Source organism: Lutra lutra, chromosome X, assembly GCF_902655055.1.
Source record: "Lutra lutra chromosome X, mLutLut1.2, whole genome shotgun sequence".
In the NCBI taxonomy this organism is placed as follows: domain Eukaryota; kingdom Metazoa; phylum Chordata; class Mammalia; order Carnivora; family Mustelidae; genus Lutra; species Lutra lutra.
The window spans coordinates 27,459,874-27,530,859 of record NC_062296.1 but is presented as its reverse complement, the minus strand read 5'-3'; the positions used below and the strand labels follow the sequence as shown (position 1 = coordinate 27,530,859).

The 70,986-nt window shown below is 44.5% G+C and overlaps 2 protein-coding genes and 1 long non-coding RNA gene across 4 annotated transcripts; 1 reads left to right on the top strand and 2 right to left on the bottom strand.

The window, feature by feature from the left end:
- Positions 1–17,355: 17,355 nt before the first annotated feature.
- On the bottom strand, positions 17,356–18,940 carry LOC125092145 (rhox homeobox family member 1-like). Its single transcript, XM_047716496.1, has 3 exons — positions 18,710–18,940; positions 18,217–18,541; positions 17,356–17,609 (listed from the first exon to the last, which is right to left on the bottom strand). The coding sequence occupies exons 1-3, from the start codon at positions 18,786–18,788 to the stop codon at positions 17,531–17,533; spliced, it is 483 nt and encodes a 160-aa protein (XP_047572452.1). The 5' UTR covers positions 18,789–18,940; the 3' UTR covers positions 17,356–17,530.
- Positions 18,941–54,768: 35,828 nt separating this feature from the next.
- LOC125092330 (rhox homeobox family member 2B-like) lies at positions 54,769–61,587 on the bottom strand. The gene is made up of 4 exons (XM_047716726.1): positions 61,376–61,587; positions 60,703–61,210; positions 59,335–59,380; positions 54,769–55,272 (listed from the first exon to the last, which is right to left on the bottom strand). The coding sequence occupies exons 1-4, from the start codon at positions 61,506–61,508 to the stop codon at positions 54,958–54,960; spliced, it is 1,002 nt and encodes a 333-aa protein (XP_047572682.1). The 5' UTR covers positions 61,509–61,587; the 3' UTR covers positions 54,769–54,957.
- Positions 61,113–64,307, top strand: LOC125092331 (uncharacterized). Of its 2 annotated transcripts, none has more exons than XR_007124877.1 (3): positions 61,113–63,160; positions 63,865–63,945; positions 64,169–64,307. It is a non-coding gene; the product is annotated as an uncharacterized LOC125092331 (long non-coding RNA). The 2 variants fall into 2 exon arrangements; XR_007124876.1 differs by having other exon boundaries at positions 61,113–62,644; positions 62,759–63,160; positions 63,865–64,301.
- The last annotated feature ends 6,679 nt before the right edge of the window (positions 64,308–70,986 follow it).

Sequence of the window (70,986 nt, the reverse complement as noted above, 5' to 3'; positions counted from 1 at the left end):
GAAGTGTGAAGCCATCTGGTCCTGGACTTTTGTTCATTGGGAGTTTTTTGACTAGGGATTCAATTTCATTATTAGTAATTGGCCTGTTCAGATTGTCTATTTATTCATGATTCAGTCTTGGAAGATTGTATGTTTCTAGGAATTTATACATTTCTTCCAGATTGTGCAATCTGTTGACATATAATTTTTTGCAGTACTCTCTTACAGTCCTTTGTGTTTCTGTGGTGTCACTGGTAAGTTCACTTTCATTTCTGATTTGATTCACCTGAATCCCCTCTCTTTTTTTCTCGTTGAGTCTGGCTAAAGGTTTATCAATTTTGTTTATCTTTTCAAAGAACCAGCTCTTGATTTCACTGCCTTTCCTATTGCTGTTTTAGTCTCTATTTCATTTAATTCTGCTCTGATCTTTATTTCTTTCCTTCTATTAACTTCAGGCTTTGTTCTTATTCTAGTTCCTTTAGGTACAGGCCTGTTTATTTGAGGTTTTGTTCCTTGAGGTAGGTTTGTATTGCTATAAACTTCCCTCTTAGAACTTCCTTTGCTATGTTCCAAAGTTATCTATCTATCTATCTGACAGAGACAGCACAAATGGGGAGTGGCCGGCAGAGGCAGAGGGAGAAGCAGGCTCCGCACCGAGCAGGGAGCCCAATGCGAGGCTCCATCCCAAGACCCCAGGACCACAGCCCGAGCAAAGGCAGATGCTTAACCAACTGAGCTACCCAGGCACCCCTTTATTTCTTAATTTTTCCTTTTTTTCCCCAAAGATTTTTAATGTTATTTTTTCATTCAAAGTATTTTTTATTTCCTTTGACCATGCTTTTGCCCTAAAGAAAGTTCCTACAGATGCCTGCCCCTCCAGCACATACCCTAAAATTTGTCAATAAATCTTCACATAAGGCACAGGTGCTTTTCAAACTGTTGCCTCTGTGCTGGGTCTGGGTTTAGGCACCAGGCCTTTAGTAGTAGAGCCTCAGTTTTCTACAGCCCTCTCACTCCCCTGGAGTTATGGCCCTCTGATTTTCAAAGCCAGACATTACATCGGTTCTCTTCCTGGTTCAGGTCCCTAGGGCTGGAGGTGCCCGGATGATGGAGGAGCTCTGCACCTGTGATAGCCTCCCACTTGTGGGTCATTGTCCTGGGGGTGTGGGTCCTGAGCACACTACATCTCTGTCCCTCCTTCCCTTCTTGATGCCGCTTTTTATATCTTTAGATGAGCAAAAGTTGATCGTCTGGCCTTCGGGTTGTTCTCAGAGAGCATAACTCTCTATGTAATTGCAGCCTTGCTGTGTCAGTGAGGGGAGCTGAGTTTAGGATGTCCCTATTCTGCCATGTGGATTCCCCATCCAGGGCACACATTTTTAATTCTAATGAAGTCCAAGTTCTCAGTTCTTCTTTCATGGATCGTGCTGTTGGCGGTGTATTTTTTTTTTTTTTAAGATTTATATGTTTATTTCAGAAAGAGAGACGGAGAGGGAGAGTCCGGGGCTTCGGGGGTGGAGGGGCAGTGGGAGAGGGAGAGAGAAACTTTAGCAGACTCCTCACGCTGAGCATGGAGACCCCTGTTGGTGTTGAATTTAGAAATCCTTTGCCAGGGGCATCTAGGTGGCTCAGCTGGGTGAGGTCGGACTCTTGGTTTCGGCTCAGGTCATGATCCCAGTCTCCTGGGATCGAGCCCCGCATAGGGCTTCTTGTTCATCGGTGAGCCAGCTTCTCCTTCTCCCAATCCCATGCTTGTGTTCCCTCTCTCGTTGTGTCTCTCTCTGTCAAATAAAAAAAATAAAATATTTAGAAATAAATAACTAAATTTTACATTTCAATTGCTCATTGCTGGTATACAGGAAAGTGATTGACCTTTGCATAGTAGCCTGTGCCCTGCAATTTTGCTATATAACCATTTATGCATTCCAGGAAGATTTGTTTGGTTGTTTTCTTTTTTTAAGCAATTCTTTGGGAATTTCTACCTAAACAATCATGTCATCTGTGAATAAAGACTGTTTTATTTTACCTTCGCCATCCACATACCTTTTTTACTCTGTCTTATTGCATTAGCTAGGTCTTCCAGTATGATGTTTAATAGAAGTAGTAAGAGAGTACATCCCTGCTTTCTTCCTGATCGTAGTAGGGTAAAAGCATCTAATTTCTCACCACTAAATATGTTAATAACCATAGGTTTTTCATAGATGTCCTTTATCATGTTGAGGACCTTCCCTTATATTCCAAGTTTGCTAAGTGTTTTTTTTTTTCTTTTTTTTTAGGTTTTTTATTTATTTGACAGAGAGAGAGAGAGAGCACACACACAAGCAGGGAGAGAGATGGGCACAGGGAGAGGGAGAAGCAGGCTCCTTGCGGGGCAGGAAACCCAATGTGGAGCTGGATCCCAGGACCCTGGGATCATGACCTGAGCCAAAGGCAGTCGTTTAACCAACTGAGCCACTCAGGAGCTCCTTGCTGAGGGTTTTTAATATGAATTGGTGTTGGATTTTGTCAAATGCTTTTTCTACATCTGATGGTATGATTATATCAGTCTTTAGGGATTGTTGATGTGATGGATTACATTAATTGACTTTTTGGGTGTGACCTAGCCTTGCATACCAGAGATAAATCCTAGCTGCTCATTATATATAATTCTTTTCAGACATTGTTGGATTTGATCTGCTAATATTTGGTTGAGGATTTTTGCATCCATATTCATGAGAGGTATTGCTCTTTGGTTTGCCTTTTTTATAATGTGTTGTCTGGCTTTAGTATTAGGGTAATGCTGACCTCAAAGAGTAAGTTAGGAAGCATGCCCTTGCTTCTATTTTCTAGACCAGATTGTAGAGAATTCATATCATTTCTTATTAAATTCTTGGTAGAATTTGTGAATTCTTGGTAGAATTTGTGAAATGAACCCATTTGTGCCTGGTGCTTTCTGTCTTGGAAGGTTATTAATTATTGATTCAATTTTAAAATAGATTTAGGCCTATTCATATAGTCTATTTCTCTTTTATGAGTATTGTTAGATTGTTTTTCAAAGAATTGGCCTTTTGTTTCTAAGTTATCAAATTTGTGGCCACAGAGTTGTTCATAATATTCTTTTATTATTCTTTTAATGTCAACAGAATCAGAAGTGACGTCCCCCTTTCATTTCTGATGGTAGCAATTTGTGTCTTCTCTCTTTTTTACCTTGGCTAGCCTGAATAGATACCTATCACTTTTGTCAATATTTTCAAATACCCAACTTTTGGTTTCATTGATTTTTCTCTACTGTTTTCTTGTTTTCAGTTTCATTGATTTTTGCTCTGATTTTTATTATCTTTTCTTTTGCTTACTTGGATTTAATTTGCTCTTCTTTCTCTAGGTTCCTAAGGTGGAAACTTAGATTATTAATATTATTATTTTTTAAGATTTTATTTATTTATTTGACAGAGAGAGACACAGAGAGAGAGGGAACACAAGTGGAGGGAGTGGGAGAGGGAGAAGCTGGCTTCCCGCTGAGCAGGGAGCCCAATGCGGGGGATGGATCCCAGGACTCTGGGATCATGACCTGAGCCAAAGGCAGATGCTTAATGACTGAGCCACCCAGGTGCCCTGGAAACTTAGATTATTAATTTTAGATTTTCCTTCTTTTCTAATATATGCATTCAGTGTGACCAATGCCCCTCTACGCACTAATTTTATTTGCATCCCCAAATTTTGACAAGCTGTGTTTTCATTTCCATTTAGCTCAAAATTTCTTTTCCAGATTCTCTTGAGATTTATTCTTTGATCCGTGTGTTTTATGGCCAAGAATATAGTCTATCTTAGTGAATGTACCTTGTGAGCTTGAAAAGAATGTGCCTTCGGCTGTTGTTGAAGTATTCTATAAATGTCAATCAGATCTAGTTTATTGTTGGTGCTCTTAGTTCAATTATATTTGATTACACTGATATTCTATCTGTCGTCTTTGGCAATGAGTAATAGAGAGAGGATGAAGTCCTCAAGTACAAGAATGCATTTGTCTTTTTCTCCTTGCAGTTCTGTCCATTTTTGACTCACGTATTTGACACTGTGTTGTTAAGCATGTACACATTAAGGATTTCTGTCTTCTGGAAAACTGAGGCTTTTGCTGTTACATAATGCCCCTCATTATCGCTGATAATTTTCCTTGTTCTGAAGCGTGCTTTGTCACAGATACTCCAGCTTTCTTTTGCTTCGTGTTAGCATGGTATATCTTTCTGAATATCTTCACCTTTAAGCTATCTGTGTCTTTATCTTTATTTTTTTTTAAGATTTATTTATTTTTTAGAGAGAGAGAGAGCACGAGTAGGCAGGCAGAGAGGAGAGAGAATCTCAAGTGTACTCTGCGCAGTGTGGAGCCTGACTCCAGGCTCCATCTCACTACCCTGGGATCACCACCTGAGCCGAGGCCAAGAGCTGGGCGCTTAACTGCATCACTTGGGCGCCCCTGCATCCATTTATTTATTTATTTATTTGAGATCTTATTGGCTTATTTGAGAGAGAGATCTCACAAGCAGGGGGAGCAGCAGAGGGAAAGGGAGAAGTAGCCTCCCCGCCAAGCAGGGAGCCCGACATGGGGCTTGATCCCAGGACCCTGAGCCCAAGACAGACGCTTAACTGACTGAGCCACAAGGCACCCTGTGTCTTTATATTTAAAGTTGGTTTCTGGGGTGCCTGGCTGGCTCAGTCAGAGGAGGGTGTCACTCTCGATCTCAGGGTTGTGAGTTCAAGCCCCACGTTAGGTGTAGAAATTACTTAAAAATAAAATCTTTGAAAAATACAAAAAAGTTAAAAATAAAGTAGGTTTCTTGTAGGTGATGTATAGTTGGTGTTTATTTATTTATTTTAAGATTTTATTTATTTATTTGACAGAGAGAAAGACACAGTGAGAGAGGGAACACAAGCAGGGGCAGAGAGAGAGGGAGAAGCAGGTCTCCTGCTGAGCAGGAAGCCCAATGCAGGGCTCAATCCCAGGACCCTGGGATCATGACCTGAGCTGAAGACAGACGCTTAACAACTGAGCCACCCAGGGGCCCCTTATTTATTTATTTTTATCCAAACTTACAATCTGTATCTTTTAATTGGCGTTTTTAGACTATTCACATTTAAAATTATTATTGGTATATTCTGATTAATATCTACCATTTTTATAATCATTTTTTATTCTTTGTCATTGTTCTTAGTTTCTCTTTTGTCTTCCACTCTTTTTCTGCCTTCTCTGGTTTTAATTGAACTTTTTATTATGATTCAATGTTCTCTCCTCTCTTAACATATCAGTAACACTTGGAAATTTTTTTTAGTGGTTGCCCTAGAATTGGCAAAGTACGTTTACGACAAATAAGTCCACTTTCAAGTAACACTAGATCATTTCACTGGCAGCACAAGTACCTTACGCACAGTATTCCCAGTTCCCATCTCCTGTCTTTCATAACAGTGCTGTCATTCATTTCACTTATCCATATGCTATAATCACTGAATACATTTTTGCTATTACTATTTTGAACAAACCATTATCTGTTAGATCAAATAAGACTATTATAAATAGGGGCACCTGGGTGGCTCAGTAGGTTAAGCATTTGACTCTTGGTATTGGCTCAGGTCATGATCCCAGGGTCTCTGCTCAGCAGGGAGTCTGCTTCTCCCTCTCTCTCTGCCCCTCCCTCTCTCTAAAAATAGATAAGCAAATCTTTAGAAAAAAGAGTATTATGAATAAAATATCTCATCTTACCTTCACTTATTATTTCTCTAACACTTTTCCTTTCTTTATGCAAATCTGAGTTTCTGACATATTATTTTCCTTGTCTCTAAGCACTTCTTGTAACATTTCTTGCAAAGCAGGTATATTGGTGACAAATTCAAAACTTTTATTTGTCTGAGAAAGTCTTTATTTCTCTACACTTTTGAGGGATAATTTTGATGGATACAGAATTCTAGGTTAATGATATTTTCCCTCCAATGCTTTAAATATTTCACTTCACTCTTCTTGCTTGCATATTTTCTTTCTTTTTTTTTTTTAAAGATTTTATTTATTTATTTGACAGAGAGAAATCACAAGTAAGCAGAGAGGCAGGCAGAGAGAGAGGAGGAAGCAGGCTCCCTGCTGAGCAGAAAGCCCGATGTGGGGCTCGAACCCAGTACCTGGGATCATGACCTGAGCCAAAGGCAGCGGCTTAACCCACTGAGCCACCCAGGTGCCCCACTTGCATATTTTCTGAAGAGAAATCTGATATGATTCTTACCTGTTCCTGTATAGGAATGAGGATTTTTTTTTTTTTTTTCCAATTTGGCTTCTTTCAAAATTTTTCTCCTTGTCTTTGATTTCCTCCACTTTGAATATGATAAGACCAAGTATAGATTTTTTTTGTTATTTATACTGCTCGATGTTCTTTGAACTTCCTTGATGTGTTGTTTGGTGTCTGCCATTAATTTGGAAAAATTCTCTGCCAGTATTACTCTTTTATTTATTTTTGAAGGTTAAAAAATTTTTTTGAGTATGGTTGACACACAATGTTGTATTAGTTCTAAGTGTACAGCATAGTGGTTCAGTGCAATCCCTATCAAAATACCAACAGCGGGGCGCCTGGCGAGCTCAGTCAGTTGAGCATCTGACTCTTGGTTCCGGCTCAGGACATGATCCCAGTGTCTTAAGATCCCTCTTTCTTCTTCTCCCTCTGCCCCTCTCCCCTGCTTATGCTCTTTCTCTCTCTCTCGAAAGAAAAAAAAAAAATACCAACAGCATTTTTCACAAAACTAAAACAAATAATACTGCAATTTGTATGGAACCACAGAAGATTCCCAGTAGCCAAAGCAATCTTGAGAAAGAAAAACAAAGCTGGAGGTATCTGGAACAGAACAGAGAGCCCAGAAGTAAACCCATGCTTATATGGTCAATTAATCTATGTTAAAGGAGGGGCGCCTGGGGGGCTCAGTCAATTATGTCCCCAACTCTTGATTTGGGCTCAGGTCATGATCTCACAATTGTGAGATCGAGCCCCAAGTCAGGCTCTGTACTGGGGTGTGGAGCCTGCTTAGGATTGTCTCTCCCTCTCCCCCTCCTCTTTCTCTCTTAAAAAAAAATCTATGCCAAAGGAGACAAGAATATACAATAGGGATAATGGTCTCTTTAATAAATGATGTATGGAAAACTAGACAGCAATGTGCAGAAGAATGATAGGTGTAGAGATTACATAACTTAAAATTTTTTTAAAAAGGCAATTTTCAGGGGCGCTTGGGTGGCTTAGTTGGTTAAGTGTCTGCCTTCAGCTCAGGTCATGATCCCGAGGTCCTGGGATTGAGCCCTGCGTCTGGCTTCTTGCTCAGCGGGGAGCCTGCTTCTCCCTCTTGCTCAGCCCTTCTCCCCCAACTCATGTTCTCTCTCGCTCACTCTTCTCTCTCTCTCTCTCTCTCTCTCAAATAAATAAATAAATAACCTTTTTTTAAAAAAGGCCTTTTTCAGTTCTGTCACAGTGTTTTTGATTTTTAGTATTTCCTTTTGATTCTTTCTTAGTGTTTTTAATCTCCTGGCTTATATTATTCATTTGTTCTTACATGTTGTCCACTTTTTTCAGGAAAGCCTTTAGTGTATTAACCATAGTTATTTTAATTCCAGATCACATAATTCCAAGATTTCTGCCATATTTGAGTCTGTTTGAGAATGCTTTGTCTCTTCAGAATTTTTTTTTTCGGTTTTTAGCATACCTTACACTTTTTTATTGAAAGCCACACATGATGTATTGGATAAAAGAACTGGATAGTTTTCAGGAGGAGGTTTTCTGTTTATCTGGCTGGGAATGAGGCTGTGTTCACTGTTGGCTGTAGATTTCAGAGGCTAAAATGTCTTTTGGTGGTGTTGGTTTTGTCTCCACTGTCTTGTTTGAGTTTTCCTATAGACGCTCGTCCTTAGATGGGGTATGAGGCTTACAGTTCCTTTAGCTGTATCCCACTATTGATTTTTTGGTGGTGGGTTAGGTGTATAGTCCTATGATTAGATCTCTGTCTTTTAGGCAGCCTGTGTCCCTAGACTGGGGCCGTTACAGTGCTTCTCAGCTTCCCCATGCTTTCCTTTAGCTGAATCAGGAAGGCTAGAGGGATCCAGAGCTGGGTATTACCTGTCCCCCCCACCCCAACTAGGCTTTGGTAAAACCCACGTCCCTGAAGCTCTGGTTAGTTTCCCTTCAGGGCAGGCCTTGGTTGAGAAAAAGAGAGCGCTTTGGACATGTTTTAAAATATCTTTCCCCGGGCGCCTGGGTGGCTGGGGAAAGCCCTTGCTTTCGGCTCAGGTCATGATCCTAGACTCCTGGGATCGAGCCCCACATCGGGCTCTCTGCTCGTCAGGGAGCCTGCTTCCTCCTCTCTGCCTGCCTCTCTGCCTACTTGTGATCTCTATCTGTCAAATAAATAAATAAAATCTTTAAAAAAATAAATAAATAAAATAAAGTATCTTTCCCCTTGGGCACCTGGGTGGCTCAGTCAGTTAAGTATCTGCCTTTGGCTCAGGTTATGATCCCAAGGCCCTGGGATTGAGCCCTGCATCACGTTCCCTGCTCAGATGGGAGTCTGCTTCTCCCTCTGCCTCTGCCTTTCTCTGTCCCCCACCTGTGTTATCTCTCTTTCTCTCTCTCTGTCAAAATAAATAAATAAGTAATATCCTTAAAATATTTTCCCTCTTGGGGCGCCTGGGTGTCTTAGTCGTTAAGCGTCTGCTTTCAGCTCAGGTCATGATCCCAGGGTCCTGGGATCAAGTCCCGCATCAGGCTCCTTGCTCAGCAGGAAACCTGCTTCTCCCTCTCCCACCCCCCACCCCCGCAAGAGACTGTGTTCGGTCTCTTGCTGTGTCTCTCTCTGTCAAACAAATAAATAAAATCTTTAAAATATTTTCCCTCTCTCCCAGCTATAAGCAAGAGTGGATATTTCTCCAATTTTTACAGTGATAGCTCCTCCGAACCCTTCCCCCGTCAGAGTATTAACTCTTCAAGGTTGTCCATACTGAGCTTCTCAAATTCGCCAACTACAGTTTAATGTGTCCCAGCTCATACCGGCTCCAGCTGTGGGTTTCTGCTTGGGCTTCTTCTGCTCCTGGGTAAACTGGTTTATCTGTCTTCTCTCTATTTTTCAGGGGAACAGTTTGCCCCTGTGACTTCAATTCTTTGACAGATCTATGAAGAATTATTTTTTAGATTTTTTTTTTAAATTTGAGAGAGAGAGAGAGAGAGACAGAGAGCACAAGCAGGGAGAGCAGCAGAGGGAGAGAGAGCAGCAGACTCCCCACTGAGCAGAGGGCCGATGTAGGGCTCCATCCAAGGACCCTGGAATCATGACCTGACCCAAAGGCAGACCCTTCACCGACTGAGCCACCCAGGCACCCCTAAGAATTGTTTTTAGTTTAGTCCATTATTTTTCTTGTTACGAAGATTTTTTTTTTGTTATGAATTGCTTCCATGCTTTTTATGTGTTGGACTGGAAACTGGAAGCCTTTGTCTCACTTTTTAAAGTGTGAGATTTCAGGGGCACCTGGGTGACTCAGTGGGTTAAGTGTCTGCCTTCAGCTCAGGTCCTAATCTTGGGGTCCTGGGATCAAGCCCCATGTGGGGCTCCCTGCTCAGTGGAGAGTCTGTTTCTCCCTCTCCCTCTGCCCCTCCCCCTGCTTGTGCTCTCATTCTCTCAAATGAATAAATGAAATCTTAAGAGTAAATAAATAGGGACACCTGGGTGGCTCAGTGGGTTAAGCCTCTGCCTTTGGCTCGGGTCATGATCCCAGGGTCTTGGGATCAGGCCCCGAGTTGGGCTCTCTCCTCGGTGGGGAGTCTGCTTCCCCTCTTTCTCTCTGCCTGCCTCTCTGCCTACTTGTGATCTCTGACTGTCTAGTAAATAAATAAAATCTTTTAAAAAAATGAAAGGAGATTGGGAGAAACGAGGGTGGCTCTAAGCAAAGTACACTTGGCCTTTTGTGAAAAGGGTACCAATGGCATCACTCTCTCCAGGTCTGAAATTGTAAACACCAGGAGCCTGAATGCCTGCAGGGGAGGTTGCTTACTTTTCCCAAGAGACAGAATGACTCAGTGATGAGGCTTTGAGGGGAGCTTTCAGTCTTCAGCCCTTTGAAGATCAGAGTTCTAGGCCGGATGGAGGTGATAAGCGCTGAGGCACTGGACCTGAGCTGGCGTGTGCTGTGTATGGGTGCATGACGCGGGTCTCAGGGGAGGGCACGGTCGCCAAGATGCTGATCTTCTCTGGGAGGAACTCTGCCCAATTTCTTGGACTGGTCATTCCACTGCTCTGGGCCTATATCCCAAATCTGTAAAATGAAAGGAGTGTGCTCGGTGACCCTGAAAGCCCCTTGCAGCGCAGACACCACTGAGGTTTCTTCCTTGAAAGTGGGTGCAGAAGAGGGACACCTGGGTGGCTCAGTCGGTTAAGCGTCTGCCTTCGGCTCAGGTCATGGTCCCAGGTTCCTGGGATGGAGTCCTTCATCGGGCTCCCTGCTCAGCAGAGAGTCTGCTTCTCCCTCTCCCTCTGCTGCTTCCCCTGCTTGAACTCACTCTGTCTCTCAAATAAATAAATAAATAAGATCTTAAAAAAAAAAAGTGGGTACAGAAGAGAAAGGTACGTGGCTTGAAAGAGCCACATGCCATGATGGGACCGGTTCTCTGTGGGTGCCAGTCTTTTACTGCCGTGCCAATGAATATTTGTCTCACTTGCCAAATTAAGAAATCCCATGAGAGAGGTCCACAAAGGTAGAGGAGAATATGCTTGCTAAGAAAGATGATCTGGCTGAGGTAAGGATTGGCTCTCACTGGAACACCTTATTGCTTTGGCTTAATGGGAGGAGGGAGTGTAAGGAAAGTCTCAGAGGAATCCCCAAACAAAAGTAATGGCACATGGCATTCCTAGGACCAGGGGGGTGTTACCATAGCAACTGACTCCCGAGGTATCCACTCAAGGTTTTGAGAACCCCAGTCTCCATCCTGGGCTACAGCAAGTCATTTCGCCTTACCTACCAGGAAAGTCCGTGAAGGACTCTGTTTTAGCTCCATTATTCCACGTCTGGGATCCCAACCCTCCCTAGAAATGTCACATCAGCACCAAATGACCACATGCTAGGTCAGTCCGTGCGTGGGGTGCTCAGAGTGAACCCAATGATAAGCACAGCACCCCATGATCAGAACTCTGGCAAGGGCGCATGCGCTCTCTCTCTCTCTCCCGGACAAATAAATAAAATAAAATAAAATAAAAAGAACTCTGGAAAATGGGGACACCTGGGTGACTTAGTTTGTTAAGCATCTGGTTCTTGATTTCAGCTCAGGTCATGATCTCAGGGTCGTAGGATCGAGCCCCGTGTCAGGCTCCGCACTCAGCACAGAGTCTGCTGGAGAAGCTCTTTCTCCCTCTGCCCCACCTCCCACTACCTCTCTTTTTCCTCTCTCAAATAAATAAATAAAACTTAAAAAAAAAACCTCTGGCAAATGTATTTCTGTTCTTTTGAAGACAACTCAGAACACACCCTGTTCCCTGACTTTGTATACAATTGCAGTAACTCTTCTCTTCATTGAAAAACTTACTTTTCACACTTATCTCGAGGGAGACTTTGTTTGATGTGAGACAACTTTAGAAAGCAAGATCCAGAATTTTTCTACTACTGTAAAATGCTGAAATGACTGCACTCCTCCTGAGATCGTGTTTATAACTTATCAGCCAAAACTAACATCCCAGAGAGTGGGAAAGGTACTCATTCCTCTTCGAGGACATCTGAGCATAAAATAAGAAATGTTGGTAGCGTCTCAGACTAGACCTGAGTGTGAATTGCAGGATATGAGCTGAGGACTGTTGGGCCTTCAGTCTCAGCGTGGCAAGGCCACGTGTTTGACTAAAATTGTTGCTTTCTCAGAATCTTCTGGTGAGGATGGCTGTGGGCACGCACAGGTGCATTCCAGAACGTTCCTCTCAGTCTGGGGCCTCGAGGTAGCATTAACCTCCTCTCTGCAAATGGCACACATGACAAGCAACTGCTTTGCTGACATCTGACACCCACACATGTGAAGGGAAGAGCAAAAGGAGTGGACAACACAGCACAAAGCTCATGCTTTCCCAAAATGAACCAGAGCCCTCTTTCCACTGGGAACGTATGGGCTCTGTGAAATCGGTCTTTCATTAACCCCAGTGAGAGGAAATCCTGAGGTAGCGATGGTCCCTTCACTTGGCAACCACTTCATAGCAGGACCTTGGTGGTCATGATTCCCTTCTTTTTTTGAAAAAAGATTTGATTTACTTGACACAGAGAGAGAGGTAGTGAGAGAGCACAAGCAGCCACTTTTAACTAAAAACTCCCTTAAAGAAGCCTTGCCCTGCTCCAGCTGGCTCAAGGCCAAGTTTGTACTGAGAAGCATGCTTTTTAAAAAGCAGGCCTGGGGGACTTGGGTGGCTCAGTCGACTGAGCGTCCGGGTCTCCGTTTCAGCTCAGGTCACGATCTCAGGGTCCTGGGATCCAGCCCTACATCGGGCTCCCTCTCCATCTGCCCCTCCCTCCCCCTACTCCTGCACATGCGCAGGAGCTATAAATAAATAAATAAATAAATAAATAAATAAATAAATAAAATTAAAATAAAAAAAAAGAAACTCCCATCCAGGGGCACCTGGGTGGCTCAGTCGTTAAGCATCTGTCTTCAGCTCAGCTTATGATCCCAGAGTCCTGGGATTGAGCCCTGCAGCAGGGAGCCTGCTTCTCCCTCTCAGTAACTTCCCACTGCATGCTCTCTTTCTCTGTCTCTCTCAAATAAATAAATAAAATCTTTAAAAAAAATCATCCATATGCTATTAAAGCCATTTGATGCACAGACACAAACATGCTGAGAATCTACCTCTTTACTGAGACATACAAAAATGTGCCCTACTCAAAAATGGGTTGGGGGGCTGGGTGGCTCAGTCTGTTAAGCGTCTGATTCTTGGTTTTAGCGCAGGTCATGATCTTGGGGTCAGGAGACTGAGCCCGTGTTGGCCTGCCCGGGATTCTGTCTCTCCCTCTCCCTCTGCCCTTCCAGCTTGCATGCGCGTGCTCTCTCTTGCTCTTTCTCAAATAAATAAATAAATAAATAAATAAATCTTTAAAGAAAACAACAAGGCACTGACTTTGTTCCTTTATTCACTCATTTAACAGGCATTTGAAGGACTCTCAACGCTGGGCTATGCACAATTAGAATCTGGCAGAAAAATACTTTGGAAAAACTGTCATGGAGACCATACCTTAGTAAAGAGGGACTACAACATGCTGCTGCTGATGGGGGCCCATTCCAAGCCAAAGGAGGCCAGGGCAGAGGAGAAAAGGACAGCATAGGTTGCCCAGGCGACAGTGGCTCCAGAAAAACCCATTTCCAGGTGGGCTCCAGAACAAGGAGGCATTACAGAGCCCATCCAAAATCATGGCCACAAGGTGGCCCAACGTGATGGGGGCCATATTTCTATATATTAATGCCCTCTGACATCTCCACTTGACCCTTCTATTCTTAAACCAAACCTTCAATCAGAGGGGGAAAAAAGACTGGTTTAGTATATTGAGAAATTACTTTCATAATTAAAAAACCCTGGGGTGCCCGGGTGGCTCAGTCAGAGGAGCATGTGACTCTTGATCTTGGGATTGGGGATCATGAATTTGAGCCCCACAATGGGTGTAGAGATTACTAAAAAATAAATAAATAAACTTTAAAACCCCATAGGGGCACCCTGGTGGCTCAGTTGTTTCAGCGTCTGCCTTCGGCTCAGGTCATGATCCCAGGGTCCTAGGATCAAGTCCTGCATCAGACTTCTTGCTCATCGGGGGAGCCTTCTTCTCCCTCTCCCTCTGCCACCTCCCCTGGTTGTGCACTCTCTCTCTCTCGCTCTCTCTCTCAAATAAATAAATCTTTATTTTTAAAAAAAGATTTTATTTATTTATTTGAGGGAGAATGAGTGAGGGAGAGCACAAGAGAGGAGAAGGTCAGAGGGAGAAGCAGACTCCCCAAGGAGCTGGGAGCCCGATGCGGGACTGGATCCTGGAAGTCCGGGATCATGACCTGAGCTGAAGGCAGTTGCTCAACCAACTGAGCCACCCAGGCGCCCAAATAAATAAATCTTTAAAACAAAACAAAACAAAACAGGGGCACATGGGTGGCTCAGTTGGTTAAGCGTCTGCCTTTGGCTAGGGTCATGATCCAGGGTACTGGGGTTGAGTTGGGCTCCTTGCTCAGTGGGGAACCTGCTTTTCCCTCTCCCTCTGCCTGCTGCTCCCCCTGCTTGTGCTCTCTCTCTCTCTGTCAAATAAATAAATGAAATCTTCAAAAAAAAAAAAAAAAAGAACAACAACAACAAAAAGACAAACCCACAATATACAACTCTTTATGCCATTGAGATATTAAACTCCAGGGGGAAGCTAATTTTTTTTAATCAGTAAAATATCTTAGGAAAGTTACCACTACAGCCCCTTCCCTTCGGTTTACCCTTAGTGAGCATCTACTATGTGCTAAGCTTTCGACTAGACTTCCTGCTTTATCTCTCTCTTCCCACCTTTAATATTCTTTAATGGTTTTTCCAGCTCTTGGATGTGGGTCCAGCTGATGAATGACACTTGGTACGTGCTGCTGCTAAGCCTGGTAACAAGACAAAGAAATGTCGGTATCTTGACAGCAGTTCACCAGGGACCCGCTGCCCCTGCCCCAACTCTCTAGGGACAGTGTTGCCCTGGTCGTGGGGGAAGCTGAACATGGTGAAAGCTTCTAGAGTCTAAAGTAAATATTCAATAGGAGCAGGTTGGATTTTTAAACAGGTTTCCCTCCAAGGTATCTAAGGGGTTATTCATCCTCTGAAACCTCTTTTGAGAGTTAAAAAGATGATCTGACAAGGAAGGTCTGGGCATTGTGGCTTCTTACTAGAACATAGGAGTTGCTGATGCCCTGAATACTGCCTTGGTATTTTAGCCTGTAGAGTTAAGGACAATTTAGATAAACTGGGTCTAAATCCACTAAAACTCAATACTGCCAGATCTGCATCCCAATTCCATGACTGCACTCTTACACATACCATGGAACAAAGCTAACTCACCCTGCATTTTGGTTTTCATCTGCACTCTCTCTCTCTCTTTTTTTAAGACTATTTATTTGACACAGAGAGATCACAAGTAGGCAGAGAGGCAGGCAGAGAGACAGGGGGGAAGCAGTCTCCCTGCCGAGAAGAGAGCCCGAAGCGGGGCTCTATCCCAGGACCCTGAGATCATGACCTGAGCCGAAGGCAGAGGCTTAACCCACTGAGCCACCCAGGCACCCCTGAAAAAGTATTTTATATTGACACATGCAAGACTCTGGCCTAAATTGAATGCCTCTCTACCAACACCAAATTTCATAAAACCCACCTCTTCGGGGCGCCTGGGTGGCTCAGTGGGTTAAAGCCTCTGCCTTCGGCTCAGGTCATAATCCCAGCGTGCTGGGATCGAGCCCCGCATCGGGCTCTCTGCTCCGTGGGGAGCCTGCTTCCTCCTCTCTCTCTCTCTGCCTGCCTCTTTGCCTACTTGTGATCTCTGTCTGTCAAATAAATAAATAAAATCTTTAAAAAAACCCACCTCTTCAAAATAGTACTGTCAAAAATTATATCCTTAGGGGTTAGAAATTCCATGAGAATATTCACTCCAAGTTCGAATTGTGCCATATCTGCAAGGCTATGTTTGTACGCACTTCTTTTCTAACCCTTTCACCCTGCTTAGCTCAGTGAAACATTTTTCAAAATTGTTCTTATTTCCCAAGTTTTAGCACCAAAAGAAAATTGTTCTCATTTGCTTCCATTTTTAGACAAATTTCCAGTTTCCTCCAACCCTCCACTATAAAGTGAGTATTTTAAGCAATGTTTTCAGGCTGACACATTAAAGTATTTCAGAAAATTAAAAGGTAGGGCTAACCACTGTCTACAGTGCTTTACCCAGACTAAAACAACAACAGAACTAGGCACTCAGACTTTAAAAGCTTTCTCCCTGTGGGGCACCTGTGTGGCTCAGTCAGTTAAGAGTCTATTGGTTGGTTGAATCTTGGTTTCTATTCAGGTCATGATCTCAGGGTTGTGAGATGGAGCCCCACATTGGGCTCCAAACTCAGCCGGGAGTCTGCTTGAGATTCTCTCTCACTCTCCCCCTCTGTTCCTCCTTCTGTTCGGGTGCTCTCTCAAATACATAAAGTCTTTACCGGTGCCTGGGTGGTTTGGTCGGTTGGGCGTCTGCCTTTGGCTCCCGTCATGATCCTGGAGTCCCAGTATCCCTAGATGAGCCCCATGGCGGGCTCCCTGCTCAGTGGGTGTCTGCTTCTCCCTCTGACCTTCACCCCTCTCATGCTCTCTCTCAAATGAATAAATAAAATCTTTTTAAAAATGAAGTCTTTTAGGGGTGCCTGGGTGGCTTGTTAAGCCTCTGCCTTCATCTCAGGTCATGGTCTCAGGGTCCTGGGATGGAGCTTCCCTTCCTCTTCCTCTGCCTGCCTCTCTGCCTACTTGTGATCTATCTCTCTCTGTCAAATAAATAAATAAAATCTTTTTTAAAAAAAAGTTAAAAAAAAGAAGTCTTTAAAAAAAATAGGAAATAAAGCTATCGCCCTGCGTGAGTCTTAGTGTAAATGAACAGACATTACACATATCATGTGTTGTGTCTGTGTGAATACTTCCCTCACCCAAAGCCCTGAATATTTATAAATCCACGTTTTTTGTGGATTTAGCTAAGAACTTACACCTGGTTTTAAATATTTGAAATAACAATGCGGGGGCACATGGGTGGCTCAGTGGATTAAGCATCGGACTTCAGCTCTGGTCATGATCTCAGCATCCTGGGATCAAACCCCATGCCTCCAGGCTCCGGCACTCAGTGGGAAGTCTGCTTCTCCCTTTCCCTCTGGCCCTCCCTCTGCTCTCTCTCTCAAATGAATAAAATCTTTCTTTAAAAGGTTTTATTTATTTATTTGACAGAGAGAGAGATCACAAGTAGGCAGAGAAGCAGGCAGAGAGAGAGGGGGAAGCAGACTTCCCGCTGAGCAGAGAGCCCAATGCAGGGCTGGATCCCAGGACCCTGAGATCATGACCCCAAGGCAGAGGCTCAACCCACTGAGCCACCAAGACGCCCCATCAAATGAATAAAATCTTTTAAAAAAACTTAAAGTAAATAACAATATAGTCTAATCCTCTCCTAACCTAGGTCTCCCATGTGTTAATGTGCATACTTTCCAGATTTAACCCAGCCCCAACATGACTCCACCCACCAATGCTCCCTAAACCACACACCTTAGAAGGAGTTGAGCTTTATTTATATCTAATTTTGTACAGGAAATTTTGTACAGAAAACAGGACAAGCAGTTTCTTTTTCATTTTATTGCTTTCCTTTAAGAAATCAAAATCCTTCTGGTAATGGGCAATTTCCATAAAGTGGGGTTTACTTATCCCATTTTCCACTCACCAAAGCCCTCAAATTCAGAACTTATTTCCCAAACTTGGAAAAGGCAACTAAAACAACAACTTGAGAATGTCTAGAACTAAAGTGTGTTAACTCCTGAAGCAGGTTTTAGAATGGCTGCCCAGCTGAATTGTTTTTTTCAGGTTTACTGACGTCCGTCACATCCATGGGTATGGTAAGCTCCTTTCTGAGGGAAGAAAATTGCAAATATTTAGTATCTGGAGTTGTGGATGAAATGAGATATACATGTACATTTCATGCTTGTTTTTAAATTTATATTTTCCCCCAATTCCCCAGCACACATTTCTTTAATACCCAAGGCCAAGCTTGCTTTAGGGACAATCTTCCTCTATGTACAAAATTTAAGGGTACCCTGAAAAACTCAAAATTCAAGATTAACAATTTTAATGTAGTATTTAACAGTCAAGACTAATGCACAAAAAATTCCAGGATGACCAAGTTATCAAAACGTTAAATATAGGCAAGATCCACCCCTGCGCTCGCACAGCAGCGCCTGACTCTCCATCCTGATGGCACTCTTAATCCTGATTGCAATCCTGATCCAACAGAATGTTATTTACGAAAACAGGGGCCCGGCCCGAGTTTCCCGACGATTCGTTTATATACTGCATGAAAATATTTACCTTGATGCCCCCACCCGGCATCGCCCCCACCTTGGACGGAGCTCGAGACCCCTCCCCCCAGGTAGCTTTGGCTCCGGAGGGGAGGGAGAGAGACCTGGGCGTCGCAGCCGGCTGGCAGAGATCGGGGTGCCTCCCGAGCAAGCTACTCACCGCGCAAACACGTCGGGGTACTGACTGCGTTGGAAAATGCTGTCCAGCTCCTTCAGTTGCAACCCCGTAAACGTGCTGAGGTGGAAGCTTTGCTGCATGCCCTGGGGCTGCGGCCCCTCGGAGGCACCCAGTGCCTCGTCCTGCTGCTGCTGCTGCGGCTCCTCCCCGTCACCGCCGCCACCCTTCTGGTTCTCGTCGTCTATGGGGCCGGCCGCTCCCGCGCCGCCGCCGTGGCTTTCTTCTGCCGCTGCTCCCTGCTCAGGTTCGGCCCAGAGCTCCTTCGCGAAGTCTCCTCCCATTACGGAGACCACGGCAGGGATCGTATCTGGAAAAGAAAAGAGAGGGCAGGGCGCTGGAGCCCAGGGTGCGTGGGACGGCGACCTGAGAGCAGCGACGTCGGCCGCGCCTCTACGGCGTCCCGTCCCCTCGCCTCCCCCGGGGAAAGGCCGTTTCCTGGGCTTTGCCAAACCCGCGTCCGGGTTCGGGCACTCACCCGACGGTTCTCCTCGAAGCTCATCGACTAGGCCGTGGTAAGCGGTGCCTTTTTGGCTGCCCTCGGGCGGAGGCTCCATGTCCAGAGCGCCTCCACGGACTCTGCGCTGCGGCCCCCCGCGACTTCCGGGTGGGGTACTGTTCCTGTGCGGGGTCCGGGTTACCGCGCTTCCAGCTCAGCTTCAAGGTCCGCGCGCTCCTGCTTGGACGCCGGCGACCCTCGTTACTTCCGATGGCCGGGCGTGTGGTGGGCGGGACTTGTAGGGGCGAGCACGCGGCCGGGGCGTGGCCACGAAGTAGGCGGAGCGTTTGCCCGAAGAGCGCTGCCGCTAGGGGGCGCGCGCGGGGCTTCTAACTCGCCGCTTAGTCGACTCCTCCCCGCTCCTGCCTGGCACCGCTTTGGGGAAGGGGCTTTGGTGGGTGGTGCCAGCCAGCCGGGGGCGGGGACGGGGCGGGGACGGAGTGGGGAATGAAACTTCCGACTACTCCCCTGAGCCCTGGGAAGACGAGTGAGGAGAACGTCTCACCGCCTGCCCTGGATGCACGCGGGTCGGTACAGGGCTGTCGCCCCAAGACCCTGCAGGGCGAGAGACCCAGAGATAGGGATGGAGAAGGCGCGGGGGACCCTGGCAGCCCCGGCACCGAAGCGATGGTATCCCCCTCGCCGTGTGGGCTCAGAGCACGCCTCTCTCCTCCGACAAGTCAGTAACTAATGGATGCAACTCTCTGGTTGGGTTCCGTTCGCCCCCAGAGCCCACGAACCGGGCTAGTGATTCGGACGAAACGATTAGCTCGGGGGCTGCTTGCTTGCTCTGGGTTTTTGTCATAACGCGCTGAAAACAAAGCCCACCAAGCTCCCCCCGGGAGTGTTTGGGAGCGGGAGCTTGAGGCTGGGTTTGCAGAGCACTGTGGGTGCTCGGATGCACGCTCTAAGAAACCCAAAACCCTCTCTTGGGAAAGGAACAAATACTTCAGATTCGTAGTAAGGAACTCACATAGAGAGTACAAGTGTAGGACCCTGCCCACTGTTCCGTGCATCCAAAAATTCTTACGCTGTACGCTGCACGCGACTGTGGGGCTTAGGACCTCTGCATGCTGAGCTCGGCTACCGCGCCTTCCGCAGCAGGTTCTCTGCAAAAGCGCGCGTGTTTCTGGGCTGGGCGGCTGCTGGACTTGGGTTACTTCCCACTTTTTTATTCTCCTCCCGCTCGTCCTGTTCCTCCTCGTTGTCTTCGTCTTCGTCCATCTTCCTTTGTCTAGAACTATCTTCCAGGGTTTTTGCTTTCCACTGATAAATATCAAATAAAAAAGGGCCAGGGCAGATGGAGCGCTCTGCTTCTCCCTTAAAGAGATGTTTTGCATAGTGGTGAATACCGCTAAATGACAGCCCGGGCGCTCCCTGCTACTTCCCTCTGGCTAGGGTTAGAAAAAATATAGATGTATATACCCAGTGCCCAATAACTTGCTGGACCTGGTGTGAAGGAAAGCTAACTTACACCCTGGTGAAAGATCAGCAATCATGTAATGATCCGTATCAGAAAGACGCTAGCATCCTAGTCCCTCAAGGAACATATTAACTAATCAGTGCTGCCCTGTTGGATGATAAGATCCAGAGTTACCGACTTCTCATAAGCACCTTTCATTCATAAAATCCAATTTTTAAGAAGTCCAATTATTTTGATGGTTTTCAATTTTACCCATTTCTCAAGGATGGGCAAAGAATTCATAGAATTTTGAAAATGATAAAAAGTCATCCTTTTAATTGTGTCCCTATGATTTCTCTTTAATTTTCATCAATCCCCAGCAATCAGAGCTCTGTCTCTGGAATTAAACACCATCAAGCTCTCCTATGAATAAACTTAATTTAGATTCCTCTCCCCAAAAGAAATGTTTTGCAGGTGGGAACGTGTTAGTATAGCTTCTAATAATGGGCCCCATGTTTGACAATGCACATGATTTATCCTACTTTTACCTTCACAAAGTCCTTTGGCATCAGACCCATTTAATAAAATAAGCCATTTTCGTAGGCCCCTAAAAGTATGGGCAGGCCCTATTCACCTCATCTTATTATTATCATTACTAGTAATTATCACCTACTGTGCATGACAAATACTGATACATTCTCAGTGCCTCTTGTTCCTGGAGGGTGAGTAGAAAAACCAGTTATTTGGTGATAGCAAGTGGTTGAATTCACTTTGAAAAATCTGTCAAGCGATTTCATTCACACAGCCCCCCCCTAACTAATCCAGCCTCCTCAGGCTGGCTCTTGCTAGATTCTGCTGGCCTCCCCCTCTCTTGGCTAGATAGCCTGTGATCAGTTTTGACTTGGGATCAGTTACAACGTGAGGGAGCTACCGTGGTTAAGATCACGGTGTGCGTTAGCCTGGCTAGAACATTCATTATAATTTATTTGGGTGGTGTGGTCTCTCGCATTTGAGATTTCCACAGTTTCCTCTAGTACTTTCTAAACTTCAGTCATTTACGTGCCCCGTTGGTGAGCGTTGCCTGTCTAGGCATCGGCCAAGGTAGTATTTACTTAAAACTTTCAGTTAAGTTGATTGATTCCTGAAAACCTCCCGTGCTTAATTGAGCCTTATCTAAGTAAACACAGGTAGGAATTGTGAGTTTGCTGTACCAAATTTACGAGGGCAGAGACCCTTGGAGTCAGACTGCTGGCATCTGTATACCAGCTTTGCTTTGCTTTTGCTAGCTAGCTAACCTGGTGGTTTCTTTTTCTTCCTATGCCTCAGTTTCCTCGTCTGTAAAGTTGAGTAATAATAGTACCTACCTTACAGGGTTGTTGTGAGGATTAATTGAGTTATTAACAATAGCTCACACTTAGCTGGTTCTGACTGTGTTCCAGGAATGGTCTAAAAGATTTATCTGTGTTTAATTCTCTGAACCCTATGGACTTAGAGCTGCTATTATCTTCACTTTACAGGTGATGTTATTGGGCACGGAGATATTAAATAACCTGCTTACAGTTGCTCATTCGGGAAATTTCCCAGCTGGGATTGGAACCTATCTCTGAATACCATCCCTCACACAGAGGATAAGCTCCGTGACATTTGCTATTATGCTGTATGCTATTGTACTTTTGTAGTTAATAAGAGATAATCAGAGATGGGATCATTTTTCAACTCAAAATTCTCTTTCCTTGATTAACTAATGAATTAGTACCATGGGTATCTAGTGGTATCTCAGTCATTAGTAACCAAGGCATAAATGGTGATATCCAAAATAATGAGCTGAAACCAGGATGCTGAAGAAAAGTGGTTGAATTCAGGAAGCCAGATAACCCTTCTCAACACTACATTCTTGTCTATTATTGATACCCGGGAAACCAGCTAGTTGGAGATAACTAGAGATCTGTAGGTGAAGCCAGAGAATGAACAACACATTCTTCTCAGAACTAACTTTAAAGGGCGCCTGGGTGGCTCAGTCGGTTAAGCGTCTGCCTTTGGTTCAGGTCATGATCCCAGGATCCTGGGATTGAGCCCCATGTGGGGCTCCCTGCTCCATGGGAAGCCTGCTTCTCCCTCTCCCTCTCCCCCTGCTTGTATTCCCTCTCTCGCTGTGTCTCTGTCAAATAAATAAAATCTTTTTAAAAAAATTTTTAAAAACCCTAACTTTAAAAAGAAAGATTTATTTACTTGTCAGAGAGAGAGAGAGAGAGCAGAAGCAGGGGGAGTAGCAGGCAGGGGGAGAAGCAGGGTCCCTACTGAGCAAGGAGCCCCATGCAGGACTTAATCCCAGGACCCCGGGATCATGACCTGAGCCCAAGGCAGTTACTTAACCAACTGAGCCACCCAGGCATCCCCTTTTTCTTCTAAAGATTATTTATTTGAGCGGGAGAGCACACGTGAGTGGGGGTGAAGGGGCAGAGGTAGAGGGAGAGAATCTCAAGCAAACTCTTCCCATCCCCTCACAAGTGTGGAGACTGACAGGATGTGACAGGACACAGGACTTTATCTCACGACCCTGAGATCATGACCTGAGCTGAGATCAAGAGCCAGATGCTTAACCCGCTGCACCACCCAGGTGCCCCAGAACTAAGTTTTTATATCTTGTTAGCATAATAAATTAGTTCTGTATAACTAGTAGTATCTGAGTAACTACTGAACTAGAAACAATTGGAGAAAACAAAAACAAAAACAAACAAAAAAACCAGAGAAGACCAGAAGCTGAAAAGCCCATCTTTCACAAATCTAAATTCTTACTTTTGTTCAAACAATGAATTTGTACTATAGACATTAAGTGGTACCTAGGTCCATAGTAAGTAAGTAGAGTTAACATGAAATAACCAAGAAAATAAATATTTGAAGCTATGATGTTTAAAAATCACTCTTTGGGGGCACCTGGCTGAGCATGGTACCATTGGTACTATTGGTAGAGCATGCAACTCTTTTTCTTTTTTAAGATTTTATTTATTTATTTGGTGCCTGGGGGGCACAGTTGGTTAAGCATCTGCCTTTGGCTCAGGTCATGATCAGGTTGTAGGATTGAGTCCCGAATGGAGTCCTGCATGGAGTCGCACATTGGGCTTCCTGCTCAGCAGCAGGTCTGTTTCTGCTCTTTCCTCGGCTCATGCATTCCCTCTCTTGCAAATAAATAAAATATTTTTTTAAATAAAGAGAGAGAGACAGAGAGAGCACAAGCAGGGGGAGGGGAGGAGGGAGAGGAAGAGGAACAAGCAGACTCCTCACTGAGTGGAGAACCCGACAGAGGGCTCCATTCCAGGACCCCGAGATCATGACCTGAGCCAAAGTCAAATGCTTAACTGACTGCTTAACTGACTGAGCCACCCACGTGCCCCAAGTGCTCCTGATCTCAGAGTCGTGAGTTCAAGCCCCATGTTGGACATAGAGCTTACTTAATTAAAAAAAAAAAAATCATTCTTCACCACTCCAACTTCTAATCTCTTCTTAAAAAAAGGAGTTAGGGGATGCCTGGGTGGCTCAGTTGGTTAAGCAGCTGCCTTCGGCTCAGGTCATGATCCCGGCATCCTGGGATCAGGTCCCACATCGGGCTCTTTGCTTGGCAGGGAGCCTGCTTCTCCCTCTGCCTCTGCCTGCCACTCTGTCTGCCTGTGCTCACTCTCGCTTCTCTCTCTATGACAAATAAATAAATAAAAATCTTAAAAAAAAAAAAGGAGTTAGTAGCATAGATCTCCAGTGATACCCATTTCATTAGTTCACTAGAATAAACATGAGGTAATTAGAACAAGTATTTGAGACCTGTAAGCTGAAAACCGGTCTTACAATACTGGGTTTTTATTCCTTGTTTGAATTTTCTTTGAAACTCTAGATAAGGGCTGATACCTAAACAAAACAAAACAAAAAAACCCCTAGATATCTAGAGAAAACTTAGAATATTGACCAGCATAAGCCAGGAAGTCAAAATTCATTCTTCTGAACTCTGAAATCATGTTTCTTGATGGCATAATGAGTTAATATCATAGATAATTCAGGATTCCTAAGGAATGAGTGAACTAAAGATGACTGTACTAGGTAGAATAAATAGCTGAATCCAGGAAGCTGAAAACCATATTCTTCTCACCTCTACCTTCTTATTTCTTGTTGAAATGAACACGTAATACCGCAGTTAACTAAGTGTTCCTAGGGCACTAGATATCTAGAAATAAGCAGAGATAAGGAAGAAAAACTTGTAGACATCCAGAACCTAGAACCCCCATGTTGGGTGTAGAGATTATGTAAAGAAACAAAACAAAATTTTTAAAAAAATTCAAATTACTTGTGGAAAAATTAGGGAATGATATGGTTATTTACCTAGGTAATTAAATGAAAGTGACTTGCAATAACTGGAATAAATACTTGAGACAAGGGTGTTGAGGAAAACATGATTCTCAAATGTAAATTTTATTTCTTGTGATAATACTGAGTTAGTATTGGGGCTGAATCGGGGGAGTGTGTGACTCTTGATCTTGGGATTGTGAGTTCAAGCCCCATGTTGGGGGTAGAGTTTACTTTAAAAAAAATCAGTTAGTATTATCCATAAATAGTGACATTTATTTACTTATTTATTTAATGTGGCACCTATTTATTTAATTAATTAAGGATAGCTAGATATTCCTAGAAGAATACTTTGAAGTCATGAAACTGAAAACCCATTGTTTCACGCTAAATATTAATTTCTGTTGCAATAATAAGTTAGGCTATAGATAACTGCTGCTGCCTAGGTAATTTGTTTACTATTAATAGCTAGAGAAACCAGGAATTTATATAAATCTAGAAGATGAAAAACCATTCTTCACCACACTAATTCTTATCTCTTGTGGGAATAAAGAAAGACTTAGTACTATGGTTAACCACTCACTGGTCCCCACATAACTAGCTAACTACAGACAACTGCAGATAAATAATGGTAGCCAGAATGTGGAAACCACTATCTTCTCCACACAAAATTCTTAATTCTCATCGAACTCATGCATTAGTAATATAGATAACTAGTAGTACCAGGTAACAAGTTTACCAGGTATCTTATAGCACTTTGAATCTAGGACACTGGAAAACACTCTTCTCAATTCTTATTTTTTAAGAAGAATTTACTTATTTATTTATGACAGAATGAGAGAGAGAGAGAGAGAGCACAAGCTGGGGGAGCAGCAGGCAGAGGGAGAAGCAGGCTCCCCACTGAGCGGGGAGCCCCATGTGGGGCTCAATCATGACCTGATCTGAAGGCTGACACCTAACAGGCTGAGCCACCCAGGCGCCCCTCAATTCTCATTTTTTGGATATTCAGTGAGTAAGGTAGATAATGGTAGTTACGTGAAAAGATTTAAATAGACCTAATCATATAAAAGCAGAATAAATATTTGAAGCCAGAAGGCTAAAAACGTATTTTTCTTACATATTAGTCTTAAGCAGAACCACAATGAGGGGTGCCTGGGTGGTTTAGTCGGTTGAGCATCTGACTCTTGATTTCAGCTCAGGTTGAAATCGCAGGGTCCTGGATCAAGCCGTCTCCACGCTCCCGCTCAGCGTGGAGTCTTCTTGTCCCTCTCCCTCCCTCCATTTGCACACACATGCGCCCTCTCTCTCTGAGATAAATAAATAAAATCTTAAACACACACACACACAATGAGATACCATTTCATACCCAGCGGGATGGCTATTATCAACAAAACAGAAAATAAGAAGAGTTAGTAAGGATGTGGAGAAATTGGAACCCCATGCATTACTGGTGGGGATGTAAATGGTGTAGTCACTGTGGAAAATGGTATGACGGGTCCTCAAAAACTTATATAAGCCAGCAATTCCACTTCTGGATATACACCCCAAAAAACTGAGAGCAGGGACTTAAACAGATATGTGTATACACACGTTCAGAGCAGCGTTATTCACAATAGCTAAAAGACGGAGACAACTCAAATGTCCATTGATGGGTGAATGGGGAAATAAAATGTGGTATATACATACAATAAAATATTATTCCACCTTAAAGAGGAATGAAATTCTGACACACACTACAACATGGATGAAACCTGAAGGCATCTAGCTAAGTGAAATAAGCCAGACACAAAAAGACAAATATTGTATGATTCCATTCATTTGTGATACCTGGAGTAGTTCAATTTATAGAAACAGAAGGTAGGGGCACCTGGGTGGCTCAGTGGGTTAGGAGTTGCCTTCAGCTCAGGTCATGACCCTGGAGTCCCAGGATCCAGCACCGTCGCAGCAGGCTCCCTCCTCAGTGGGGAGTCTGCTTCTCCCTCTGTGCCCCCACCCTGGCTTGTGCTTGCTCTCTCTCTCACTCCCTCAAGTAAGTAAATAAAATCTTTTTTAAAAAGGAGGGGTGTGCCTGGGTTGCTCAGTCATTAAGCGTCTGCCTTCACCTCAGGTCATGATCCCAGGGTTCTGTGATCAGGCCCCGAATCAGGCTCCCTGCTCAGTGGATAGCTGCTTCTCCCTCTCCCACTCCCCCTGCTTGTGTTCCTTCTCTTGCTGTATTTCTCTGTCAAATTAATTAATTAATTAATTAATTAAAAAATCTTTTTAAAAAGTCATTTACTTAGAAAGAAAGAGAGGAAGAAAGGAAGAAAGAAAATAGAATGGTAGTTCCCAGGGGCTTGGAGAAGTGGTACTGGGGAGCTATTGTTTAATGGCTGTGGAGTTTCAGTCTGAGAAGACGAAAAAGTTCTGGAGATGGATGGTGGTGATAGTTGGACAACAATGTGAACGGACTTAATATCTCCAAACTGTACCCATAAAAATGGTTAAGATGGTAAATTAGCTTTATCTGTATTTTAAAGATTTTATTTATTTATTTGACAGAGAGAGAGCACAAGTAGACAGAGAGGCAGGCAGAGAGAGAGAGAGAGAGAGGGAAGCAGGCTCCCTGCTGAGCAGAGAGCCGGATGCGGGACTCGATCCCAGGACCCTGAGATCATGACCTGAGCCGAAGGCAGCAGCTTAACCCACTGAGCCACCCAGGCGCCCCAGCTTTATCTGTATTTTATACCAATAAAATAATACTAGTCTTAATTCTTTTTAAAAAGATTTTATTTATCTGTTTACTTGAGAGAGAGAGAGAGAGCACAGGCAGGGGGAGCAGCAGGAGAGGGAGAAACAGACTCCCTGCTGAGCAGGAAGCCCGAGGCAGATGCTTAACTGACTGAGCCACCGAGGTGCCCCTATTAGTCTTAATTCTTGCTGGAATAATGATTCTGTACTATGGATATTGGCACTATCTGTCTAGTGACTTAGAGATAGGGAGAGATATCTAGAATAAGTAGTTGAACTTGGGAGTTTTAATGTAGGATCTTCTGGACTTTATAATTTTTATTTTTAAAATGTTTTATTTATTTATTTGACAGAGAGAGAGAGAGCACGAGCAGGGAGAGGGAGAGGCAGGCTCCCACCAAGCAGGGAGCCAGATGCGGGACTGGATCCCAGGGCCCAGGGATCATGACCCAAGCCAAAGGCAGACATTCAACTGACAGAGTCACCCAGGCAGCCCTCACCTGGACTTTAAATTCCTTTTTTTCTTGTGGGGGATTAATGAATTAATAATGCAGATGCATAATGGTACTTAGGTAACTGATTACCTAAAGAATATTAGTATAAAGAGTTGAAGCCTTGAATTAGAAAATATTTCCTTCTTACTCTAACCTTATATTTCTTGTTTTTCTAACTTTATATTTCATGTTGAAAGAACAATAGATAACTAGTGATAACTAGAATAACTGGTCCGAACCACAATCATTTCATGTCTAAAACCACAATGCGGCACCTGGGTGGCTCAGTCAGTTAAGCATCTGCCTTCAGCTTGGGTCATGATCCCTCCTGCTCTGCGGGGAGCCTCCTTCTCCTTCTCCCTCTCACTCCCCCTGCTTGCGTGCTCTGTCAAAAAAATAAGTAAAGTCTTTAAAAAATAACCACAATCATTTCATGTCTAAATTCCGTTTTTTTTTTTTTTTTTTTTAAGTAGGCCCCACACCCAGCATGGGGCTTGAACTCACGACTCTGGGATCAGTCAGATAGTTGCTCCACCGACTGAGCCAGCCAGGGGCCCCTCATATCTAAATTCTTATTCCTTGTTCTAAAAATGAGTTAACTGGGGGCACCTGGCTGTCTCAGTCAGAGGAGCATGGGCCGCTTGATCTCAGGGTCGTGAGTTTGAGCCCCATGTTGAGTGTAGAGATTACTAAAAAAGAAAAAGAAAAAAAAAACTTAGAAAAAATGGGTTGATTGTGTAGCATCCAGTGAGATCTAGGTAAACCAGAAAAAAATGAGTTATAAATGTTCAAGAGATTTCTGGGCTGATGAAAGAAAACTATATGACCACAAGATGGCAATAGGATACACAGGATTTATTGGGGTGAGGCGTTTTGTTTTGTTTTGTTTTGACAGTTTTGTGTGTGGCCAAGGTTTATGTCTGGAGGCTAAGGCTTCTGGTTGCCACCATTTGGAAGGGGGCTGTCGGGGGAAGGCAAGTTAACTCCTGCAGGAGAAGAGAGTCAGTGGAGAGGGACTTACGGTCTTGATGATGTAATTTAGCAGCACCTTGGAGAGAGTCTGGGTCAAAAACCACCAAAGGACCGCAGTGGCTTGTGGTCTTTATGGCCCAGGGCTTTCTCTATCTCTGTGTTGGGCCCAATGTCATGGGGTATGTAGAGCAGCCAGGCTCTAAATGGCTAAAAACGTGGTTGTCGCGTGGAGGGGAGGGGGTGGGGTGGTTGGCTCAGTGAGTAGAGCGAGTGACTCTTGACATCAGGGTAATGAGTTTGAGCCCCACGTTGGGTATAGAGCTTATTTTAAACATATATATGGTCATGGTTATTTCAGATAGGTTTAAAGCAATTGGATGCGTAAAAATTTAAGTTCGGCTCCTGCAGGCTTTTGAGGTAATGGGTCTCGGCCGGCAGTAAAGAAATAAGACAACCTAAGGGTCAATAGACTGAAGCTATTTTTGGCTCATTTGTATAATGTAAATTGAAGTCATCAAGCCAGAAAAACATCATCTTCTGAACCCAAATTCGTATTTCCTGTTGGAATAAAATATTAGTACTGGAGATAACTAGTAATGCTTCAGCACCTACTTTGCTAGAGTTAACCAGAGGTGACTAAAAAACTTGGCGAATCCAGGAAATTGCAAAATCACTCTTCTCAACACTAGCTTCTTATCTCGTTTGAATGATGAGTATTAATACAAGAGATAGTTAATGGTATCTAGGTAACAGGTTAAGCAGAGATATAAGGCGATTGTGACAGGAGACCGAGAACTGGAAAATAAATTATCCTCACATCTAAATTCTTCTGTGTTATTGAATTAGTACATTAGTCTAATAGGAGATTAATCATACCTAGGTATCTATTTTATCAGAGGTATCTATTGATATATATTGATGATGTTGAAAGAAAACATTCTTCTCTAAATTTTTATAACTTTTTAGAACGGGGAAGTAGTACTATAATTAATTAGAATTATCGTGTTGGGTTTATATAGAGAATTATACACTCTCTGAATGAGGATGTGAAGGCAGGGAGCTGAGAAACAGATATTTCTCAATTTCTCTTTTCTCATTGAAATGCAATAGTAATATAATTAGTGGTAATTGGATAACTTTATCTAAAGACAACTGGAAAAAAATGGAAAAGTAATTAAAATCAGGATGCTGAAAAGCAGATTTTTCTGAAGTGCAACTTATTTCTTCTTGAAATAAGATATTGGAAAGGTAGGTAAATTGTAAATAAGTGAGTAAGGCATGGAGTGTCAGGTAAAATTTAATTAGAGATAACTAGATACAACTGGAAAACTTCTTGAAGCCCAAATGCTGAAAAACACATCTCATCTCTAAAATCTTTTTTTTTTTAAGGAAGAATGAGTTATTGCTAGTAATAATTAGTAATATGTAACTATATAGTGTAAACCATGGGTATCTAGAGATAACAATAACTAGTTAAGGGGTGCCTGCGTGGCTCAGTCGATTAAGTGGCCAACTTGATTTAAGCTCAGGTCATGATCTAAGGGTCCTGGAATCGAGCTCTGCATAAGGCTCCCGGATCAGCAGGGAGTATCCTTGAGGATTCTCTCTCTCTCCCTCTCTCTCTGCCCCTTCCCCCTGGTCTTGCTCTCGAGCACGCTCTCTCTCTCTCAATAAATAAATATTTATTTATTGAATGGCTGAATGGCTCAGTGGGTTAAGCCACTGGCTTTGGCTCAGGTCATGATCCTAAGGTCCTGGGAAGGAGTCCTGCATCGGGCTCCTTGGCGGGGAGCGTGCTTCTCTCTCTGCCTCTGCCTGCCACTCTGCCTGCTTCTGCGCACTCTCTCTCTCTGACAACTAAATAAACAAAATCTTTAAAAAATCGTTTTTTAAAAAAAGAATAATTAAATCTGTGGGTGTGCAAAACACAACCTTACCAACTACAAATTCTCCTCTCGGAAAAATGAATTACTTCTGCAGATTTCCATTGTACTTTGTAAATACTTAATTAGAGACAACCAGAGAGAATTAGAATAACTAGTTGAAGGTAGGAAGCTGAAAATCAAGTTCTTCACAACTCTAAACTCTCTTTACACGTCAGTGCCCTATATTTCTAGTGGTACCTTAATCTTTTGTAATCTAGGGGTAAATGATGATATTCCGAATAATAAGTCAAAACCAGGATACTGAAGAAAAGTGATTGAATCCAAGAATTTGATAATAATTCTTCTCAATACTACATTCTTATCTAGAGTGTGAATAATGAGTTAGTACTACACATCACTACTTGTACCCAGGAAAATAGTTAATTGGAGATAATTAGAGAGATATGTAGATGAAGCCAATAAGTGAAAACACATTCTTGTTAAAACTCACCTCTTTCTTGTTAGCATAATCAGTTCATTCTATGTAAGCTGTACCTAGGTAACTAACTAGAAAACAGAGAAGCCCAGAAGCGAGAAAACACATCCTTCACAATTCTAAATCCTTACTTCTTAAAAAAGAAAATGAATGTGTACTCTAGATCAAATATCTATAGTGGTACCTAGGTAGGTGACAAAATAAAGTTAATGGGAAATTACCAAAGGAAAGATTTAAAACCAGAAATCGGGAGTGCCTGGCTGGCTCACTTGGTAGAGCATGCGATTCTTGATCTTCGGGTAGTGAGTTCAAGACCCATGTTGAGGGGCGCCTGGGTGGCTCAGTGGGTTAAGCCTCTGCCTTCAGCTCAGGTCATGATCTCAGGGTCCTGGGATCGAGCCCTACATCGGTCTCTCTGCTCAGCGGGGAGCCTGCTTCCCCCCCTCCCCGCCTGTCTTTCTGCCTACTTGTGATCTCTTTCTCTCTCTCTCTGTGTCAAATAAATAAATAAAATCTTAAAAAAAAAAAAAAGACCAATGTTGAGGGTAGAGTGTACTTAAAAAAAATTATATTGGGGCACGTGGATGGTTCAGTTGATTAAGTGTCTGCTTTTGACTCAGGTCATGATCCTGGGGTCCTGTGTCGGGCTCCCTGCTCAGTGGGGAGTCTGCTTCTCCCTCTGCCCTTCACCCTAGTTGTGCTCGCTCTTGCTCACTGTCTCTCTCTCAAATAAAGAAATAAAACCTTTAAAAAAACAAAAATTAAAAAATTGTATTAAATTAAAATAAATAAAATGAGAAATTGAAAATTCATGGCTCACTACTTCAAGTTCTTATCCTTCGGTATAATAATGAGTTAGTACTTTAGATAGCTGGTGTACTTATTTTATCAGTTACGGAGAGGTAACTGGATATAATTAGAACAAATATTTGAAGCCTGAGAGCTGAAAAACACAGCTCTATAATGCTTTGTTCTAATTCCTTGCTGGAACACTGTCTTAGAACTGTAGAACCCAGAACTGAGACTATAGGACTATCACCTAAAAACTAGATATCTAGGAATAACTGGAGATAACTAGAATGACTAGATTAAGCCAAGAAGCAAAAAAGCATTCTTCTCAACTCTAATCATATTTCTTGTTGGCATAATGCATTAGTACTTTGATGACTCATGACACCTATGGAATAAGTAAACTATAAGTTTGTGATAATTAAAATAATTAGTTGAATCCAGCAATTTGAAAACATATTCTACTCAACTGTTTCTTCTTATTTCTCTTCGGGATAATGAATTACTACTAAAGATAGCCAGATTATCAGGGCAACTAGTGAATTAGAAATAAATGAAGATAAGTAGAAAAACTGGTAGAATCCAATAACCTAAAAAACATTTTCTTCAAATTTAAGTTCTTATTACCAGTGGAAAAATGAGTGAGTACTATGGTCGCCTAGTGGTACCTAGGTAATTAGTCATATAGAGTTAAGTAAAAATAACCAGAATAAATATTTGAGACCAGGAAGTTAATCAAGACATTATTCTCAAATCTAATTTTTATTTCTTTTGATAACATTGAGTTAGTATTATTGATAATAGTAGAAACTATTTACTAAGAGGTAGCTAGATATATACTGAGAAGAATAACTGAAGCAGGAAGTTGGAAAACGTTCTTAAAAAAAATAAGATTTTAGGGGCACCTGGGTGGCTCAGTGGGTTAAAGCCTCTGCCTTCGGCTCAGGTCATGATCCCAGGGTTCTGGGATTGAGCCCCGTATCGGGCTCTCAGCTCAGTGGGGAGCCTGCTTCCCTTCCTCTCTCTCTCTCTGGATGCCTCTCTGCCTACTTGTGATCTCTATCAAATAAATTTTTAAAAGTCTTTAAAAATTTAAAAAAAGATTTTATTTACTTATTTTTTTCGAGAGAGGGAGGGGCTGGGGGAGGGGTGGAGGGAGAAGCAAACTCCCTGCTCAGTAGGGACCCTGATACAGGACTTGATCCCAAGACCCTGGGATCATGACCTGAACTGAAGGCAGATGCTTAAACCAACCCATCCACCCAGGTGCCCCAAAGGGGAGTTTATTTAAAAATTCTGGTTCAAGGCTGCCTGGGTGGCTCAGTAGGTTAAACGTCTGACTCTTGAATTTGGCTCAGGTCATGATCTCAGGGTTATGAGATGGAGCCTGCATGTGGCTCTAAGCTCAGCGGGGAGTCTGCTAGAGATTCTCTCTCTCCCTCCGCCCCTGCCCCCTGAGCACAGTTGTCCTACCTTTCTCTCTTTCTTTCAAACAAATAAATAAGTCTTTAAAGAAAATTTTTTATCTTAAAAAAAAAATTTAAAAAAAAAGGGCGCCTGGGTGGCTCAGTGGGTTAAGCCGCTGCCTTCGGCTCAGGTCATGATCTCAGGGTCCTGGGATCGAGTCCCACATCGGGTTCTCTGCTCAGCGGAGATCCTGCTTCCCTCTCTCTCTCTCTGCCTGCCTCTCCATCTACTTGTGATCTCTCTCTGTCAAATAAATAAATAAAATCTTAAAAAAATAATAAAATTTTTTAAAATTCTGGTTCAGCATGGGAGGCGTTAAGCTTTCTTCCATTTCAGCACAATTCCTCCATCAACCTAGGTTGCTGGAGTTGACATTAAAATTGTCCATAGTCAAAGAAAGTAGGACTAGATAAAGGACTAGCTGGGTGATAGGGCGGTAGCAAAGAAAAGTCACATTGAAATGTAAACTGGATCGCTCAGGAAAGGGACAGGGATTCTGGGTCATTCTCCTGAACCTATACCTCCATGTAGATGCTATATTCAGCTCAAAATCAATGGATTCCATTATTGATAAGTATCAGGTGATCTGATACTTGGTATTAAAATTAGCAATATAAGTGACCCTGAGAAAACAAAGTACAGGCAAAGCAGAAGCCCAAAATGTCCTGGTCCTTCTAGTCAGCCAGAGTAAACCCATGTCTCCACGAGAATTAGGCAGACATTAAAAAACAGAAGAAATGTGATTAATATGGAGGCAATGGAATCTGGTCTTGAGAGAAAAGAATAAAACAATTCATAGCACTCCACCTTTCCATTCTGGTTGTAAAGAGTACTCCCAGAGGATTCCAAAACAGATAGTTTTTTTTTTTTTTAAGATTTTATTTATTTATTTATTTGACAGAGAGAGAGAGAGAGAGAGAGAGAGATCACAAGTAGGCAGAGAGGCAGGCAGAGAGAGGGGAGGAAACAGGCTCCCTGTTGAGCAGAGAGCTGGAATCAAGGCTCGATTCCAGGTCCCTGAGATCATGACCTGAGCTGAAGACAGAGGCTTAACCCACTGAGCCACCCAGGCGCCCCTAGTTTTTTTTTTTTTTTCAAGATTTAATTTATTTATTTGAGAGAGAGAGAGGCTGCGCACATGTGCGCATGAGGTGGGGGGCAGATGGAGAGGGGCAAGTAGACTCCACCCTGAGCAGGGAGCCTGCCATGGGCTTGATCCCAGGACCTGGAGATTACGACTTGAGGTCAAGTCAGACATTTCACTGACTGAGCCACCCAGACGCCCCCTAACAGAGAGCGTTTTGACTTAATGTCTTGAAATGTGGTGTTGCTCAAAGATAGAAGGGACTGTAAATTTAACCCTCAACCCCCCTGCTTAAGTAAGACTTGGAAGGAAGAAATAAATATTGAGTATTTGACTTTTAGAGTCTGCGGAGTATGTTACAATAATTAATATTCTCTTGTGTTCAATTTCTAAATCTTATAATTTGTTCCATTTAAATTCTATTAAAATATAATGTCAGAATACAAATGTTTTAAGCAGTAGGACCTAGTGAAAACATAAACCACATTCTTACACCTTCTTTATGGAAAGAGTGAGAAAATAGTGTTCTTAACTTTCCACAAGTTTATACTTTGTGTACTCTGCAAAAGATGAGAGAAAACCATTTTATTTCCATATCTTGAGCAGCCAGGGTTAACTCAGTTTTAATATAACCTTTATATATAATATAATCCAGATGCTGTCAAGAACAGCTCAATGGGTTAAAGCCTCTGCCTTTGGTTCAGGTCATGATCTCAGGGTCCTGGGATCAAGCCCCGCATCAGGCTCTCTGCTCAGCAGGAAGCCTGCTTCCGCCTCTCTCTGCCTTCCTTTCTGCCTACTTGTGATCTCTGTCTGTCAAATAAATAAATAAAATCTTAAAAAAAAAAGAACATAGGTACTTTCAAACAACCAGGAAGATCATACAACATGATGCATTTTTTTTTACACCTAGACAAAATAGAGTATTGGACAAAATATTTGTCTGTAAAATTTTATCGGTAAAAAAATATTTGTAAAAATTTTTACTGGTGGCTCAGTGGGTTAAGCCTCTGCCTTCGGCTCAGGTCATGATCTCAGGGTCCTGGGATCCGGCCCCGCATCGGGCTCCCTGCTCGGCAGGGAGCCTCCTTCCTCCTCTCTCTCTGCCTGCCTCTCTGCCTACTTGTGATCTCTGTCTGTCAAATAAATAAATAAAATCTTAAAAAAATTTTTTTTCACACCTAGACAAAATAGAGTAATAGACAAAATAGAGTAATTTCTTTATCTAAAGCCCTACAGTCTCTCCTTTCCAGATGACTCCTCTGCATAGCTTTGTTTCTTTTCCACTCTACTACACTGATGTGAATCCAGCTTTGCTGTGTGTAAGCTGGCCTGAAAGTTATTCAGAACAGCCCTTCTCAGATCCAGGCAACTCCTCTGGCTCGAGGAGGAGAGATTACAACCAGGGCAACATCTCACAGATACCTGTTGTACACAGTGAGTGCAGTGACGGGTCAGGGATATTAGTCAATTCAAGAGATGATACATTCAGGCCGCCTGGGTGGCTCAGTTGTTAAGTATCTGCCTTTGGCTTAGGTCATGATCCCAGGGTCCTGGGATCTAAGCCCTGCATTGGGCTCCCCAATCAGCAAGAAGCCTGCCTCTCCCTGCTTGTGTTCCCTCTCTCGCTGTCTTTTTCTCCGTCAAATAAAGAAATAATATCTTTAAAAAAATAAAAAGATCGGCTTCCTATTATACTGCCTAAAAATGTATGCTGTCCCCCACACTGGACTTCCAGGACTTCATGGCAGGGCTTGTTGGCTCAAACTCTCTTATATCGCGCCCGTCCCCCAACAGGTAATGTTGCAGAGGTTCCATACACATACACTGTTACTCCATACACTGTTAATACACCCAGTGTCACCAAGGCACGGCAGTTTGGATCAGGGACTTGATGTCAGACAGACAACCACGTGAAGATTCAGCTCTATCACCTGCAGGCACAGGGACCTTGAACAAATCACCTACCCTCTCTAACACTCAGTTTTGTCATCTGTAGGCTGGGAATAGTTACAGAATATAGATAAGACGTTTAAAGAACAAGAGATGTCGTCCTTCCTCACTTCTCTGTCCCAAGAATGAGATGTAACATGGGCCAAATCGTAATTCCTACCAAAATAAGCTACAAACAGAAAGCTTATAAAATTATCTTAAGCTGTTTTCTCCAGGTTTCAGCCTTAAAATGGGAGCTGACTGTCATTTAAAAAACAGGATTACTGATCTCTCTAGTACCTTCAAGATCTGGCACATGCCACATCGATTAGGTATTTTATTTACTGCCACTACTCTAAATCATAGATTTGGAACACATGGCCAAGGAAGCAAAAAGCTTGAGTGAATGAAGAATAATTGTGTTACAATTGCAGTGCTGTAGGAGGCACTGTGTGATTTGGTTTCACATACCTTTGAACTAGGACTATTGGAGCGCCTGGGTGCCAAGGTCGCAAGACCATGCAAACTCTCGATCTCCGGGTGAGAGTCTGAGCCCCACATTGGGTATAAAGATTTAAAAAAAGAAACTTACAACAATAAATGCGAGTACTGATATGTTCTAAAATAATTTATTTCTGCCAAGATCTTGGTTTCAAGGTGCTATTTCTCATTAAGGAATCAGGGTTCTTTGGTAAAAGGGCTGATCTTAGGTCTGGGACAGGAAAAGTAAGAGTTGTTCAGGAAATCTTTGCTCCAGAAAACAAGTACCTGCTCAGAGACTAGTAAGGCCATGCCAGAAGGGATCACAAGTAGTTTAAAGGAACTTCTATTAACAAATATGGGACTCAGCCATCAGAGAGAATAATCAAAATAAAGAATATAAAATAATGGGGGCACCTGGGTGGCTCAGTTCATACCTCAGGGTCGTGAGATGGAGCCCCATGTTGGGCTCCATGCTAAACACACAGTCTGCTTGAGATTCTCTCTTCTCCCTCGGCCCCTCCCACCTGTGCTCTCTCTTTCTCTCAAATAAAGAAATAAATCCTTTTAAAAAAGATTTTATTTATTTATTTGACAGAGAGAGATCACAAGTAGGCAGAGAGGCAGGCAGAGAGAGAGGAAGGGAAGCAGGCTCCCTGCTGAGCAGAGATGCAGGGCTCCATCTCAGGACCCTAGGATCATGACCTTAGCCAAAGGCAGAGGCTTTAACCCACTGAGCCACCAGGCGCCCCAGAAATAAATCCTTTTTTTTAAAAAAAGATTTATTTATTTATTTAGAGAGAGAGAGAGAGAAGCAGACCCCTGCTGAGCAGGAAGCCCAGGGGCTCCATCCCAGGACCTGGAGATCATGACCTGAGTTGAAGGCAGATGCTTAACCTACTCATAAATAAATAAATCTTTAAAAACTAATTTAAAAAATAGAAGAATACCAGCTGAGATGGTGACTGCGCTTACCGTGGTGAGCATTGCATAATGTATAGAGTCATGGAATCACTATGTTGTATACCTGAAACTAACAGCAATGTGTGTCAACTACGCTTGATTTTTTAAAAAATGGATACCCTGGGGAAAAATTACATTATTGTTAATAAACTCTAGCTAGTCATTGTTGACTGTCATGGTCTCTAATCTTCAAAAACAAAAAATATAAAAATATTTTAAAAAACTACCAGTTTATAAAGGAGAAACATCATTAACATTTATGAAGTAATCTTGTCAAAATTTTTAACCTGAATTGATTCAATTACATTGATAGAGTACCCTGCAGTTGATGGGAAATACAGGAAATATGGGGACAAATTAAATGACACCATAATCAAACAGAGTAATCCGGAAGGTGGGACAATCTACAAGACAACTTTTCAAAAAGCCAATGTCATAAGGAAGAAAGGTGGGAGATAGATGTGTCATAGAGTAAAAGACTCTGAAGAGACATAATATCTAAACACAACGTAAGTGCAATGCATGACCTAGATACTTATTCTGAAAATAGCTATAAAAGACAGTTGAGACAACTGGGGAAATTAGAATACAGGCTAGGTATATATGACATTGCTGTTGTTTTTAGATGTGGCAATAGCATTGTGTTTATGAAGGAACATACCCTTTTTGAAGAAAATGTCTTAATGGAAATATTTAGAGTTGTAAGTATCGAAACAACTGACTTATTTTCTCAAGGTTCAGGAGACACAGAGAGAAAACAAATATGACATTTAAGTTTTTTAAAAATGTAGGTGAAAGATGTGCCAGTGTCATTATCCTAGTATTTCTTCCTTTTTCCTGAGTATCTGAAATGATTTGACAATAAAAATAAACCAGGCAAGGAGCCCCTGGGTGACGCAGTCTTTTAAGCGTCTGCCTTTGGCTGAGGTCATGATCTCAGGGTCCTGGGATCGAGCCCCACGTTGGGCTCCCTGCTCATCGGGGAGCCTGCTTCTCCCTCTTCTCCCCACTTGTGCTCTCTCTCGAAATCTATGTCTCTCTCTCAAATAAATAAAATAAAATAAGTAAAAATAAAATAAAACTGGGCAAGGCAAGGATATAAAAATAAGTATTTCTAGACATGGTACATGCTCCCTTCATAAAATTCATTTTCCAAGAAAATTATATAAAATATTGCTAATACTTGTAACACATTTAAGGGGATTTCTAAATAAATTTGAGGACTTAGTTAAGCACCAGATTGTTCTGCAAATTACACACCCCGACAAAGTTACTCTTGTACCTGGGAAAGTCTATAGATGATACTGGTTAAAACAGGCAGAGGCAGGATCACTAAAATGCTTCTGAGGGTTTGGTCTCGACAGAGAACCCAAGCAAATCCTGCAGAAATATCGCATACAGCTAGTACCTGTCATCTCATCTTGTTATGCCCACCAATTTCTGGATAGAAATGAAAGGATATGAAATGAAATGAAGGATAGAAATGAAAAACATCGGGACTATAAAACCAAAAAGACGGGTGCCTGGGTGGCTCAGTGGGTTAAAGCCTCTGCCTTCGGCTCAGGTCATGATCCCAGGGTCCTGGGATCGAGCCCCACATCGGGCTCTCTGCTCAGCAGGGAGCCTGCCCCCCCCCGCCTCCCTCTCTACCTACTTGTGATCTCTGTCTGCCAAATAAATAAATAAAAATCTTTTTAAAAAATAAAAAAATAAAACCAAAGAGAAACTCACTTCTCCAAAGAGATCCAGTACAACCATTCCCTTTTGTCATGAACAACTGAGATAGACAGGAAGCATGACAAATACCTTTTTATTTCATGTTTAATAGTGAGGCTAGTAAAACAAAATACTTAGCAGGCATTCCTCAGCTAAATAATTAGCAAACCTTCTTTTTTTAAACATTTATTTATTTATTTGAGAGCGACAGAGAGTAAACAGAGGGAGAGTGAGAGGGAGAAGCAGACTCCCTATGACAGGGAGCCCGATGTAGGGCTTGATCCCAGGACCCTGAGATCATAACCTGAGCGGAAGGCAGGCACTTAACCAGCTGAGCCACCCAGGCACCCCATAAATAACCAGCAAACCTTCTGGTAAGTAATAGGTACAAACTAAACACAGATGCTCCAAGTGGAGTATAGTAGTTACATGTTCATGCCAAAATTGAAAATTGCTGAGGTGCCTGGGGGGCTCAGTCATGAAGAGTCTGCCTTTGGCTCAGGTCATGATCCCTGGGGTCATGGCTCCCTGCTCTGCGGGAAGCCTGCTTCTCCCCTTCCCACTCCCCCTGCTTGTGTTCCCTCTCTATCTCTCTCTCTGTCAAATAAATAAGTAAATAAAATCTTTAAAAAATAAAAAATTGAAAATTTTATTTTCAATGTGCAATTTAAACTAGTAAATGATTTTTTAAAATCCCAGTCAACACCTGGTGCCATGCCCTGCACTCTATCACAAGGTCTGAGGCATGTCATGAAATAATTAAGTATAATGAAAATTTCCTCCGTTAAGTAGTTAGGGACTTATCACTAGGTTAAATTGTCATAAACACAAGGGACAATAAAATCTGAAGCAAACATCATTATATCTCTATCGAAAATGTTAAGATTCTTCTTTTTTCATTTTAAAGATTTTATTTATTTATTTGGCAGAGAGAGAGGTGGGGGGAACATAAGCACAGGGAAGCTGGAAAGGGAGAAGCAGGACCCTGGGATTATGACCCCAGTCGAAGGCAGCCACTGAAGGATTGAGCCACCCAGGCGCCCCAGGATTCTTCTTTTATGCCCCAAAAGATTTACCTACTCAGGTTAGTAGAAAAATGTCTACATTTCCAGGGCTCCACATCAGGGTGCTGTATCCCAGGATAAGCGGGTCTGAGGACAAAATTAGAAATGTGTGTGTGTGTGTGTGTGTGTGTGTGTGTGTGTGTACGCGCACGCGCTTGTGTGCAGTTTAGTCTTACAAGCCATTTGACTTTGAATGGGTATGATGTTGAGAACAATCAATATGAAATTAACAGTTATGAAAGCACTTTGAGGGGCGTCTGGCTGGCTCAGTTGGTTAAACGGCTGCCTTCGACTCAGGTCATGATCCCAGGGTCCTGAGATGGAGTCCTGCATCAGGCTCCCTGCTCAGTGGAGAGCCTGCTTCTCACTCTCCCTCTCCCTGCAGCTCTGCCACTCCGCCCCTACTTGGTCTCTGTGCTACTTGAGATTCTCTCTCCTCTCCCTCCGCCATCCTCCTCCCCGCTCATGCTCTCTGTTAAATAAATAAATCATAAAAAATTTTTGTAAAGGACTTGGCAGATATAATTAAGGTTATGGACCTTAACAGAGGGAGATTATCCTGGGTTAGCTGGGTGGGGCCCATCTAATCACACAGCAGCTTTAAAAGCAGAGAACTTCACCTGCCTAGAGGCAACAGACGTGAGGCCAAAGGAACAACTGGGAGAGATTCCGATTGTGAGAGGGACTCCACCAGCTTTTGCGAAAGGAAGGGTACACAAAAAGCATGAGAAGGAAGTTTCTAGAAGCAAAAAACTGCCTCCCAGCTGACAGACAACAAGGAAATGAGGTCCTCGGTCCCCAAACAACAAGGAATGGAATTTCACTAAAAACCTGAATGAGCCTAGTAGTGAACTCATCCCCAAAGCCTCCAGAAAGGAATACAGCCCTGCTTCTATCTCGATTTCAGCCCTGCCGCATTGTAAAGGGGATCCAGCGAAGCTACCTATCACCTAGACTGCTGACCTACAGAACCAGGAGATGAGAAACCTGGGTTAAGGGACAAAGTCTGTGGTCATTTGTTATGGCTGCAGTGGTCAATTCATACATGCTAAGTTGGGGAGGCTTCTGAGTCTAGATCTGGGGACTGTGGGAAAGCGCTCATTGACTGATCAAAGATACGCGCCATGGAAACAACACGGAGGTGGCTTATAGGGTTCATCATTTGTCACTTATGATGGACATGCTGTGCTCAGGGGTTGAAATTACCTAGCTCTTCCTTCTGCCAGGAAAGCCCTGCACAGCGCCCCCCACCCCAGATACCTGTAAAGGCTTGTTCTCTCACTTTCTTCTGGCCTAAACTCAAAAATTTCATCTTTTACCCTTCTCCTGGAAACATTTTACACCATGTCCCTGCTCCATTTTTTTTTTTTTTGGCTTTGGCTGTTATCACCTCGTCATACCTTATTTACTTGGCTTACCCCCTGTGTCCCCACCAGTAGAAGCAGGCTCCGTCCAGTCAGAGGTTTCTGTGCCTTCTGTTTGACGATATATTCCCAGAACCTAGAACAGTGCCCAGAGCCTAAATAGCTGTTGAAATGAACATTAAAATGAAGAGGCTTTTTTTTCTGGTTTGCCAAGGTCACACATCCCAGCATACAACGGTCACCAGTCATCCAGTTCTCCCCTGATGCTATCACACAAGGAAATCCTTCAGCTTCTGGGCCAATTTCGGTGCTTCGATATGTAAAACTGGGTCACTTCAAGAGCCAACCAAGTGTGGCTGTCCTTTGCTTACATGCTATAAAAAACCAAATTAACCCATCTCGAGGATGTGGGCTGCAGACAGCAAGCTTGGTGAATCTGATCCAAGTAGTCTTGGATTTTGATCAGAATCAGAAGAAAAAGTACTTTAATGCAAGAGTGTACTCATGTCATAGCAGTTTCTGGGTCAAGCTCAACAGCAAAGGCAGGTGTTTCTTGAACTGTACACATGGATGCTGCAGGGCCCGTCTGAAAGGCTGCTTTGGAAGCCAGATCATGGATGACCAAGTTCACTGCCTCAATTGCCCCAAACTAGAGTGGCCTTCAGTGACCACCTGGAATCACATAACCGCTTGCCCGTCTGGAAGCTCACTTCCCAATTCCACTTCCCCACAGGAACCTGCTTCTCCAGGACTCCATTTTAGCGGCTCACCAGGACATTCCCAGGCCTGGAGCCAGGCCTTAATCTCTTCTCTGTCCAGCAAGAAGGCTGCTTGTGTCTCACTTTAAGGTTCAGCAAGTCAGAACCCATCTCTGCTGACCCTGAAATCAGCAGTCCTCGTCAGGGCAAGTGCTATTTTGTAATGCTGGCCATTTATTTACCTTGTAAACCTGCTAAAATCCCACCATCCTTAGGAATGTTCTAGCCTTTCTTTTTGCGAGCTTGCTTTTGGCTCAGGTCATGATCTCAGAGTCCTGGGATGGAGCCCTGCATCTTTGGGCTCTCTGCTCAGTGGGAAATCTGCTTCTCCCTCTCCCTCTTACTCTGTGCTCTCTCTCTCTCTCAAATAAATAAACAAAATCTTTAAAAATAATAAATTAATTTTAAAAATAATAAAATGCATTTTTAGGGAGGAGGAAGAACTGTGGATAGGTAATGAAGTGTTTCTGATTGTCTACAAGCCCATCCATCTAGATACTCCGCAATAATTATTAGAAATAGAAAGGTACAAATACTGCTATCATGCTTATACCCGTTACAAGCCCCCAAAAGAGTTTGACTATCAGAGGGAAAGCTCACATTCCTCAAGTTTAAGCAATCAAAGCATGAAGCATTTGATCCTTGGGGCGCCTGGGTGACTCAGTCAGTTTAGCCTCTGCCTTCCACTCAGGTCATGATCCCGGGGTCCTGGGGTGGAGCCTCCCATGGGGCTCCCTGCTCAGAGCCTGGTTCTCCCCTCCTGCCGCTCTCCCTACTTATGCTCTTTCTTTCTCAAGTAAATAAATAAAATCTTAAAAAAAAATAAAGCATTTGATCCTTTCTTCCTTTGAAGCGGTCTGATCAGTTTAATTTGGAAAGGAAATATGGAGGATTTTCCACTGAAGATTTATTTTTATTTTTTAAAGATTTTTAAATTCATTTATTTGACACAGAGATAGAGACAGTGAGAGACAGAACACAAGCAGCGGGGGTGGGAGAGGGAGAACCAGGTCTCCTCCGACAGGAAGCCTGATGTGGGACTCGATCCCAGGACCCCGGGATCATGACCTGAGCCGAAGGCGGACGCCTAATGACTGAGCCACCACCTGCCCGCACAGAAAGGCCCTTCCACTGGAGATTTAAAATATTTTTCAGCAGAGCAACTGTGATTAGAAAAATTTTTTAGGTAAATGTATAAAAAAATATACCTCCCATAGGACAACTTCTTTAAAAATCTGATGATTTAAAAGTAACAAGGAATAAAAAAAGAAAAAAGGGGATAATGGTGGACTAGGTTATATCCAACTAACCTGTTTGCCAAAATAAGTTATAGCCAACTAACCCGTTTGCCAAAAACAATGATAAATTCTAGCAAAAATGAAAAACTGCAGGCCTTGACGAGTGACCTAAGAGAGGGAGAAACCGAAGGGGATCAGGCCGTAGGAAGAAGGGAAACATTACCGGTCACATCCACATCTAGCAGGTTTGTCGCCCTGCAGTAACCCCCAGGCTGTACGGCTCGTGGTCACAGAAAGTGAGCAGAAGCTGTAGCGTTCAGGGGTGCTAGATTGGCTGTAAATGTTGAGGATAAACTAGGAAAGGGAGATTCCATGGGAAGTCCTCAAATCTGCATATAAACTTCTCTCAGATTCTTGAAAGACTCTAAACTCTAAAATTGTACACATGTGGGCTTCAAATCCAAAGAGCGCAGGGGCAAAGCAACAACCGGAAGATTAAAAGATAGGCACCAAGAGTCTAACGGTGTCCACTGCCATGGAGACAGACACAGGAGTTTATTCAACCCAAGTTAGGGGCTCTAGACAAGACATCATGGTTCCCAGGGAAACCACAGAAAGGCTGCATTTTGGGATGAAAGAGTGCATACATGGACCAAGAGATTCTCCCTAAAAAGAAAGGGAAAACTGAAACAGACATGTACTAAAAAAGGATAAAATCTGTCAGTAATAAAACTACTTGCTAGAGGGACGTCTAGGTGGCTCAGTGGGTTGAGCCTCTGCCTTCGGCTCAGGTCATGATCTCAGGGTCCTGGGATTGAGCCCCGCATCAGGCTCTCTGCTCAGCAGGGAGCCTGCTTCCTCCCCACCCCCCCGCCTGCCTCTCTGCCTACTTGTGATCTCTGTCTGTCAAATAAATAAATAAAAATCTTAAAAAAAAAAAAAACAGAACTACTTGCTAGAACAACCCATAACATGGTTTAGAGGAAAATAATAGAAAACCCAGACTACTAAACACAGAGTTTCCACAATGGTCAGGGAATGAATGAAGGAATGAATAACGATTGAAAGTAAAACAGTAATCACCAAATTCCCCTAAGTTGATCTGTTTATTTAATGCAAGTCCTATAAAAATCCCAGCAATGTTTGTTTCAGACATAGGCTAGCACATTCTAAAGTTTATATGGTGGGACACCCGGGTGGCTCAGTTGGTTAAGCGTCTGCCTTCGGCTCAGGTCATGATCTTGGGGTCCTGGAATTGAGTCCTGTGTGGGGCTCCTTGCTCAGCGGGGAGCCTACTTCTCCCTCTGCCTGCTGCTCCCCCTGCTTTACTCTCCCCCCTCTCTCTGACAAATAAATAAATAAAATCTTTAAAAGAATAAAATTTATGTGGAAAATCAATTGAACTAGAGGAGCTAAAAGAATTTCTTAAGTAGGCTCCTTGCCTAATGTGGGGCTTGAACTCATGACCCTGAGATCAAGAGTCGCATATTCTACCATTTAAGCCAGCCAGGCACCCCAGAGCTAAAAGAATGTGGGGGGGAAATGAAAAGGGGTGGAATTATTCTATCAGATGTTAAGTTTTATTATATGCTGAATGAAATTTAGAAAGTGTGGTATTGGCAGAAGGAAAGAAACATAGATCAATAGAACAGAACTGAGAACCAAAACACAGACCCACACAAATATGCTCACATGTTTTTGTCAAAGCTGCAAAAGCAATTCAATAGAGGAAAGATAGACTTTTTTTTATAAAGATTTTATTTATTTATTTGACAGAGAGAGAGATCACAAGTAGGCAGAGGCAGGCAGAGAGAGAGAGGAGGAAGCAGGCTCCCTGCTGAGCAGAGAGCGCTATACGGGGCTCGATCCCAGGACCCTGAGATCACAACCTGAGCTGAAGGCAGAGGCTTCACCACCCAGGTGCCCCTGCTTACTTGGATTTAATTTGCTCTTCTTTCTCTAGGTTCCTAATGTGGAAACTTAGATTATTAATATTATTATTTTTTAAGATTTTATTTATTTGTTCGATAGAGAGAGACACAGAGAGAGAGGGAACACAAGTGGAGGGAGTGGGAGAGGGAGAAGCTGCCTTCCTGCTGAGCAGGGAATCGATCCCAGGACTCTGGGATCATGACCTGAGCCAAAGGTAGACACTTAATGACTGAGCCACCCAGGCGGCCCAGAAAGATAGACTTAAAAAATATATTTTAGGGCGCCTGGGAGGCTCAGTTGGTTGGGCGGCTGCCTTTGGCTCAGGTCATGATCCCAGAGCCCCGGGACTGAGTCCTGCATCAGGCTCCCAGCTCCACGGAGAGTCTGCTTCTCCCCTCTCATGCTCCCTCTCAAATAAATAAAATCTTAAAATATATATATATATATATATATATATATATATATATATATATTATTCATTTATTTGTCAGAGAGAGAAAGAGTGAGCAGAAGAAAGGGGAGCAGCAGGCAGAGGGAGAAGCAGGCTCCCTGATGAGCAAGGAGCCCCACACAGGACTTGATTCCAGAACCCCAAGATCATGAACTGAACCAAAGGCAGACGCTTAACTGACTAAGCCACCCAGGTATCCAGGAAAGATAGACTTTTAAATAAATGATGCTGGAGCAATTGGACATCCATAGGTAAAAAACTGACCTTGAACTAGACCTCATATCTTAAGCAACAATCAGCTCAAAATGCATCATGGACTTAAATGTAAAATTTAAAAACTTTAGGGAAAAAAACATAGAACAGAATATTTGGAATTTAGAGCCGGGTAGGGGGGGCAGGTGGGAAGACCTTCCCACTAACTGCGTAAAAGAATTTAGAGAACCAGATCCAGGAAGGGAGTGATCACCATAGACAATGACATTATAGTATGAACGAACTCCAGTCGATAGGGAGGAAGTTAGCAAAGTCTGTTAGAATTTTTCTCTTTGTTCCATTGTTTCTCTATGACCCTTAAAGATCTGTTACCAGACATTTGTTCTTTCTAGTCTTCCTGTGAATTGTCCTCCTTCCCTTCGAAACCCCAGACTCCTAACTCCTCCTCCTTAGTGCAGAAAGACATTTATACCTCATTTCCCTTGACAGTCTTTGGAATCTCTCATGCTTCTGTGGGTTCTCCCTGTGTATGCAATTTTGATTCTCCTGTTAATCTGTCTCATGTCAATTTAATTCTTAAGAGTGTGAAGAATACCTTGAAGATTAGAAGAAACAGACTACAAAAACAATTTCAAAGTTCCACACACCTCACCAAGGTGGAAATGTTAGGTGAGAATTAATTATGTCTCAGGGATATCACACATTCAAAATTCTTTAACTACCAAATACTTTAGTCAATGATCTATTGAGACATTTCTAACATCTCAGATTTTCATCTTCCTTTTTGTGGTCCTATTATGAAGACATCGTATGGAATTTGTCACTAGCTGGAGATGACTTTAACCTCAGGCTGGATTCTTCCCTGTGGTCATTCGAAATACTTTTTCATAGGCTCAGTCAGTGATGGCTAATTTGTGCCTCCGTAAGATCAAGGGGTGATTGACTGAGATAGAAAAGCCTCAATTATCCTAAAAAGATAATTTGAAAATAAACGAAACAAAAAGAGTAAGAAAAGGGGTTCCCGGGTGGCTGAGTCAGTTAAGCAACCAACTCTTGATTTTGGCTCAGATCGTGATCTCAGGGTCCTGGGATGGAGCCCCACATGGGCCTCCTCCATCAGCGGGGAGCCTGCTCCAGACTTTTTCTCTCCCTCTGCTCACTCCCCAATGTGCATGTGTGCACTCTCATTCTCTGTGTGTGTGTGTGTCTTGACAATAAATTAAAAAAATCTTTTAAAAAATAGTAAGAAAAGAGAGAGAAAAAGAAAAGTCAGAGTGGGTGCATTTGCTTTGCTGCCCGCACAGAGCGTAATCTGTGATGGAGAGGGGCTGCGGACCAGAGGTAGGGAGGTCACACAGGCCGCCTACAAAGCAGGCCCCCGGGACCAGGGGCTGGGCTCCCAGTCAGCTGTGCCCAGACCTGGAGAGGCCCAGGCCTCTCTGCTCTGTGGAGCAGGCAAAGCAAGCTCAGAGGAACAGGTACCCTTAAGTTTGGGTGAGCTGATGTTCCCCAGCTTGGGCTGGCACCCTGCTCTCTCAGTCGGGTCTGAAGGGAAAAGGAGTCACAAGACGCAAGTGAGGAAAACACATAATGTTCTCCTCTGTTTCCAAACTCTACAACGCTTTGAATTTGCTTTTTAAATTTTTTTTAAGATTTATTTATTTGATAGACAGAGATCACAAGTAGGCAGAGAGGCAGGCAGAGAGAGAAGAAGGGAAGCAGGCTCCCTGCCGAGCAGAGAGCCCGATGAGGGCCTTGATCCCAGGACCCCGGGTTTTGACTTGAGCTGAAGGCAGAAGCCTTAACCCCCTGAGCCACCCAGGCGCCCCTGAATTTGCTTTTTAAAAAGATTTTATTTATTGGAGAAAAGAGAGAGAGAGCACGGCAGAGTAGGAGCAGGGGCAGCGGCAGGCAGAGGGAGAGGGAAAAGCAGGCCTCCCACTGAGGGGGGAGTTCCCTGTGGGGCTCCATCCCAGGACCCTGGGATCATGACCTGAGCTGAAGGCAGACATTTACACGACTGAGCTACACAGGTGCCCTGAAGTTTTATTCTTTTATTTTATTTTTATTTATTTTTCATTTATTTATTTATTTATTTATTTATTTATCTGACAGACAGAGATCACAAGTAGGCAGAGAGGCAGGCAGAGAGAGAGAGAGGAGGAAGCAGGCTCTGAGCAGAGAGCCCGATGCGGGGCTCGATCCCAGGACCCTGGGATCACGACCTGAGCCGAAGGCAGAGGCTTCAACCCACTGAGCCCCCCAGGCGCCCCTATTTTTCACTTTTTTATACTGAAGTTTAAAAAAATGAATACATATATTACAAAAATAGCTTAGAAAGTCACTAAATAGGCAAACCTGGATTGTATGGTATTTCTATTCTGTTTAACCAAACAGGAACAACGCTTAGGAGAGGGGAGAAAATGTGATTTCCAAGTTGTCACATTCTAACATTCAGAATGTCAAAAAATATACAAAAAAAATACAAGGAAAAAGAATTCTAAAAATCATATGGAATTATAAGGGAATCTAAATAGCCAAAACAATCTTTAAAAAGAAAATAAAAGTTGTAGGACCCAGGGTCCTGAGACTGAACCCCCCATCAGGCTCCCTGCTCGGCAGGAAGCCTGCTTCTCCCTCTCCCACTCCCCCTGCCTGTGCCTCTCTCGCTGTATCTCTCTGTGTCAAATAAATAAAAAAAAATCTTTAAAAATAAATAAATATACAGACAAATAAATAAATAATGTTACAGTAATCAAAACAATATTGTACTGGCATAAGTACATCTTATGTATATAGACATCTTATGCCTATTGACATATAGATCGATGGAATAGAAGTGAGAAACCAGAAATCAACCCATAGATCTATGGTCAATTGATTTTGGATAAGGGTGCCAAGTCCATTCAATTGGGAAATAATTGTCTGTTCAGGAAATGATGGCCAACTAGATACCTATATGCAAAAGAATCAAGTTGGAAAAATACCTTACATCATATAGAAAAATTAACTCAAATAGGAAAAAAAATACTTAAATAAGAATTAAGATTAAGAATTACACTTAATACTTAATTAAGTTATATATATACTTAATACTTAAATTAGTATTAAGATTATACAATTCTCATATATAGTTACATAAAACTCATATATATATATATATATATATATATATATAGAGAGAGAGAGAGAGAGAGAGTTATAAAATTATAAAACAACTTCTCTTCAGGTGAAAAAAGGGACAAACTCATGATCTTGGATTTGGCAATGAATTCTTCAATATGACACCAAAGCATAAGCAACAAAAGAAAAATTACATAAATCGGATTTCCTCAAAATCAAAAACTTATTGTGCATCAAAGGACACTATTAAGAAACTGAAAAGAGGGCGCCTGGGTGGCTCAGTGGGTTAAGCCTCTGCCTTTGGCTCAGGTCATGATCTCAGGGTCCTGGGATCAAGCCCCGCATTGGGCTCTCTGCTCTGCGGGGAGCCTGCTTCCTCCTCTCTCTCTGCCTGCCTCTCTGCCTACTTGTGATCTCTGTCTGTCAAATAAATAAATAAATAAATAAATAAATAGAAAGAAACTGAAAAGATGGGCATCTGGGTGGCTCAGTTGGTTAGGCAACTGCCTTCAGCTGGGGTCATGGTCATGGGGTCCCAGGTTAAAGTCCCACATAGGGCTCCCAGCTCCAAGGAACTGGGAGCCTGCTTCTCCCTTTGACCTTCTCCCCTCTCATGCTCTCGCTCTTTCTCACTCTCTCTCAAATAAATAAATAAAATCTTAAAAAAAAAAGAAACTGAAAAGACAACTGACACAATGAGATAAAATATTTACAAATCATGTAATCTGGTAAGATGTTAGTTTCTAGAATACTTAAAGAACACTTACAACTCAGCAATGAAAAGATAAACTACCAAATTAAAAATAGGCAAATGATTAGATTTTTTTCCCCAAGAATATGTCCAAATGGCCAACAAGCATGAAAAGATACTCAGTATCTTTAGTTCTTAGGGAAATGCAAATCAAAACCACAAGATAATACCTCATACGCATTAGAATGGTTGTAAAAAAAAATGGAGGGGCTGGCTCATTTGCAGGAATGTGCAAGTCTTGATCTTGGGGTTTGAGCCACATGTTGGGTTTAGAGATTACTTTAAAAAATGGAATAAAATAAGTGTTGGTGAGGATGCAAAGAGACTGGAACACTCACACATTACTAATGGGAATGTAAAAGGATGCACTTGCTATATGTGGCAGTTCTTCAAAAAATTAAACAGAGAATTACCCTAGGATCCAGGAGTTCTACTAATACGTATAAACCTGAAAGAACGGAAAATGGGTATTCAGGGGCACGTGGGTGGCTCAGTCGGTTAAGAATCTGCCTCCAGCTCAGGTCATTATCCCAGAGTCCTCCGACAGAGCCCCGAGGCAGGCTCCCTGCTCAGCAGGGAGTCTGCTTCTCCCTCTCCCTCCTGCTCCCTACTGGTGCTCTGTCAAATAAATAAAATCTTTTTAAAAAATGGGTATTCAGACAAATAATTGTACATAAATGTAAATGGAAGCACTATTCAAAACAGCCAAAAGATAGAAATAACCTAAATTTCCATCAACTGAGAAATGGATCAACAAAATGTGGCATATTCACATAAGGGAATATCATTCAATTCAAAAAAGGAATGAAGTACTCATGGTTGTTACAAAGTGGATGAACCTGGAAAACATGGTGCTAAGTGAAAGAAGACAGACACCAAAGGCCACATGTTGTATGATTCCATAAATATTAAAAATCTGGAAGAGGCAAACGCATAGAGACAGAAAGCACATTAGCGGTTGCCAAGGGAGGGATGGGGAGTGACTGCTAAATGAATGAGGGGTTTCATTTTGAGTGATGAATATGCTTTGAAAGTACAGGGTGGTGATCGTGGAGAACATTATGAATGTATTACATGTCACTGAATTGTATACATTAAAATGGATAATTTTATGATGTTTGAATTTTACCACAATTAAAAAAAAAACGATATAAGGGAAAAACAATCAGTATGGAAAGACTGTGATAAAGGGCACAAGTGCAGTAAGAATCAGGACAACACATCAGTTTGAGTGTCCTAAGACTCTTATAGGTACTGTGTTCTCCCAATCCAATCCCACTCCCATAAATCTAGATTTGTTTCAGTTTGGGTAAATATTGATGAAGTTGGCAATAACAGAATAAATATCGAGATGAAAAGCCTTAGGGTATAAAGGAGCTACATCTAAAAATTGATAATTTTAGTCCTTTTATACTTTTCATTTTTCCTAAAATTTGTTTCAAATTTTGAATTGTGGAAGGCTTGTAGATATTTTTTTTCCCTGTAGAAAATTAAGATCTAATATCCAGATTTCAAGATCAGGTAGAGCCTAAAACCATATATTACTTTGGCCTTAAGCTTTTTATACCAAAATTAATGCAGATGATGTAAGTGAGGCTTTTAAAGATTTTTTTTTTTTGTATTTGACAAAGAGAGAGATGGCAAGTAGGCAGAGAAGTAGGCAGAGAGAGAGAAAGAGAGGAAAGCAGGCTCCCCGCTGAGCAGAGAGCCAGATGCGGGACTCAATCCCAAGACCCTGAGATCATGTCCTGAGCCGAAAGCAGAGGCTTAACCTACTGAAGCACCCAGGCGTCCCAAGATTTTTAATGAGCAATAAAAACATGACCTTAGGGGCGCCTGGGTGGCTCAGTGGGTTAAGCCGCTGCCTTCGGCTCAGGTCATGATCTCGGAGTCCTGGGATCGAGCCCCACATCGGGCTCTCTGCTCAGCAGGGAGCCTGCTTCCTCCTCTCTCTCTGCCTGCCTCTCTGCCTGCTTGTGATCTCTCTGTCAAATAAAGAAATAAAATCTTAAAAAAAAAAACAAAAAAAAACATGACCTTATCAAGTCACCATTCCATCTGAGGTCATCTGGTAGTTAAATCTCTTAGGATAGTCATGACACAATCAAGGAAAGAGGACACATGAATAGAGATATTACAATTGAAAACAGCCAATTTCTCTGCACAGAATCTATAATTACCCAATCTCTATATTGTGCACATGAAACTAATATAACATTGTATATCAACTATATTTTGAGAATAATTTTTAAAAATAAAATTAAATTTAAAATACCCAGTTCAGGGGTGCCTGGGTGGTTCAGTGGGTTGGGGCCTCTGCCTTCAGCTCGGGTCGTGGTCCCGGGGTCCTGGGATCAAGCCCCGAGTTGGGCTCTCTGCTCCGTGGCGAGCCTGCTTCCTCCTCTCTCTCTGCCTGCCTCTCTGCCTACTTGTGATCTCTGTCTGTCAAATAAATAAATAAAACCTTAAATAAATAAATAAAATAAAATACCCAGTTTAACTCTAGCATCTGACACTATTAAAATACAGGAAGAAAAAGAATATGTTAACCTCTATCAACACACCAATAAGCGGTTTCAAAATAGCTATTTGGAGTACAGATCTAGACAAAGCGTAGTGAGCTTGAAAACCTCCAATTTGAGAAAATGGCTAACCTTTGGCAGGAATGCAGGGATTATGCCGTAACCTTAGCAAGGCAGGCTGGAGAGCTGGTTCTTGAAGCTATAAACAATGAAATGAATGTTATGGTTAAAAATTTTCAACTGACCAAAAAGTAGAAAAAAAGTAATGCCTATCTGTTTATCAAATTCCCTATTTAATTACATAGCCACTGGCTTATATTCAGTTTCTCATCCTCGATAGACTTGGTTTATCAGCCTCAAAAAGGAAATTGTTCTGATTTGATATATTGAAAAATATTAATTTACAGCTTAGCCTTGTCCCTTGGCACATGACAGATTATTAAGTCTCATTATACTCTCATGCGAGCCTTGTATTTGATGACATGAAAAGTGAATCCAAATTTTTTCAAGTTGGGGTATTATTTTATTGTGTGTATATATATGTATATATACATACATACATATATACATATATATGTATATACATATATATATATATGATACAGAGATTTGGCTATTGTAATTACTGATATGTACTACTAGTCAAGTGTAGTAAGACTATTTCATGCTGTTAAAAAAATTTGCTATTTACAGCAAAGGTCCTGGAAAAAGCGACACGAAGATGATCTTCACCAACGAGAAGATGGTGCCACACTGCTCCTGAGAACACAGCTTAAGAGGGAGATGAAGGATGGGGTCCAGGGCCCTCAGCTAAAGGCTGTGGCCACACAGGTCTCTGCAGGGAGGAAAGAGGTGAGTCACAGCTGAGGCTACGCAGAGCCCACAGCGTCGCCCGCCGGGGGAATGGGGACTGCGAAGAAACGCTACGCTTTCCCCATCCCGAGGCAACACCCCGGAACCACAGCTAGCACGAGAGGGGGGCCAGGCGGGAGATCGCGGACACCTCGGCTCACAGAAGCCGCAGCGGCGCCACAACGCAAAACTGGGGTACCGGGGGAGACATTTTGGGTGCACCGGCAAAACTCGTCCCCAGGGCAGGGGTCGTCCTGGCAACAAGGAGGGTGGTGTGTGCCAGGGTAAATAACCCGATCGGGCAACAGGTACACGCCCTCGGTTCCGCAGGAGCCCCTCTCCCTGCCCGAGTCCCAGCGGACAAAAAGCCCTGTCCTTGCATAGCCGCGGGCTTGCATCGCCCGCACCCAAGGACCGCGGGCCACCCGCAGCATCTCGCCGAAAGGGGCCGGGCGGCTGGGAGCTGGCGACCGAGCGATGCCTGCCCTCGGCCTCTGGGGAGTGGGGAGAAAGGGTGGACAGAGAGCCCCGTGCTGGCCTTGAAAGGGGCTCCTCTCGTGCTACCCTTGCGGACGCAGGACGCAGGACCCTCCCGCCCAATGCGGTCGCCGCGTCTACTCCACCCAGAGGGCCGGCGGCGGACACCACTTGCGGAGCTCCAGCAGCACGCTCGGCTGCCGCTTCTCCGCGAGCCCCGTGAGTAGCCCCTTAGAAGTGTCCCTTCCAGATCCCGGGTGGGCCTCAGCTCCTCAACGCCACTGGGGCTCAGCACAGCCTGCAAGCACACTGTTCTCTCCCTTAGAAGCTGACGCCACCCGGTCTTGCACGGCGGCGCCGTTCGGCTGGGGCGGGGGCGGGGCGGTGTGGAGGGCGGGGGAAGACGGGGTGCTGGAGGACACGGTGGGTCCTTGTAAGCCGGCCGAGGGCACTTGGGGGAACTTCAGATGGCCATGGCCTCCTGATGGTGGCTCAGGCACGCGGGTGCGTGAAAGCAGCCCACCCCATGCACTGACCGCACGGCGCACACAAAACAGATACACAGAGAGTGAATTCATAACTTTATTGAAAAGACAACAAGTGCCCCCAGATAGAGGGTCCGTGACTTTGCACTTCTCTCGAATACATTTAGCGGGCATTTAGTGAACTGCTCTTTCGGGTGAGCTCCACAGAACGGGAATCGGCTGCAAATGTTGCCCCGTGGGAAAAAACGGTCACGGAGGCCATTGCGTGGGAAAAGAGCTTACAAGAAAACCATGGACGGGGGATACCCGGGAGCGACCACGGGAGGGCAGCCGCAGGGCGGGTAAGGCGGAGGACGCCAGGGCGGAGGAGGCAAGAAGACCACAGGGAAGGGTGGCATGGGCGGCGGGGGGGGCCCCAGCAGCACTGGCTCGCGAAGAACCCACATGTATTCCGGCTCCTGAATGAGGATGGCACGGCAGGGTCCACCCACGTTAACGACGACGGGGGGGGGCATGGCCACGGGGGGCATGTTTCTGAACCTCAGTGCCCTCTGATGTCTCCTCCACTTGGCCCTCCTATTCTTAAACCAAACCTTCAATCAGAGAGAAAAAGGGATCGTTTTAGTACATTGAGCATTGAACGTCATCCATGAAAAAACACAGCAGGCTACTCTCTCTGCCCTTAAGCTTTGCAACTGCATGGGGGAAGCTATTTCCTCCTTGCTAAAACAGCTTAGGGAAGGTAGGGCCATGGGCCCCTCCCCTGCAGCTCCCCCCGACAGGGCACCCACCATGTGCCAGGCTCTGGCTCAGCTCCCTGCTTTGACTGGCCTCCCACCTTGCATGTGACTTCTCCCCATTCTCAGCAGCAGGTGCAGCTGAGGAACTGCTCTCCGTCCCTGCTGTGACTTTTACCCCTGGGATGCCTGTGTCCTCCCAGCTGACCGACAGCTGTGCAGTGGCCACTACTCCCTAGTGACTAGGCAGGTGTCACCCTGCTTCTGGGGGAAGCTCAGATCGTTCAAAGGCCCTGCTGAGGGGAACAACCCCCATTTTGAAAAGCCCATCTTCAACACAGACTAAGCAAATAATCCAGAGGAACGTGCTGGGTCTTGCAACAACAGCTTTCCTTTAAGGATGACAAAAGGGTCATTCCTCTTCTGAAACCTCTTCCCAGTGAAAAAGAGGGCATTGTGAGCGAGGCTTTGGACATGGAGGGCCCAAGAGCCTGTGGCTGGTCTTGCTGGGACAGAAGGAAGCTGGACACTATCTGAATATTAGAGATGTTGGGGACAATGCCTGTTTACATGAACTAGGACCAGACTGACGAAATTCTTATACCCTTGCCCAGCCAGCAGCCTGGGGGCAGAGAGGCATGCCGCCCTCACTGTGCCCCATTCCGCCTCATCCAGCCTGCCCCACCCTCCAGGCTTTCCTGGGCTCAGCAGCCTGTCAGCTCCCTCTGCTCTGGCTGCGCTTCCAGCACCCTGGACAGGACCCCTGCTCTCTTGCTCTAGCTCTCTCTCAATCAATCAATCAATCAATCAATCAATAAAATCTTTAAAAAAAATAAAAGGAAATTCAAAGCGCTGTAGAGTTTGGAAACAGAGGAGAACATTATGTGTTTTTTCTCACTTGCGTCTTGTGACTCCTTTTCCCTTCAGACCCGACTGAGAGAGCAGGGTGCCAGCCCAAGCTGGGGAACATCAGCTCACCCAAACTTAAGGGTACCTGTTCCTCTGAGCTTGCTTTGCCTGCTCCACAGAGCAGAGAGGCCTGGGCCTCTCCAGGTCTGGGCACAGCTGACTGGGAGCCCAGCCCCTGGTCCCGGGGGCCTGCTTTGTAGGCGGCCTGTGTGACCTCCCTACCTCTGGTCCGCAGCCCCTCTCCATCACAGATTACGCTCTGTGCGGGCAGCAAAGCAAATGGACCCACTCTGACTTTTCTATTCCATTTTCCCCTTCTTACTTCTCTCTTCCCCCCCCCAAATTTTCCTTTGATTCCACTCAGGCGAGAGATGGCCTCAATCACCCCCTGATCCATGGACCCACAAATTAGCCATCACCCACTGAGCCAATGAAAAAGTCTTTCCAATCAGCACATGCCAGAATCCAGCCTAACTAAGAGCCAGTCCCCACTAGTGACAAATGCCACACAATCTCTTCGTAAAAGGACCACAAAAGGAAGACCAAGATCTCAGGTGTCAGACATTCCTCTCCGGAATGTCCACTAACCTGCTCGGTGGTTTCAGAAATTAGAATGTGAGTCCTATGCCGAAGGCATCATCCTCGCCTGCCGCTTCCCCCTGTGCTCCCATCCCACGGCAGCCACCTGGCTGGACCGGCCTCCACCTTGGCTAGCTTGGTGGGACCTTGCTGGAAAGTGTTGTTTCTGTCTATTTGCTCTATGAGACCGATTTCAAAGGTGGCACCTCCCCCCTCCCATGTCCACCATAATACACCATCTACTATTTAAGAAGGTTTTCAGGCTGACGGATCTTTCCTCTCTCAGGCTGAAGGAGTTCCAGAAAATGAAGACGTAGGCCCGCCACTCTCCACACCTGTTTGCCAAATACTTAAAAGCAACAGCTCTAAAAATAAATTAATGAAATTTAAGATTTTTTAAGTAAAACAAAATATTTTCTTCAGTTGAAAAGTGAAATTGCCTTCGTCTGAATCCTAGAGCAAGAAATCGTATTATATTAGGGCGCCTGAGTGGTTCACTGGGTTCAGCGTCTGCCTTCAGCTTGGGTCAAGATCCTAGAGTCCCAGGATCCAGCCCCATGAGGGGCAGCTCCCTGCTCAGCAGGAAGCCTGCTTCTCCCTCTGCCCCTCCAGGCTGGTGGGCTTGGGTTAGCTCGGTGGTGTGCTCACTCCCTCTCTCAAATAAATAAAACCTTTAAACAACAACAAAAAAAGTAATCATATATATTAAAAAAAAAAAAACACCAAAACAGCAACAGACCTAGACACTTGCACTAAAAACAGTTAAGAGTAAAAAGAAATGTTTGAACTTTTAAAATTAAAAAAACATTTATACTGACAGAATAAAATTGTTTTGGTCTGAATCCTAGAGAAATAAAATCATAATATTAAGAGGGAAAAGCATAGCAGGAGCCCCAGGCGGTTGTACTTGACGCCCTACCCTCCGCCTAAGTCTCAGCTTCACTGGACAGAAGGTAGTTGCTTATCTGCTGTGTCATATGTGTGAAATCTTCCCTCAAGCCTACGCCAAAATATTTGTAAATTCGCTCCTTATGCAACGAGCTTATGCTTGTTTTCAAAAAATGAGTGTAATTCAGCTCCTTAGTGCATTAATTTGAATGATTTCCACTTCAGACTCCCTCCCGACGTGACCCGATGATGAAGAGGGGCCCGCATGATAATCCTCTCAGGAGTGGAGCTGTACGTGAGTAGGTGCGCTTGCGGCTATCCTTTTCTTTCGATGTGTATAAAATGTCTATGTTTCTGGAGCTATTATTATAAAATAACATTCCATATTATATATATAAGCATATATATATATTACAAAATAAAACCCATTATAAAATGGGGTACAGATAAATGTATTATATATATAATATCTACAAGTCACATGAGTAATTATACAGGAGTATATATGAATTACATAAATATACCCTTATACTATAATACTTAAATAATACATGATGACGCTGTTGTAGAAAACCATTACTACTATATAATGATATTGCTGTATCAACATATGACCATACCAATCAAGAACTAGTATCACTTAATAATAAATATTAATCTGCAATTGACACAATAAAGAACACTCTACTGGCTCTAGTATATGGCAATTATATACTACATAAGACTATAATAATAGCATCATGGATAATACTTATATTAATTATCTGTGAATTATATAAATATATTTTGTATTAGCTACAACAATTAGGTCACACTGATATATGTATGTATATATATGTATACATATATATATAGTACTCATCTGTTACTGAAAATACTTAAAAAAATAGACTTCTGATATTCTGCGTATTCCTTGTATATACGTTCAACATATCAAATATATGTTCTGTCTTAGGTAAAGATATACGCATCTATTCTATGAATTAATGTACTTCATCCAGCATATAATTGATATGCATACTTACTCCATTTGATGTATTTCTATCTTACATATTGGTATTAGATATAAATACGTAGGTAGGTTTGTATATAGATAACTATTACCTACAAAGATAGTGCGTATACTATATATAGGCTCTGTAATTCTGGTTACATTTCTATTTACACTATATTTAAAAATTTATATAAATACGAGTATTCTATGTCTAATTCAGTGACATCTAAAAGTATATATACGTACAGTTTATACAAACATATATGTGTATTTTATACAAGGGATACTATACTATACTGATTTTTCCATTCCTTTAGGAAATCGCATTCCCTCTGGAAATGGGCAATTTCCCTAGCCTGGGCTTTCTTTCTCCCATTTCCCCCCCCCCCGACCCCCACCGAGACCCAGAAGTTCAACACTTATTTCCCAAAACTAGCAAAGGCAACAAGACCCGGGAAGGTGAGAAGGTCTAGGACAGAGGTGTCCAAGTCCTGAAGCCTGTTGTAGAACCGCTCCCAGCCAAATGGTTTTTTTTCTGGTTTACTGACCTGCACTCTGGCTTCAGGCACGTTCATGAATCTTGCAAGCTCCTGGCTGAGGGGAGAAAATCCCAAGTACTCAGGATTGGGAGTTGGGGGTGAGTTAAAATAGAGGATTTTTCCTTCCTCTTCCTAAAATTTGTCCTCAGGGAGGCGTCAGTGACATCTGATGGACCAATCTCTACATTAGAAAAAGTCACACCATTTCGGGATTTACAGTGAGATTCAGGTGACCAAGAATGGAAGGAAAGCCAGGGCTCCCGGTTGAAGGAGGCAAAGTCCCCAAGAGCACGGGAAATTCTAATTCCGTTTCTTCTGGTGTTACCAATTACAAAATGAAGAGGATCTCTCTCTACAGACTTTCGATCTTTGCTCTTACCCATTTTATGGATTAACTTAGAGCCCTCTCATAAGGTGCTGTCCCTTCATCTCTCTCTCTCTCTCTATCCCCGACCACCCCTCCCATTTCTCTCTCTCTCTCTCTGTGTGTGATGATCAGGTTCGAGTACATTCCCACTGGGTGCTAAGGGACGGCACCAACTGCTGTTCATTCCTTGGTGGTGTTATTTTCAAGTTTTGGTCACACTGACGTCCCCCGTCCTCCCCCCGCACCTCCCCCCACGGGCGGACGCCACGCCCCCACCACTCTTCTGGACCCTCTAGGTTGAACTTTCCGCAAGCAACATTTTTTCCCCCCGCAAGCAACATTTAATTGTACTTCTTTTTACTTCAGATTTTCAGATTTTCATTTCAAATAATCTCTACGACCGGCATGGGGCTGGAATTTAAGACCCCAAAGTCAAGAGTTGCAGGCTCAACCGACTGAGCCAGCCTTTTCTTTTGTTTTTCTTTCGTTTTGCTTTAACTTTTAAGGTTTTTTCAAGACCTCTAGCAAAATCTAAGGGAAGGCAGAACATTCAGGAATCCAGATAGTTTCCGACTGTAGTCTTAAAAATGTAAAAATGAGTGCAGGGGCCTCACGGTGGGTGTAGAGATTCCTTAAAATGAACAATTTGTACAAAAGTGATGACGAGCAGGTTTCTGACGACGTTAGAGAGAGGTAGGCTCGTAAGCCCTTCGCTCCCGCGTGTCAGACCTGCGGCCCTCGTCCCCGCCAGCCTGCTTCCAGCAGGACCTTCCTCTACTAAGGGCGGCGGACACTTTGCGGGCCGGACGCGTTCAAATGGGCGTGAACGTCCGCCTTCAGCCCCCGCCCCCGCCCGCGTGCCCGGCAGCCTGGAGGCCGCTGGCCTTTCCGTCCGCGGCGAGGACCCACACGCTGAGAGTCCGCCCGCGCCCCCCCCCCCCCGGGCCGCCCCGCCCCCCCGGCCCGCCCGCGCCTCCCCGGGCCCGCGCCCAGGGCCGCAGTCCGCTTACCGCATCAGCGCGTTGGGATACTGGGTGCGCTGGAACAAGCTCTCCAGCTCGCGCAGCTGCAGCCGGCTGAACGGGACGCCATGGGCCGCCCGCTGCCCGGCCCCCGGTGCCCGGCCTGGGGCGGCGGCCTGGGGCGGCGGGCCCTCCGGCAGCGGCGGCCCCTCGGGCAGCGGCGGCCCCTCGGCCCCCTGTGGCCCCTCCGGCTCGGGCTGGCCCTCCTGCCCCTCCTGCCCCTCCTGCTTCTCCGGCTGCCCTGGCGCAGGCGGTGGAAATTCTGCGGCCTCGCGGCCATCCGCCGGCTTGTCGACGCCGCCGCCATCACTGTCGCCGACGCCATCGCTGTCGCTGACGCCATCGCTGTCCGCCTCCTCCTGGACTTCAGCGGCTCCAGGGCCCCGCTCAGGTGCGAACTCGGCCCCCGCTTCCGCCGCCGCTCCCTCTCCGGCATCTTCGGGAGCCTCGGGGTCTCCGGGCTCTCCGGTTAGTGACATCGCCTCAGGCTGGGTTTCTGCAAAGGACAAGATCCACACAGAAAGATCAGGGCGTCGGAGCCCGGGGCTGTGGGAAGGAGGGGGTGAGGGACAGCCTCTGCGGGGTGACCGGACCGCTCCCCTCGCCCGGGGACCTTGGTCTCTGGGGCTCGACGCCGGCGCCTGTCCCAATGGGCACGGACCTTGCGACACTTCCCGCTCTTCGTCGACGCCCAGGCTGAGGAAGCCGGTGCCCTCGTCCTGGTCTGGGCCCGGAGGCTCCATATCCCTGTTGCCGTTTGGCACAGATTCCCCGTCAGACCCCGCGGGCTCCATGGGGGACGCAGAGAGCGGTGGCCTGCCGACCGGCTTCCGCCAAACGGTCCTGGCGTTGTCAGGTTCCGGGAAGTCTGAGTAGCCGCCCTCCCTATATATACCCCCCACCCCCCGCTGCGGCGGGGGTGGGGGGGTGCTCGCCGAGGTGCGCATGCGGCTCGGGCTCGGGCCCCAAGCCTGCCTGTGCACTTGCGAGGGTACTCCCGGAGGGAGCACTTGGCCTAGGGCATCCGAGCCGTCGCGGCCTAGCTAGAGAGGCTGAGTCTTCCAGTCGGCGCTGGGCTCACACGCCCCAGACTGGGGGCCTGTGCCCCCCAGGGAAAGTCGCCGCGCTGGATCGTGCCAGCCCGTGTGGGCAGGGGAAGACGCAGAGCCCACCCTAGCTCTGGAGACCCCACCGAGGGCTTGGGAGAAGGTCCCTGGCCAGCCCTGCGAATCCAGCAGCCGCCACTAGGCAGGAAATAGTCATCCGAGGACTGTGATGGGCTCTGAGGTGGCACAGTCTGAGGCTTTTCGGGGAGACGACCCAAGTCAGAGCCCGCCACACCCCCGGCTCCCCGGGAACGGGAGCTGGTGCTGGGGTCTTCTGAGCGTGTCTGGTGCCCAGATGCACCGTGCAGATGAAACCATGCTTGCCCCTTCACAGGGGCCTGGGCCTCCGGGATTTTAGTCCCGAAGCCACACTTCATGTCGGGGCTGCGAACCTGCACGGGGCTTAGCGCCTTCCAAGTCGGCTCAAACTGGACAGCCCTCCCACGGGTTGGGGTTTTGTTCAGTTTTCCTCGTTCAAACGTTGCTCTTCTCATCGCCACCATGGATGCCAAAACCCCTTCGGGCACAGCGTCTATACCTCCGCCTCGAGACTTCTCTCTACAAGCATGCATGTTCCTTATGGTGGGACCCTTTGGATCTGGGTCATTACCCACTTCCTGGCCTTTGCCCCCCCCCCCGCCCGCCCCGACACTCTCCTCCCCTGGGTTTTCCATGAAATATCTTCCTGAGCCCTTGTTGAGGAATAGATGAATTTTATTTCTTGCTTGTTGTTTTTCTTTTCCGTTCTTGTTTTTGTTTCTTCTAGCGAGGATACATCCTTATTGGTTGGAGAGTTGAGTTGAGCAAGTTTTTGGTTTCTCCAGGTGAGTCCAATAAAGGGACAGGGCCCAGAGGTTTGGGGGATGGAAGGAATCGATGATAGTGACTATACAGTTTGTCCCAATTCAGTAAATGCCAGGTGTCCTGCATTCTTTCAGAAGTGAATTTTACATCCAAAGAAGAAAACCCTAAGCATATACTGAGCTCAACCTGATGGTAGGCATGATTTTTTTTTTTTTTTCAAATGAAAGAGAGCAGGCCCGATTGAGGGCTCTGTGGTTTTCCCTTCTGGAACTGTTTTATAGATGCTCCAACACCTATTACTATCCTAACTATTGGAAATAGCTCCTAGGCCCGGGTCCTGTGCTGGACAATGTCCCTGAAGGACCCCGCGATCACCGCACAGCCGAGCTCACCACTCTAGTTGAAATCCGAAGCTACAGCATTCCCACGGGCTCCCGAGGGCATCGTGGGCCCAAGGTACCTCAGCCACCGCGCCTGAGGGGGGAGAAGTGCCCCTGCCTCGTGGTCCTGGAGGATGGCTCAGACACCCACCGCAGGTTTGGGGACCAGTCCCTTTTCACAGGTGTGGTAAGGGATGGAGACTGCACTACCCCCTCCTGACTCGAACCAAATGTCTCCTCCTGGGCTTTGGTCTTGTTGAGTGCCGCCGGCCCCCGACCGGCACCCCCTGGCCAGGTAGCCCGGGCACAATTTTGACCCGAGTCTACTTATTGTGTGAGAGACCTCAAGGGCTTCCGTCCTGTGCCTGTTGGCCTCCCTGCGGTCTCCGCGTGCCCTTTCCTGCCTCCGTCTCCACGGAGCGGTCCTGTCTGCTGCCCTTCAGTCTTTCGTGGGACCCTCGGCCTCTCTCGCCCTACCTGGGCATCAGGTGTGCTAGCATTTACTTACACCGTTTCCTTCCATCACTTCACCCTTGGCACACCTTAGGAAGCAAATGAAACCTCGTCCTTAGCAAAAATAGCCCCGAGTCACGGTTCCTTGGGTCCCGTTCATCGGAGGGGGGCTCTGGAGCCAGAGGGATGCCGGCGGCCTCCGGCTCGCTCATCCCTTGCGAGCTGGCGGGGCTGCGGATCTGCTTGGTCTCACTCTGCCCTGGTTTCCTCGTCTGTAAGAGGAGAGCAACGACCTCGGCAGCGTGCTGCCGGAGTGACTGAGATGACACACAGGAACTATGGCTGATGGCCCTGCCCTGCCCTCCCCCATCTGGACTGCAGCCCGTCTTGTGTTGCTTTACTCACAGGCGCCATGAGAGCAGAGAGCCGCTGGTTCGTCGCCGGCGGTCGGTCGGCAACGAGGACAGATCGTGATCTTGTGACCTAAGGTCTCTAGCCTTACCTGTCCCGTGGGGCTCTGTTTCGGTTTCTTGTTTTCTTGTTTTATTTTTCTTAAAGAATCTGTCTACCCAGTGTGGGGCTGGGACCCCTGACTCCAAGATCAAGAGCCACGGGCTCCCCCACCTGAGCCAGCCAGGCTTCCCCCACCGTGTCCCTTGGTACCTACACGGGCTTCAGGCAGTAAACCTGTGTTGGCCGCTGTGTTTCCAGGGCCCTCTGCCAGGCAGTGCGGGGAAGGAGTCCCGTCCAGACCCAGCCGTCCTGGCGCCCTGGTTCTCCCAGCCCACGGGAGAGACAGAAGCTGGAAGTGATGGAGTCCCAGCAGCACTAACGCGCTCTGCGACCCAGGTAAATCGGCTGATCTGTCTGGGCCTCCCGGGCCCCCTCTGCGAGATGGGGATCACGATGGCCCCTGCTCTCCCGAGGGGAGCTGTGGCTCTTACTCGAGGTGATGCAAGTAAGGCCTAGGGGGAGGGCTCGGTCCGCTGGAGCCCACGCTGGAGTGAAGGGGCGAGGCCTGAGTGAGGTCAGACTGGACGTGGGCCCTGCCTGTGGTCAAAGGAGCCGGACAGGGCGTCTCAGCCCTGCTCCCGAGCGGAGCCTCGGACCTGTGCTTGCTCGTGCTGGTGACCTCCCGGGAGTGCTCCCTGTGCACTGCAGCCTGGCTCGTGGGCCTTACCGCTGTCCCTTGAGGAGGGCTGGGCGCTGGGTGCCGGGGGTGGTAGACGCATTGTGGGTTTTTCCTTTTCGCCTTAACCAAGGCAGTGCAGGCTGAGAGAGGTTCGGTGACTTTGGCAAGGTGACACAGCTTGGTGGAGGGGGCCCAGGAGCCAAACCTCTGCAGCGACTGGTCCTAGCAGCCCCTGGTCCAAGCCGATTTGGCTTCTGGCGAGTCGTGGGGCTTCCCTTCCACCTCAGAGGCCGTCAGAGTCCGGTCCGTGGCAAGCAGGCTGTGCCTTGAGCTTCGGGACAAGGGGGTAGTGTGAGCAGCCCCAGCAGGGAGGAGAGGAGACGTCTGAACTTGTCTCGGGGCACCCGGACACGGCCGGAGGGCTCTGGAGTGTGAGCTGGAGAGGAAGCTAGGGAGAAGTCTGCAGGGAACTCTGTATTGAGGGGCCAAAAGGTTGCAACGTCAGGTGGGGCCCGAGTTCGAGGAGGGCGTTGGAATGTGTACCTTTGGGATGATGGAAGCTGACAGTGGGTGGTCATGGGGGCGCCCTGATGAAAGCGCGGTTGTAGGATGAGTTTCCGGGGCAGGGGGAGCCTCCGCTGGCCCCGGGTTCCGTTCATTGTAGTTAGTGGGGGGTGGGGATCAAGGTCCGGAGCCAGAGCCCTTACTTGGAGGCCACTGGCGTCCACCAGGTACGTCGGGAGGTCCCTGGAATTGGAGTGGAAAATTCCGTGTGTGGTGGCATTGCAGTAATGTGTACCTTTCATCAGCTCGAGGGGGGACAGTGCCCCTAACCACCCCTCCCACCTCAGGAAACATCAGAGGAAAGACCAGGGACTTGAGTAGAGTAAGCGGCTGTGGACTTGGGGCACACGCTTCTGGTTTCAGGGCACAGCCTCGTTCGTCTTCTTTCTGGCTCTCTCTCTGCTCACTGCATGGCAGGGGCAAGGCTGACTGTCCCGGTGCCTCCGTTTCTCCAACGGGAAATAGGGCAATGATCCCTGTCACTACCACTGCCACTAGAATAATGACAATCCTCCCACGGACTTCTTATGAAGTCAGAATGAAGTATGGAAAGATGGCTGCCTTTTCTCTCTCCTTCCTTCTATCCTTCCTTCTCTCCTTTCACTCTCCTTTCCTCTCTCCCTCCCTCCTTTCCTCATTCTCTCCCTTTCTCTCCTCTTCTCTTTCCTTCCTCATCTTCTCCTCTCTTCTCCCTCCCTCCCTCTCTCCCTTCTTTCCTTTTATTCTCCTCTCCTCTATCCATTCTTCTCTTCTCTTTCCTTTTATTCTCTTCTCCTCTATCCGTTCTTCTCTTCTAGCTGTGATATTTTTTTTTAAGATTTTTTAAAAAATTATTTGACAGAGAGAGTTGGGACAGGCGGTCAAGCAGTGGGGAGCCGGATAGGGAAAAGCAGGCTTCCTGCTGAGCAGAGAGCCTGATGACAATGTGGTGCTTGATCCCAGGACCCTGGAATCATGACTTGAACTGAAGGCAGTTGCTTAACCGACTGAGCCACCCAGGCGCCCCATGTCTGTGAAAATTAAAGGAAACTCAAGGCTGGGGCACCTGGTAGGCTCAGTCAGCAGAGCCTGTGACTCTTGATCTCGGTGTTGTGAGTTTGAGCCCCCTGTTGGGTGTAGAGGTTACTTAAAAAAATGTTTTTTAAATCTTTTTAAAAAATGAAAGAAACTCAAAACAATATGTCTTTTCATTTCTACAACTTTATGTGTGTGGCATTTCCACAAAAGCCATTTCACCGACATAACCACAGCCTCATCCAAGCACCTAAAGAGCAACAATAATCTGTCGAAATCAGGCCCAGGCAGCTACATCTTGACTTCCCTAATTGCCTCAACAATAACTTTTTTTATAGTTGTTAATTTTAGAACTTAAGGGGCACCCGGTGGCCCAGTTGTTGAAGCGTCTGCCTTCAGCTCAGGTCATGATCTTGGGGTCCTGGGACTGAGCCCTCTCTGGCTACACGCTCAGTGGAGAGTCTGTCTCTCCCTCCCCCTTCTGCCCCTCGCCCTGCTTGTGTGCATGAATAAATGAAATCTTAGCAATAAATAATAAATAACGTGTGAGAGTTCTGTATTTCCGTAATACGGTGTGTTCATACACCGCTTATCATTCATGTAGGGAAAGGGGCATTGTGTTTTCTTTGAAACATAGCAGCTTAATCTACCTTTTTTTTTAATCCACTTTTTTAAAAACAACTTTTCCTTTTCTTTCTTCATTGTATTTTATGCATCTTATATACATTGCCTTAAATCATAAGGTAGAGAATAAATGGATGAATGAATGAATAACAGAAAAGGTAGTTAAGGCACAGAAAAGCGAATCCTTCTAAGTGGTTCAGGTACAAGAAGAAATGAGAAATATCTGGCTTTTACCTAGTGATTTAATCTGCTTAATTTGAATCCAGAAATATTGCATAAAGATACATTAATGTGAATCCTTAATTCAGCAGAATGTCCACGGTATGGGGTTATTTTGGCTAATGAATCTTATGATGGGGACACCTGGGTGGCTCAGTCATTTAAGCGTCTGCCTTCGGCTCAGGTCATGATCTCAGGTCCTGGGATGGAGCCCCACATTGAGCTCCCTGCTCAGTGGCTAGCCTGCTTCTTCCCCTTCCTCTGCCTGCTGCTCTGCCTACTTGTGCTCTGTCTATCTCTCTCAAGTAAATAAATTTTTTAAAAATGTAATGATGAACTGAGAATGAACACACAACTTATTTTTTTTCTTTCCATCTTTTCCATTGACGAGAAATGTGAAAACATGCACAGTACGTTTTTCTCTCAAATTCAAAAATTTGTTGACGTGAATTGAATATTTAAGTCAATGAGTTTCATTATGGCCCCTTATGAGTTGTGTGATCTTGGGCATGCTATTCAATCTCTGTCTGTGCTAGTTTCTTCGTCTGCAGAAGAGGTTCAGGGTGATTCGTGCATGTTGCTTGGCGAGGTAGTGGTTCACAGTGAGCCCTCGGAAAGCTGTGGCTCTTATTACTGTCTATTCATGTTACATGTAAAACACCACCCAGCTGTGTTGGGGGTAACAAACAATGTGGAATACTCAGTCTTGTGCAAAGGACCCTAGAATGCCAAATAAGTATTAAGAGTTATTCAAAATATCATTTGTCGGGGCATCTGGGGGGACTCAGTTGGTTGAGCAACCAACTCTTGGTTTCAGCTCAGGTGATGATCTCAGGGTCTTCGGATCAAGCGCCACATCAGGCTCTGCACTCAGTGGGGAGTCTGCTTGGAATTCTCTCTCTCTCTCTCCCCCCGCCCCTCCCCCTGCTTATACGCTGTCTTCCTCTCTCTCAAATAAATAAATCTTTAAAAAATGTATACACACACACACACACACGTGTGTGTGTGTGTGTGTGTGTGTGTGTGTGTAATTTGTCTATTGCCCATGGGTTAAGTTCTTTTCCTGGTTCTCAGGGGAAGGTATGGTGAGAAGAAGCAGGGTGAGGCTAATGGACCTCGATCTCTGACCTTGAATTTGGTTGCTACTCTTGGACAGCTACCTCAAGACCGTGAGCTCTCTTTCCTTATCTTTTCACAGCCCATCTGAATCAGGATGGTGGCCAGCTTTCTTGTTTCTTGCTTAGAATGAAGATTTATTCTCTTTTTAGCTAAAGGTTACAGGGAGTTTTGAAACGATATAGAGTGCATTCATCTAACAGAATGTCAGGCTCTATGTGAAATAGATGGCAGAAGATCCAGGTGTTAAACTGACACCTTGAAATTGTTTTATTTTTTTATTTTTTTATTTATTTTAGAGAGAGTCTGCGTGTGAGTGAGCATGAGTCGGGGCAGGTGCAAATAGAGTGGGAGAGGCAGTGCATTTCAAGCAGACTCCACACCGAGTGCGGAGCCCCCGGTCAGGCTCCCTGCTCATCAGGGAGCCTGCTTCTCCTCCCTCTGCCGCTCCCCCTCCTTGTGCTAGCTTGCTCTCTCTCTCTGTCACATAAATAAATAAAGTATTTTTTGAAAAATGTTAGAACCTAAGCTTTATTGTGTCCATACTGATAAAATACAGGAGAACTCTTGAGAGTCATTTGCATATAGAATTCTAGCCTTAGGAGGGGGAGGAAGAAGTCAAAGGTAGCCCCAAGTTAACTGTCACTGCTGATGGTTACAAGTGGTAATAAAGCGGCATGGATTTTGTGTTCTCTGCCCCATCTCAGCACACCGTGGACTCTTCAGGTTGTTCCAGGAAGCTGTATCATTTTCCATACTGACCCCCAGCCTGAAGCCTGGGACAGCAGGTTCCTCTCCTGTAATCCGGTGTTAAGGGTAAATAAAATTCCATGATTTTTCTTTAAATTGTGTCTGATATACTAGACCATTAGGACCAGGAAACTTGTAAAATCACCACTGTTCATAGCTCCATGTGGTGAAATATATTTAAATATAAAGCATGTGTTTAAATATTAAGCATATTTATATAACAATATATATTTATATATATTATTAATTATTATTTATTATATATTATATAGAAAAACATATATATTTATATATTTATATATATAAAAATATAATATATTTTGTGTTCTATATTATTTATAATTGTATACATAAACATTTATATAACAAAAATATAAGTTTATTTAATATTTAAATTAAATATATTTAAACATAATGGAATATCATTTGGCCTTAAAAAATTAGAAAATGCTGTTTACAAAAACTTGGGTGAACCTGGAGGACATTATGTTGAAAAAAATAAGCCAGACACAGAAAACACAAATAGTGCATGATCTCACTTACATGTGGAATCTAAAAGAATTCAACTCATAGAAGCAGAGAGCAGAAGGGTGGTTTTCAGGACCTGGGGTTTAGGGGAAACGGGGAGATGCTGGAGCAAGAGGACAGAATTTCATATATGCAAGATTAATATGTTCTGGAGTTTGTACATCATGGTGATTAGGTTAACAATACCAGCTTGATATTTGAAATTTGCTAAGAGAGTGGATCTTAATTGTTCTTACCAGAAATAAAAAGCAAACTAGTGAGGTGATAGGTAGGTGTGTTAATCACCTTGATTTGGGCAATCATTTCACAGTGTATACACATATCAAAATACCAAGTTGTATACCTTAAATATTTGCAATTTTTATTTGTTACACCTCCTTAAAGCTAAAAGAATTCAGATAAAATGACACAGAAATAGAGGAAGAAAATGATAAAGGTGATAAATAACGCCACACGAGGACATTTAAAGGAATATCTACACCAATAATAAGAGGAACAATAACTAACCATCATTTAGGAACAATAGCTAGGCTTCTAGAGCACTTAGGAAGGCCTTTTGGTTCTCCTCTGCTACCTTAACCCTTATACTCCACCCTCCCCAACTCCCAACAAAGAATTTGCATTTATAAATTGTGTTATCATCTCAAATGGGAGATGTTTGTTCAGCACCCAGGAAGCGGTGGAAGCGGTGGTTGATTGCCTACTTAGTGTCCGGCACTCAGAATTCTTTGATGAATAAAGCAGGGCTCCTAGTCTGCCTTCAGCTTGGGTCATGATCTCAGGGTCCTGGGATGGAGCCCCGCATCAGGCCGTCTGCTCAGCAGGGAGCCTGCTACCCTCCCCCCCCCCCCGCCTCTGCTTACTTGTGATCTCTCTCTCTGTGTCAAATAAATAAATAAAATCTAAAAAAAAAAAAAAGCAGGGCTCCTAGAGCACACTTAGCATGATAAACACTGAGAAATGTACAGACTTGTTGAATCACTACATCGTACACCTGAAACTAATGTAACACTGTATGTTAACTACACTGGAATTAAAATAAAAAACTTAAGAAAAAATAGGGCTCCTTCCTTCCAGGAGCTTAATTTAGTGGCGGAAAAAAATGTGTTCTGGAAAGAGAATATAAAATGAGTTAATTCTTGATGGAAGGGAGATCTGGCTGTGACATCTGTCACCCCACTGATAGCCAGGGCTGGATCACCTGATCTGGCTGGGAAAAAAGATAAAGTAAAATCAAATTAAAACAAGTAAATTCCAGAGGGCAGGAGGTGCTTGGCCATGTCCACTCCCAAGTTGGGAGGTGGAAGGTTGAGTGGGAGACCAGGTCGCCTTATGAAGGGAGTAAGGGAGAAGGATTTATAAGGGCTTGACGCAGATGGATGGAAGATAAGGATGAAAATGGGAGCAAAGAAGGCAATTGTTTAGGTAATAAGAAATACTAAGTTGTTGTTTAGGTAATAAGAAATACTAAGTAATTGGCTTTAGATTTTTGTAACTTTTTCCCCTAAGTTCCTGCTAGATTTCGTATTCTAGTAGTCAATGTATTTTCAGTGAAATGTAAAAAATACTCCCGTTCTCTTTG

Excerpts from the sequence above, each read along its gene's own strand:
- LOC125092145 (XM_047716496.1), bottom strand. The coding sequence starts at position 18,788 with ATGGAGCCTCCGCCCGAGGGCAGCCAAAAAGGCACCGCTTACCACGGC. Across the intron at positions 18,542-18,709 it reads GCTTCGAGGAGAACCGTCGG|ATACGATCCCTGCCGTGGTC; the intron begins GTGAGTGCCCGA and ends TTTCTTTTCCAG. Across the intron at positions 17,610-18,216 it reads TACCCCGACGTGTTTGCGCG|AAAGGAGCTTACCATACCCA; the intron begins GTGAGTAGCTTG and ends TTCTTCCCTCAG.
- LOC125092330 (XM_047716726.1), bottom strand. The coding sequence starts at position 61,508 with ATGGAGCCCGCGGGGTCTGACGGGGAATCTGTGCCAAACGGCAACAGG. Across the intron at positions 61,211-61,375 it reads AGAGCGGGAAGTGTCGCAAG|AAACCCAGCCTGAGGCGATG; the intron begins GTCCGTGCCCAT and ends TGTCCTTTGCAG. Across the intron at positions 59,381-60,702 it reads TATCCCAACGCGCTGATGCG|CCAGGAGCTTGCAAGATTCA; the intron begins GTAAGCGGACTG and ends TTCTCCCCTCAG.